A 72,089-nucleotide genomic window follows, 5' to 3' on the forward strand; every position below is an offset into this window, starting at 1 on the left:
ATGGTGAGGGGTTCTGTATGAATTGTTCATACTGCAGAGCGAAGTCTATTCGCTGAGTGAATGGTGAGATTTTGTATGATTTATTCATACTGCAGAGCGAAGTCTATTCGCTGAGTGAAGTGTGAGATTTTGTATGATTTATTCATACTGCAGAGTGAAGTCTATTCGCTGAGTGAAGTGTGAGATTTTGTATGATTTATTCATACTGCAGAGCGAAGTCTATTCGCTGAGTGAAGTGTGGGTTTTTGTATGATTGATTCATACTGCAGAGCGAAGTCTATTCGCTGAGTGGAGTTGTGAGGATTAATTGTCGGGTGTCTCGAACAATAGTCTGGGCGTTGTGTCTCTCACTTTTGAACTAAATGAATATTCTCGGAAATGGAAGTGTTATGTGCCCAAGTTACTTATATATTGTGGTACTATTTTATCGTTGAAATGATTGCAGGAAGACTGCGACCGTTGGGTAACGTTTATCTTTTTACTTATTATTATTATTGTCGTTTTCGAAACCTTTGTTTACTTTCGAGTGACAATGGATTCCCTTACTTAGCCATCGCGCTAACTACACTTCATTGTGTCCTGTATTAGATGCAGTCTAGCGTGGGCCTCTGTGGCCCGATGAGCTCTGAATAGGATGGGAGTCGAGGTTGAAGACTACTCTATCCTAGAATAGACACCCTGGAAGGATTAGTTCCATATGTACACTTTTGGATGTTGATATGGTTATTTGAGGTTGTAAGTTTAGCCTTAGCGTTTGGGTATAGGAGAGATACCTAAGCGTGGCGGTAACACCCAGTTTTCTGCTGGTTTGATGCTTCCGCAATGTATTGTACTATTAGGGATTTTGTAATAAATCCAAGAGGTGAAAATTGGGGTGTTACATATAGTGTGGGAGTTGTATGTTCTTGAGTGCATGAGAGTTTCACAAAACTAATTTAGTGGGCATTAAGCACAGATTCTCCCACCTCCGACCACTATGTTAATGTGGTCTATCCAATCTTATTAGGTCTTAGGGCCAGGAAATTTTTCCTTTTAAAGGAAAATATATATACATTTTTTGGCCTTGTGGCTTGTTAGAGTTCTTCTCATGGCTAATTTTTGTTTCCTTTACTGTGTTTAAGTTTGGTGATGTTGCAGTAGTCGCACAGGAGTTCCCAACAACAAATCTGCAAGTAATATGGGTGATAGAATCAGAGTTTGGTCAGATCACTGTTGCTTTGGAATTGCTTGAAAGATCCCCCAACCAATGTGAACTGAAGATTCAAGCAGAAAACACGCTGGTAAGACATGTAATCTACTGAAATCATGTGTCTTTTTCAAATTCACTCACGGTTGTATGTATTTTAATTTGTGAGAGATTTATATAGTAATGAGTACTCAAATTATGTGTTTTTGCCCCCTCAAATTCCCCTGGAAATATCTTGCAATGGGGCATCAAAATCTTTCCATAAAGTCTTAGGAATGGGATATCAGAATATCGCTTTTTGAAAATCTAGTGTAACCACTCATAATCTTAATTTACTCACCGTTATTGCATCTTTTGAGAGCTGGTATCTTCAGTATTAGCTCGAGAGAATTTTCATCTTTTCTTCTCCTTGTTGAATTATCTCGTTGCATGCAACTCGAGTAATTTGTCAACAAGTTTTATCTAGGTTACTTATATAGGGTGATTAAAAACATGTAAGAAAGTGTATCTCATGTACGTCTGGAGTGGTTTGATTCTTTAATTTGTTTTCCCTAACATGCATGTTTTTCATTCTTGTTGAGTTATAGTCAAGTAGATTGATTGACAAAGATCTTAAAGATGCTGCTTCAAGACTTATGAAAGATTCTTCTTTATCAATCATGATTTGAAGATGCTTAAGAAAATAATCAAGATTGATGAGCCGATTAGCAAATTCATATTGGAACTGTATTTTCATACAATTAGCACTCCTCTCATTCCCAAATCTTTAAACTGTTTTAGTTTTAACTTTTAAGTATGAATATTTAGTGATAATATAACGGTAAGGGATTGTTTACAGTATTCCTAATATAATCTTGAAAAGCTGGTTTTGGATGATTGTGAAGGGATTAGTAATTTTGAGGTCAAACCTCCAAAACATTATTAATATGTCCTCCTCATGACAATGAAGCTGCTGAAAGACTTTTTGAAAATCCAGGTGGTTACATCATTAATCAAAATATGAAAATACTTAACACAATAAAGATTGATTCATTTAGTGGATTTAATGCTGCTCTGATCTTGAAATCCCCTACTCTAAAAAAAATTGTTATTCAAAAATATGAGAATATGAAAGCTTGCACGGCGGGCAGAATTCATTGGCAGTTGTTGCGCTTCCTTTGTGCATCTCGGAAAGCTCATATTCTCTTCATGGACGGGAACTCTAGCTGTAGAGAGAAGGAATCATTACACACTACTGAACTTATAGTGAATAATTTCTGCTTTTGTTGAGAAGGCACAACTGTTGAGTAGATTGAATAGAAGTATATGCACTAAAAATACTCCAAACAATTTTGTATGAAGAGTACTTGCAATTAATTAACTTAAAACTCAAAAATAGTTGTGCTAGTTAGTACATTCAATTCAAAAACTGGTAAGCATTCTTTCTCACAAACCTAACCATTATAACTATTTATAGTAAAGATTGAGGAGATGCATAAAATTAAAATGGTTATTTGTACACAATTTTTACTTTTGTAGAGACCCTAATAAAACGTAAAATTTCCTACATAATTTTAAACTCTATCTGCAATTATAGCTAAACATCTAACCTCGAGCAATGAAAACCTTCTCAATTCCTAAAAAGCAACCAGTCGCCTTTCGTCAGTCGCCCATTGCCCCAAGCTTGCCGATCGTTGCCGTTCTCCCCGGTCGTCGAAAGGTACGTCCGTATTTTATTTATTTAATTAAACTTTATTTATTTGTAATATATTTTAGAAATGTTCTTATTTATTTTAGTTTAGATTAATTGTGTGTTATTGTATATGTTAGTCATTACTCATTATTGTGATAAAAATGTTCAATTAAAAAAATTTGTGTATTATATGTGTATGTGCGCGCGTGTGAGAGAGAGAGAGAGAGAGAGATAAAATGTTCAATAATACATAAACTTATAAAATTTATCTAAATTAAAATAATAAAACCATAAACAAAAAATATTAACAAATATTCAATTTTCATATATATGTGTGTGTGTGTGTGTGAGATAATTATTATTTTAATAAATAAATGCCATATACTAGTTAAGATAATGTAGTAATGTTTATACAATATTCTTTTATTAAAAATTCTCTTTAAAATGCAAATTTATGAAAAATGAAAGTGATAAATAATAAAAATAATATAATTATCAATAAACAAAAAATAATTTTATAAGTGTCAAATTAAAGTATATAAGTAAATAAATAAAATAAAGTATATAACCAAATTTAACAAAATGTTCAATAAACAAAAATTAATTATCAAATTAAAGTAAATAAACTTACATAATATTCTAACTATTATGATAAAAAAATAAAAGATAATCTAATTAATTGTCTATTATGTATAATTTGTCATTGTGCGATAAAATGTTCAATAATACATTACATTTTAAATTATTTATTTAGTTAGTTTAGGTAGTCAAATATGTTAGGAACATCATGTAATAGGTTTTGATGATACCAACTGTTAAGTAAGAATCCCCAAGTCTCGATTCATAGGCAAAACAATGTAAGTTCGATAAGTAAACTAAGAGCGAAAATACAACCGGGTAATTTGAGCTCAACTCGGGAAATATTTAAGCTTAAGGTAAACTTGTTTGAACAACTTAGAAGTTTTCGTGTTGTAAGCAAACAGATAGATCAGAAGCAGGCACGAGACAACTCTGGAGGAATAAGGGTCTACGAGACATCAACTAAGTCTCGAGACACAAGCCAAGTTCGAGATGTAAGGACCTCTCGATATACCTATCGAGTTCGAGACGTAAAGAATATTCGAGAGATAGACCTCTCGATACATGGGATTGAAACATCAAGTGGTCGAGACATCTTTTATGGTATCGATAAACCGGCACTTCTCCAAGAGGCTGAATGTTAGTCAACATGTGCAGATAAAATACTCTAAGTTTGGAGAAGAAGAATATCATGGAGATAAAATATTGAAGAGGTGCTGAGCGGGAGGTTTCAAAATGGACGGAAGTGGATGACACGTCAGACCTCCACCACAAACGGTCAAGAAGTGCACCAATCCTGAAGTGGTCAGATTCCCCAAACAAGGAATGATGGGAACATAAAAAGAGTAACTTTATCCAAAAGAAGCAAGTGAAGCATGAACTCAAGAAAGTGGAATATGGAATATTCACTACAAAACAAAAGGCTCAAGTTACAAGACCACTACTCCATGAAAAATGCTGAAATTGTGCAAAGACCCATGTTCGGCATGGGAGACCAATTTCAAACGGAATAGTTTTCCCTCCAACGGAACTATTCTTCTACTCTCATATATAAGGACGTAAAGACACAGAAGAAAAAAGAGTGTTGTAAAAGAGGTCAAGAGGTTAACAAGAGGTGTCTGATAAAAACGTTCCAGTGCAAAGTGCTTAACTTGGAATATCATCCTGATATTCAATACAGCGAGAGAACACATCTTAGTGTTCGAAGAGAGTTACAAAGCTAAACTGTCATACATCCAGAAGGTGACCAAAGCTGCTCTACATCAAAGTTGATTCAACGATAGCTTGTGGTCAGATTGGAGTCTGTTACATTCAACTGTGACAACCAAAAACACCTTGCTTTGGATTAAGCAAGAGAGGTGGAGTAACCTGGCAGCTGTCCGAGTGAAAGAAACCTGAGGCTTGACGCGGGCTTGGTGATCAAAGGTCAAGTGCTCGAGAGGTGGAGTAGCTGGAAGCGGGGAGAAAGACCTTGGAGAGGCGGAGTAACCTGGGAGCTGTCTTGTGAAGATCCTGAGGCTTGACGCGGGCTTGGTGATCAAAGGTCAAGTGCTCGAGAGGTGGAGTAACTGGAAGCGGGGCGAAAAACCTGAGGCTTGAGGCGGGCTTCGTGATCAAAGCTCAAGCGCTCGATATTGTACTAGAAAGGGAAGTTTTTAGTGCAATCCTTCCAGGGAGTTTCTGGAAGAAGAGTGGAAGTAGGCGGGTTGGCCGAACCACTTAAAAATCTCTCTTGCATTTACTTTCTATTTTTATCTCTCGCTAACTTCTCGATTGCACTGCATATAANTCTCTCGCTAACTTCTCGATTGCACTGCATATAATCACACCTCTCGAACTAACCCAAACTCGTGCTAACAAAAAGGGGATAACATTTCCGCTGCGCATAAAACTTTGTCTTCACCTCGTGAGGTATCGAACCTAAACATCCTAAGTTCAATACACACGAGAGGTCGAAAAGATTTGCAAAATCTTATACAAGTCTATTCACCCCCCCCCTCTAGACTTGTACCCCATCCCCTTGGGACCAACAAAATATTTAATTAGTTTTAGGTAGTATTTTAAATTTTAAATTATTTAGTCAAACCTTGAACTTGAGCCTTTAAGTTATAACTCAAATAAACTAACTCATTTCTCATATCCTAAATGTTGTGCGATAATAGGAGATATGGATCTGAGTTAGATGTATAAGAAACGCAATGCACTTGAATATGTTCATAGGGTTCAAGAGTTTATAAAAATTTCCTAGGAATATGCAAGTGAAATTGGTGAAACCCTTGTTGTGATTGTAGAAATCTAAAAAAGTTCCGTAGTTCTGAACAAATTAAGAGTCATTTGATATGTCATGATTTTAAGGAAGGATATGACCGGTCAATATGACATGGTAAAACTGTACCTACGTACTAGTGTGAGTACAGATGATATTGGATTAAAGGTAGAGAAAGATCAAAGTAACAAAGATAATGTTGGAAATGATGGAGACAATGACCGGCTATAAGACTTGATGCGTGATATGCGAGGGGATTTGAATGAAATGCCTCAAGAGTTTGAAAGCTTTTTTGAGAATTTTGGAAAACCTTTATTTTATGGATATAGTAAATTTGCAAAGTTATCAGTAGTGCTTAAATTGTATAACTTAAAAACAAAGAATAGGTGGAGTGATAAGAGTTTCACAAGGTTATTAGAACTTTTAAAGGACATGTTTTCTGATGATAATGAACTTCCTTGTTCAACTTATGAGGCAAAGAATACGTTATGTCCATTGGGTATGGAGATTGAAAGGATCCATACATGTCGAAACGATTGTATTTTGTATTTGAAACAATACAAAGACTTGCATGTATGGAGCATCGCGTTATAAATGAAAATGCTTTGATGATGCATGTGAGAGGAAGAAAGGTCCTCCAGCGAAGTTGTTGTGGTATCTATTGGTGATTCCAAGATTTAAGCGTTTGTTTGCAAATGCAAAGGATGCGAAAAATTTGCAATGGCATGCTATTGGTAGAAAAAAAGATGGAAAGTTGAGGCATCCTGCCGATTCTCCTCAATGGAAGAACATTAATAAGAAGTTTCCTAAATTCGGTTATGAAAATCGAAATCTTAGGCTTGGACTATGCACGAATGGAATGAATCCTCATGGTAACATGAGCAATCAGCATAACACTTGGCCAATTCTTTTAACAGTTTATAATCTTCCTCATTGGTTATGCATGAAGCACAAGTACATCATGTTATTTTTGTTAATATTTAGTCCTAAACAACCAGGAAACGACATAGATGTGTACTTGACACTACTTATTGAAGATTTAAGGGAAAAGGGTCAAATAAGCCCCTAAACAATACATGAAAAGTCAATTAAGCCCCTGAACTTTTAGAAAGTGCAATTAGGCCCTTTAACATGTAAAATTTGGGTAAAAAAGCCTAAAAATCGGTAAATGACCTGCAATTGCAGATCATTTAGGGTTCAGGAGAAAATCCGGCGACCGGCGCCGACGCCGGTCGCCGGACTCCGGCGGAAGACAACCAAAAGGTCGCCTTCCGCCATGGAAGCCGACCAAAGATCACCTTCTGCCATGGGAGGCGACCAGTGGATCGAAGGTGACGACAATGTCGCCTTCCACCAGAGGAAGGCAACCAGATCTGGTCGCCTTCCCAGGAGGAGGACGACACTTTCTACCAGAGGAAGGCGACCAGATCTGGTCGCCATCCTCTGGTGGAAGGCCTTCCTCCTGGCAAGGCGACCAGTGGTCGCCTTCCACCTCTAGACCATGGCGGAAGGTGACTATTTGGTCGCCTTCCTCTGGTGGAAGGCGACCTTTGGTCGGCTTCCATGGCGGAAGGCGACCTTTTGGTTGCCTTCCGCCAGAGTTCGGCGACCGGTAGCGGCGCTAGTCGCCGGATTTTCCCCTAAACCCTAAATGACCTGCAATTGCAGGTCATTTACCAGATTTTGGGCTTTTTTGTCCCAATTTTACATGTTAAAGGGCCTAAATGCACTTTTTAAATGTTCATGGGCTTAATTGACTTTTCATGTATTGGTTAGGGGCTTATTTAACCCTTTTTCCAAGATTTAAAGATGTTGTGGAATGAAGGTGTGACGGTGTTTGATACTCATAATCAAACCAACTTCACCTTACGAGCCATGTTATTCTGCACAATCAACAACTTCCCGGCATATGGTAACTTGTCAGGGTATATTACTAAAGAGGCTAAGGCATGCCCTATTTGTGAAGATGAAACAGTTGATCTTTGGCTAAACAATAGTAGGAAAAATGTGTTCATGAGTCATCGAACCTTTCTACCTATTAACCATCCTTATCGAAAGAAGAAAAAAGTTTTCAATAATGAAAAATCTTAGACTAGAGTAGCTCGCTCACCATTATCAAGGAATGTCGTTTATGAACGAGTCAAAAACATTGATAATGTGTTGGGAAAAACTTCAAAAACAAGTCAGAAGGGTATTTATAAAAAGATGTCTATATTATGAGATTTACCATATTGGGATCACTTATCTGTTAGGCATTGTCTTTATGTAATGCATGTAGAGAAAAATATTTGTGATAGCATTATCGGGACATTGTTGAATATTCAAGGTAAGACGAAAGATGGTATAAAAGTTAGAAAAGATATGGTAGAAATGGTGATAAGGTATTAGTTAGCACCACAAGAATATGGAAAAAATGACATACTTACCTCCAGGTTGTTATACTTTCCCTAAAAAGGGGAAAACAAGGGCATGTTTACTAACAGAAAACTGTTTTCTGTTTTCTGTTTTTCAATTTTTCAGTTTTCATTCTCTGTTTTCTGTTTAGAAAACTTGTTTACTAACACTTATTTTTTCAAATTTATTTTTTTTAGATTAACGTTATAAAATTAACAATAAGTTTAATTTCGAGTATTTGAGTTCAATCAAAATATAAAACGTGGTATAGATTTCAATTTTTAATTTTAATAATGTGAATGATTAATTTTAAGCATAAACAAATAAGTTATGTTTAAATAAGTAATGCAAGTGGAAAAGATAGAACACGATGATAAGTAAAAGAAGATGATAATGAATGTAATCATAGTAATGAATAAATATGTAAGTAGATAATGGTGAGAATGCGATTATAGTGACATATAGTCTAATAGATGGAAGCTGATTCTGTTTTTCATTTAGAAAACAGCTTTTAATAGTGTTTCAGTTTTCCAGAAAACTGGAAAACTATTTCCTGTTTTCAAAATGAAAAACTGTGTTAGTAAACGTGTTTTCTGTTTTCTGTTTTCCAGTTTTCTAAATTTTCATAAAACTGGAGAAAATCTCCAGTTAATAAACGTGCCCCAAGTTTTTGTAGCTGTCTGAATGGTGTCAAGGTTCCTTCTGGCTATTCATGTAATATTAAAAAACTTGTTTCAATGAAAGACCTTAAATTGGTTGATATGATATCTCGTGATTGCCATGTGTTAATGCAACATATGTTACTTGTTGCTATTAAAGGCATATTACCAAACCATGTTAGACAAGCCATTACAAAGCTTTGTTACTTTTTCAATGCCATTAGTAGTAAAGTTTTTAATCCAGATGTGTTGGATTCGTTGCAAGCTGATGTGGTAATAACTTTATGTCAATTTGAAATGTATTTCCCCATCATTTTTTGATGTTACGGTGCATTTAACAGTTCACTTGGTGTGGAAAATTAAAATGTGTGGTCCTGTATTGTTGAGGTATATGTATCCATTTGAGAGATACATGAGAATTTTGAAAGGATATGTGAGAAATGGATATAGCCCATAATGGAGTATAATTGAAGCTTATGGCACTGAAGAAGTCATTGATTTCTATACTGATTATTTGGCTAATGTTGAGTCCATTGGTGTTCCTAAATCGCATCATGAAAGAAGACTCACAGGAAAAGGTATCATTGGGTTTAAAGCTATTCTCCCAAGTGCAAAAATGTGAAATCAAGCACACCATCTCGTACTACAACATACTTGGATCAACACATATCCATTATAAGGCAACAAAATCCTTCTAAGGGTGAAAGGTGGGTGACAAATGAACACAACACATTTATCATATGGTTCAAAGATTCAGTGATGCAAGAGTGTTATCTCAAGTGTCAAATAATATCAGTGAAACCATTTAGTGGTTAGCGTATAACCCTGGTGTTCTTGTAAACTCTTATGAAGGATATGATATTAATGGGTATATGTTTTACACAAAAATGTCAAATGAAAAAAATATTGTACAAAATAGTGGAGTGACATTAGTAGCACCATCAAGGAGTCATTGAAGAAATTTGGGAACTTGATTATAAGGTGTTTAAGATCCCTCTATTTTGATGTTCTTGGGTTGATATCAGACGGGGTGTCCGAGTAGATGATTTGGATTTTACCTTAGTTAATTGAGTTTGGTCGGCTAGGATATCATGATGAACCGTTTATACTTACATCTCAAGCTAAACAAACCTTCTATATTTCTGATTCTATTGATGATAAGTAGTCAGTTGTCTTACAAGGCAAAAAAATATATTTTTGGTGTTGGTAATGTTGTGGAATAAGAAGAATATGACCACTTTGAAGAAACCCCACCATTTTCTATTGATATTCAACTTGTGGCTTTAGGTGAAGATAACATGGATACAAGTTACATGCGTACTGATCATGGAGAAGGAAAGCGGGTTGACCATCCGATAGTATCATTTCTAAAATGTAATCTTATTTATTTTTTTATAACATGTGTGTGTGTGTGTGTGTGTATATATATATATATATATATATATGTTTTTTATAATATTATCTTATTTGTTTTTTTATAACATGTTTATATATATGTAAGTACATACACACGTGTGTGTGTATTATTAACCACTATTATTGTTTATAAATTATTGATGAGCGTATATTATAGGGCATCTCGATCAACAAAAAATTTACGAGGACAAAGAGTTAAAAACACGGTTGGATGGAAGATATATCAAAATTAGAGTATTAATAGTTTTTAGAAATTTATTAGTATTGTTTTATTGTTTAACTTACTAATATATATATATATATATATATATATATATATATATATATATATATATATATATATATATATATATATTCATATTTTGTAGTGTCCTCAACAACCGAATGGTGTAGAGTGTGGATATTATGTCTTGAGATATGCACGCTATACTAATTTGAAGATTTAGAACCGGTATGTAAAATTTAATAAAACTAAATACTTTAAAATTATACTTTATTAATGTTAAAACTAATTGTTTGATAATTTTAAATTTCTGTAGGCATTTGCGGCAAAGCCCTACTAAACGAAGGAAATAGATGAGATTCGTGAAATTTGGGCGAAGTACTTTGGTGAAGAATGCTTATGAAATTTGTGTAGGTAAAAATGTTTATTTAGATATTGTTGTAGGTAAACATGTTGCTTATATAATGTTTGAACTCTTATTTAGTTGATTTTAATGATGTGTTGGTACTTATATATGTTTTCATTAATTTAGTAGTGTTACGTTGATTAATTGTTAATTATGTGTTGATAGAGTTTGATGTAATGTGCACATTTGTAGTAAAGTGTTGTAGTGTAGTTTGTTTTGAGAACTTTGAAGTGTTGGTGTGGCCGGTGTGTTTTGAGAACTTTGAAGTGTTGGTGTTGAGAACTTTTAGAACTACAAAGTGTTGTTTTGAGAACTTAACTAGCTTTGAAGTGTTTTTGTTTTGAGAACTTTGAAATATTGGTGATTAAGAACTTTTAAGTGTTGTTTTGAGATCTTTGAAATGTTGGTGTGGTTTGATATGTGTTGAGGATAGCTAGAATGTTGTAAATGTTAATAGGATAATGCTGGATTGTATAGAAAATAAATTAAATAAAAAAATTATTAAAATCTATGCCCGAGCCTGGGCAGGATCGGATGCATATTGTATTTATTTTTTTTAAATATACAATCTACGTCCGATCCTGGGCAAGATCGGACGTAGATTGTATATTTAAAAAAAATACAATTTGCGCCCGATCTTGCCTAGGATCAGATGCAGATAGTCCAGACCGCTTTTTTTTTAAATGACAATCTGCCTTGCGGATTGTCAACTATCTGCGTCCGATTTTACTTCAGATGCATATTATTCAACCAATCTACGTTTGTGGCATATGCGTTCGAGCTACTTCAGACGTAGATTATCCCCAACTTCATATGCAAATGACTAATTCTGTACTAGTGAATATTTAATAACTCATTATTAAATAACTCGTAAGTCATGAGTGACACCTAGCAGTCTGTCATAACTACCTAGTTGACAATGAAATATATTTATATATATTATAATGAACCTTTCTGTTACAAATATCATGCAACATTCATTCCACACAACATTGTTCCGAACTAGATAAAAGTCATGGTCAAACTTGGTCAAATCTATAAACCTGGTTTTATATGTGTATTCAATATTCTTAATCTGAAGTCCAACTTCATTATACTCTAGCCAGAGATTCTTGTTGTATGATTATTGAGCAAACTAAAACATCATTATTATCTCAAGGCGGTACATGGATCCTCTATTGAACGCACACATATATCCGTACAATACTGAACTAGGCCACTAAGTACATTTATAGCCCCATAAGGGACAAAAGAGGCATACTGGCAAAAACTAGTTCACCATATCTACGAGACAACCATGTCGTCTCAAGTCAAAGGATTATTGCATACTTGTAACATACAACATACCGATGACACGTAGGTAAATACCATGCGGTATGTTGTAGTCAGTCATTGTTCAATGACTTGTTCTCTAACAATCATCCACATGTCTACTCTCCGTATCTCATATAGAATGGCATGAGACTCAGCATAAGAAGGACAATGTGCTACTCTTATCGGATTTCTAATGCCCAATTAAAATTCCTATAACTAGAAATATTTTTACAATACTTCATTAATAAATTCTTCCTCACTCATATTCTTAACTCTTAAGAAAGTAGAATTAACAAGATTGTACAGAATAATATCAAATATTAATTAAGTCAAAATAAAATAAATAAAAATATTTATTTATTATATTTATCTAATTAGAAATCAATGCCCAAAACAATAAGTGTTGACTCCTAAAGCATACATGTCTAACAGTTTTGATGTACCTAGAGCCTTAATTAGTGATCAAGGAACACACTTTTGTAGCACACCACTAGAGAGAGTTGAAAAGATATGGTGTCATCGGCAATGCCTTATCATCCTCAAATCAATGGGCAATTCGAGATAGCTAATATATGGACATAAAGAGGATCCTGGAGAAAACTGTATATTAAAGGTTCATTTTTAGATATACCACCTAAAATGAACATTAATTTTAGTATATTAAAGAACATTGCATTCAGGATATTAAAAATAAATATTTATCCATGGTTCATGTTGTGATGTGGACCATTGTCCATAATATAATTTGCCCAGGAATAGATTTACCAAATGCATATCATTGAATATTGACAGTGAGTTTTTCTTGTCACCAAAAAGAAAAAAAAATTAAACTAACTAACAATATCGCATCACATTAACGATAAAAGGCAAAACTTGTCTGAGATTGTCTCACTGTGAGACGGGTCGATCAAGATGAAAATATAATAATTATACGCACAAATGTAATACTAATTAGGAATAAAATGTTTATTACTTATATGTGAAGAGTTAATTACTTATTTGATCCCTCGACTATTGGGATTTTACCACTTTGGTCCTCGACTATTTTTCTTGCCCAATTAAGCCATCGACTTTGAAAAAATTAACCAATTTGGTTCTCTGTTTATTTTACCGTTTGATATCCGTTAAATCGGGACCAAATTGGTAATTTCATTATAGTCAAGTGACCATTTCAGTCAAAAATTAATTACCGAAATGGTCCCTTGACTATATCAAAATTACCAATTTAGTCCCAATTTAACGGTTGTTTAACACCAAAATAAATGGAGGACCAAATTGGTTAATTTTTTCAAAGTCGAGGACTTAATTGGACAAGAAAAAATGTCAAGGACCAAAGTGGTGAAATCCCTATAGTCGAGGGACCAAATCGGTAATTAACTCTATATGTGAAAATGTAATACTTTTACATTTTTATTTAAAAGTATTACATTTTTTCTCAAAAGTATTATATTTTTCTGTATAAGTAACAAATACTTGTTAGCATTACTTTTATTAAGGAAAATGTAATAGTTTTGATAGAAAACATATATAATACTTTTACATTTTGATGTAAAAGTATTACATTTTCCCTTATAATTAACAAACATTTTATTCATAACTAGTATTATATTTGAGCGTATAAGTATGAAATTTGCATGTTGATCCGACCTGTTTCATTAATGAGGATCTGTAAGACGGTCTCACACAAGTGTGAACCATAATAAAATATTTTGATATTGTCATTCAAAAATTACTCTTTAAAAAATAGTATTGTAATCTATGGATTAAAAGAAAGCATTTCTTTTCGCAATTTCAGTCTATTGATCGTTTAATTTGACAGCCATAGTGGAATAAAACCAAACATCTCCGTTTTCAAGGGTTGCTTTGCTTTTCTGTTAGACTTTGCAACACACTATCATGTTGGACAGTTCTACGTATTGTATATATATATATATATATATTGAACTTGGAAGGGGGAAACCCATAATGTGCATACAACCTATCTAATGTTGTACAAAAAAGGCAATGAAGGGTAGCCCATTTTATCGGTTTCAAGCACAGATGCTAGATCATCTGGATGGTTGGTTTTTACATGCATCCCTCTAGGAAAATGTATAAATGATTTCGCCATATGGTCTGCAGCTTTGTTTGATTCTCTGGGTATTAGGCTCATCCTCCATGATTCCAATGATCTTATCTCTTGATGGCAAGCTCTAAGAATATTCTGCACAATACAGTTGGCCACTTGTCCTTTTAACATTCCGTTGATAACCTCGGCCGAGTCCCCTTCGAATATGACTTTTCTGCAACCTAAGTGTTTTGCTAGTTGAATGCTTCTTAGGAGTGCACATGTCTCCGCTTGTAATGGGGGGCAGGATCCTATTTTGCTTATGAAGCCTCCCAACTATTCTCCCATTGCATTCCTCGTGACGCCCCCGCAGCCTGCAGTGTTTGTCGCGAGGTTTATGGCTTCGTCGAAGTTGATCTTGACTACGTCCTCTTCTGGTTTCTCCCAGTTGTACAAACCCCAAGTCCCACCATTGGATGTGCCTAGTTGAGTTTTCGATCTGGCAAATGCTGCATTCGCCTCCTTGACTTGCATTTGAATCCACTGAACTTTCGACTGAAGTGGTTGGATCAAGTTGCTGAAGAGGAGCTCGTTTCTCCATTTCCAGATCCACCACAGTGTGATTGTGAGAAGGGTGTTGTCATACTGTGGTGTATTGCTGGTTCCTTTGTTCGCAATGGCGCGGTCTAACAAGACTCTGAATGGAATTTGCCTAGTCTCTATGTACAGTACCGGCTGCACCTTTCTCCAAACTAGCTCTGCCAAAGGGAAAATGCGAAGGGCATGATCGATATCTTCTACCTTGTCTTCACAGAATAAACATTTGTCGCATACTGCGATGCCTCTCCTCGTTCTCATGCTATTTGTCATAATCCTCTCGTGGCGGGCTAACCAGAGAAGATGTTTTCATCCGACTTGGAACTTTCAATTTCCAAATTGCTCTCCATTTTGCAGCCTCAATTGGATCACCTGGGTTGTTAGGGTCTGGGATTTTAATGATAATACTGTATGCCGAGCTAACCGAGAACCTGCCGAACTCCTCATTTTTCCAGCCAATTATGTCCTCTGCTTCCATCTCTCTATCTAATTAACATGACTTCTGCTAGCTTATCCAGTTGAGCTTCCGGTAGGAGATGGGTTAATTTGTTCCAATCCCAGCCAAAACTTTCGTCCCAGTAGTATGCCACCATTTTTGTCAACTCTGATTGGGGGATTTGTGCTATGGCATAACTAACCAAGGGACTTGTTTCAAGCCAGTTTTCACTCCAAAACTGTGTGCTTTGACCATTTCTGATAAGCTTCGTCACTCCTTGTTGTAACTTTGGAACGGTATTTAATATACCCTTCCAGACGTTCGACATGTTGAAGGAGCAGTCTGTCAAAGAGATTGAATACTTAGACTTAAGAACTTGGATCCACAAGCTGTCTTCATTTTGAAGTATTCGCCATCCTAGCTAAATTAAGAATGCTTCATTCGTTGCTTCGAGATTCCGAATCCCCAATCCTCCGTTATCTTTGCTCTTGGTAACAGTCTCCCAGTTGATTAGGTGGCTTTTCCTTGAATCAAATGAGCTGCCCCATACAAAACTATGTATCAACTTCTCAATATTCCTAATCACCCCTTTAGGTAACATGGTGGTCTGCATGGTGTAGTAAGGAATGGAGCCAAGGGCAGCCTGTGCAAGAGTGACTCTCCCGGCTAACGACAAAGTTTTCGCCTTCCACCCTGCTAGCTTATTCTGAATTCTCTCAATGAGGCTTGCATACATATCCTTTCTAAGCCTTCTATGAATTGTAGGAATACCTAGGTATTTACCAAGGTCTTCTACCTTTGTTATTCCTGTGCGATTGACAATGCTCTGTTGGATTTCTATTTTCGTATTTCTAGAGAAAAACAGAGAGGACTTCTCCACACTGATTGTCTGACCAGAGTGTTCGCAGAATAGGTTTAAATAGCGCATCATCTCCTCAGCTTGTTACATTGTTGCCTCTCCAAACAACACCATATCATCTGCAAAAAATAGGTGAGAAAGGTTAGGGCCCTGCCTACTTAGTTTAACCCCTTCCATTTTCCATTAGAGATAGAATCATTGATGATATGGCTGAGCCTCTCAATACATAACACAAAGAGTAAAGATGAGATGGGGTCTCCCTATCGTATTCCTCTTTTCGGATGGAACTAGTTAGAAACTTGACCATCCCAGTTTACAGCCAGCCTTGATGTGGAAATGCAGTTCATAATGTTGCGTCTCTAGCTTTCATTAAAACCTATATCCAACAATGTGTCATTGATGAAGCTCCACGCTACTTTGTCATATGCCTTCTCGAGGTCCACTTTCATAACTAACCATCCCACAGCTGCTTTCCTTGTCCTCATCAAGTTGAATACCTCTTGAAAGATGATGATGTTATCTGAAATTTGTCTGCCCGGTATGAAGCTCGACTGGTGAGATCCCACTAGTTTCTTAGAAACTTCTTTTAGGCGAAGCACCAATGTTTTTGTTAGTAACTTGTAAGTGACATTGCATAAACCGATTGGGCGGAGCTGTCTGACACTCTCTGGATTCGACACCTTCGGTAAAAGGGTGATAATGGTATCATTGCATCCTTGCGGCAGCTCTCCTTCTGAAAAGAATCTAAGGCCAAACTCGATCAGGCTGCCCCCAGTTATGATATCTACTATTTTATACAATAATTCACCCCTTATTTTAATTGTATTTCCCTTATCCTAGTGAAATTGAGAATTGTTTGTGTGTTATATTGTCCAAGTGTTGAATTATCTACAAGGAACTACAAAGGAGGAATTTTGGAGCATTTTGGACAAGTTCTGGAAGAAAAGGGAATTACAAGGAAGAAAGGAAACAAGAATACAAACTGGACAAGAATTGGAAGTTGCCTAATGGGCCAAGGCCCATCTATCTTCTATATATTCTACCTATTCTCTACAATTGAGGGAGGTTCCCTTACAGAGTTCTGAACCCTAGCTTTTAGTTTATACTTCCCCAGCATAGTTTAGACTAGTTTTACATTAGATTATTTTATTTCAAGCTTGGAATCTTGGATTGAAGTTGGATTTGTTCTTTATCAGTTAAGTTTCTCTTCCCTTTTATTTCTTATGATGTTTATGGTTATTTATTCTTGCTTTGCTGTGTTTACTCCCATCATGCGGGAGTAATTCGTTTATGGGTCTGGATTAGGGGTTCATGGTCAATCTTGATGTTCGGTTTATGATTATTGCATAAAGGGATTGAATCTTTTGCCTAGGGTTTAAGTTGATTTGGGGATTTCTTTGTACTTGTTATTGATTGATGGCCACAATTAATTGCTAGTCTAGGAGAGGGATTCATTACAACGAAAGTTGGATGGAGACCTCGAGCCTTACCAATTTCAACCTAATTTTCCTGCTATGAAAGTAGAGGTAATTCTGGGGGCTTACAATGCTTAGGTGTTTAAGGTTATAATTGATGCATCACGACAGTGGGGCAATTGTAGCCTAATTCTTGTTATTGATTACGAAAGTAGCTGACTTGAATTCTTCAGTGCATTGCCCATAAATCCCTTGGTTAATTATTCTTTCCCTAATCCTGAGTTGGTTGGAACATCAAGATTACAATCCCCCTAATCTGGCCCATACCTTTATCATATAGTTTTCACCTTAATCAATTGTTTTCTTTTATTCCACATCATTCCGTCTTTGTTACTTGGATTCTATAAATTCATATACTCTAGTGCCTGGTAATTCACACAGTTTCGTGCCATAACACCAATCCTCAGCAGAACGACATTACACCCTTTTTACACTCCCAATTATACATTATCAAGTTACATCCCATGTTTTTTGGTAAAATCCAGCGCTGAACCCATCCGGTCCTGGTGCTTTACACGGGTTCATTTCGAATAAAGTTTGTTTAATCTCCTCCGGTTGGAATGGACAGTTCACTTCCTCCCAGTCTTGATCGCTTAGTGCTAGAAATCGACCATGTGGTAAAGGTTGGTTATTTCTACTTTGCTCTTCTGAAAATAGACTCTCAAAGTAGCTACGGACATAGTCCAAGAGTAGGATCTTATCTGAGATCCAACTTCCCTCCTCAAATCGTAGTGCTTTGATCCAGCTATTTGTTTCCCGTAGTTGTGTCCCCTTACAACTGTGTGCTCGAATTCTGATGCGGCCCTCCTCGGGGCTCCACCTCTATCGCCTCTTCCTCTGGTGGCTCCACGTCCAGCTTGGTACTGGTCTGTTGGGGCAGGTTTGCGAAGTGGCTCATGTTCCTTTGTTGATTTAGTGACCTAGTGAGTCCTGATTCTAGGCAAGTTCGGTGTCCTGTTCTGGGCTGTCGTCGGGGTGTCTACGCCTCTCATAGTATTGCCTTCCCCATCCTCGTTCATTCCCTCTAAGATAGCATATCTAGAGTCTGATATTAAACCTCTCTGGTCTTGGTTCATAGCTGCCATTTGCATGTTCCCATTTCTTCTGCGTTCTGGTGGCCCATTTCTGTTTCTACGTGGGGTCTTCCTTTCTCTCTTGGCTACTAGCATCCAAGCTCCGAAGTTCCCTTTAAATTCCCGGCGTGGTGTGGTCTGCTTCAAGAGGCCTTGGTTGGTTCTCTTGCACCGGCTGTTCTGTTCCCTAAGGATGAGCCCCATTTGCTGAGTTTTCATTGTTGGTTGTCTCAGTACCTCCTGTATCGCACTGCCCCTGCTTATGCCCGTAGATACCACAACTAAAACAGACTATGTGTATGCCTTCATATTCTATAGGTAATACCTCATCTTCCAAGGTAAACTTTGACAGTAATGGCTTTGACAGATCAACCTCAAGGCATACTCTAGCGAACTTACCAATTGATACCAAGCTAGTAGTAGTATCGACTTTGACTGGACGCCCTATCTGTCTACCAATTTCATCAAGAAATCCTCTTCAAAGTACTCTATAGGTAAGGTTCGAAATCTTGCCCACACCAACAGCTTTCTAAGCTTGTTCTTGTAGGGATGGAAGTTGGGTTCCCATTCCTGCACAGTCAGATAATGTCCTAGCACAATCCATGGGCCTTCGAATTCATAGTCTCTCATGGATTCGAACTTAGCCAAGAAATAATCTTGGTCCAGGGCAATCAGTTCGAACCCAGCTTCAGTCTTCCACATATTCTGTAGTCTTTGTAAAAGATAAGAGTAACTTACCTTCCTCCCCAAGGTTTCCTGAGGAGTTCCTTCTCCGCTTTCGTTACCGGAATCCTGGGGCAGTTCGGGTACCCGATGTCGTCGTCCATGTTATCCTCGTCTGAAACTTCTTCAGGTTCAATTGGCCCGGTATCTTCTTTCCTGCCCCACGCTGGGTTGGGCATCTCCACCGGTGTCTTCCATTGAGCAGATTCTGGTGATCTAAGGCCGGCGGTGAAAGGTGTTACCTGACTATCCTCTTCAATCGGTGTTGTCATCGGAGATTCGATCGAGCCCCTGTCCCTTTTGGTTTTCTTCCCACTGCGTTGCAAAACATCTTGGACCGCCAGCGACTGAGCGGTCGCCGGCGGAGTTCTTATCTTGGAACTTGGGTCCGTGACTACTCCACTTCTTGGAGCATTTCTTGATTCAAGATACACACCTTCTACGTATTGTATATGATTTACCCTATTCCTAGTGATTGGTTTTTGATAAGTCGTGAATTAACATATAAATATGCTTTATTGAAGCATATGTTGAAGCGTAAAATGTAAGCGAATCGGGATGATTTCAAAGCAAAATGGTGCAAGAATGAATGGCCAAAATCATAACAAAGTTCAACGGAGCAACGGAGCAAGGAATTAAGTCAAGTTGTACCACCAGGAGATGTCAAGCTGCTGGTCACACCGTGACCAGTAGAGTGACATCCTTGACAACATTCTGATAAGTGTCAAGCTGATGGTCACGATGTGACCAGGAGCTTGACGACCCCTGATCAGAAAGTGGTCATGGGAGTCACGGTGGAGGTCACGTCGTGACCTCCACAGTGACCACTGTGACCACTTTGCTGATTTCAGTGGTCACGGCGTGACCAGCAGAGTGACTACTAAAATCCGCAAGGTTGTGGCTTGGTCACGATGGTGGTACACCGTGACCAGGCAAATTGGTGGCGGTTTTTGGGCGCGATTTCTTCAACTATAAATAGCCATAGGCTTTATTTTTAGTTTATCTTTCAAATTTTTAAGTCCTCTTTTAGTTTCCCACTCTACAAACACTTTAGAACATAAATCCTTTGTAATTCCATTACTTTTGAAGAAGATTTAGGAAGAATTATTCATTGTAATTACACATTAAACTTCAATTTCAGATTCGCTTTGTACAAATTCAATCAAGTGAGATTTTCTATTTCTTCTTCTTGCAATTATCAATTCCTTTTTGTATTTAAATTCATTGCATAGTATTCCAATTGCTTTTAATTATCAATTCCATTATGAGTAGTTAAATCCTTTAGGGATTTAGATTGAATTGCTATGTATGAATGCTTATATGAACTAAATTGTTTAATCTAGGTCTTTCATTGCTTTTATAATGAATGTGATTGTGGAATTAGGAAATTATTTGACACTTGTTTGGTTAGGATCCAACCTTGACAAGAGATGTATGGAATTGGTGTTTCACCTATGAGAATAGGGATTCACCATGGCCAATCATTCCCACATTTCTAACTTGTCCTTGAGAAAGGGAAGTTGGAAGGGATATGCACACAAGGTGTTTGATTAAATACCTCACCTAGTCTAATTGCTATGAGAATGGGGTTAGAATTTTGGTGGTAGCCAATGTCCTCACTTCATTGTTTAGCATTGTTTAGCCTAAAACCTTAGAACATTATAAAAGCATTTGTGCATTGATATTTGATTTAAATCCTCTTGTTTATCATTGTTTATTTCTTAAATCAATTACTTGTTTTGTCTTGATCTCATGAAATCAAATACATCATTTTCGTTAGCTTTCAAACACTTGATAAACTCGTGTTTAATCCCTTGCTACTCGAATCCCTCCTAGCCATTCCTAGAGGACGACAATCACTAATTAAACCACTAAAAATACAACCTTCAGTTTTATTTTTATATTACTCCGTAGCTATTTACTTTTAGCAATATTATACGAAAACATCAATTAAGTTATAAAATTATATTTTTTAAAAAATTATTTAAACCATTAAACTTTCAAATTGATGTCATTAAACAATTTTTTACTTGATTTTGTCCATAAAAGTTGAGTTTCTATTGACTTGAAAGTAACATGTTACTTTAAATTTTATAATATATAATATATTTAAAATTTATATTGGCATTCATATTAAAGCTTATGTGACTATTTATTAAAAATTTTAAAAATAAATAAAAAGTTTGTTTCAAAAAATAAATAAATAAATATTTAGGTGTTTGCTTTTTTCTTTTTTTTTTTATAATAATATGCTATGACAAACAATCACGGTTCTGGACAAAGAGTAGCCATGATTTTTCGTCCAACTTAGGATGAAGAAGCCATGGCTTCATCTAGATTTGGACAAAGTTTCCCACGGACTTCTTCAAGCAATGACACTTAATCTTATGTGTTTTTTTTAATAAAGAAGTCAATGTAGACATGGAAATATTGACGAAATTAAATTGGCTCCGCAATTGAAATGTGCATCCAATGCATGCACTTCGAGCTCTCCTACATCCTCCAAGGGCTCAAGCCTAAGACCTTTTAGAAATTATCTAGTCACGCTCATGATATGGAGTTAAGCATCGCAGCTAATGGTGGACGAAACATATTCATCCAAAGCTTCTACACTGGGGGCAAGAGTTATAATGTTGAAAATGGGGGCAACCCCTTTAAGAAATATGAAAGCATGGATGCTATGCATGTGAATACTCAACCAACTAGGATATTCACTAAAGCTGCTAGTGAGTTTAAGGATACTTCTAGGTCATTACGGGCAATAGAAGGCTTTTCCTAAGGGAAAGACAAAACAAGCAGTATCCATTCTTGGATTCTGATGTCTCACATATGTTTGATGAGTTATTAAAGCACAATCTCACGAGGCATCAATGGTGAATGATCCGAGTTATTGCTATCATAGACTTGCCGGACATCCAATTGAAAATTGTTTTCTCTTTAGGTATAAAGTAATGGAGTTAGCTTGGGAGAGGAGAATTGAACTTGCAAATGTCACAGCAAGCGCCAATCAAGTTTTCATCTCATGCAGTAAATCTACTTCACTATTCATTAAGAGGAACAATGTGAAGAAAAATGAGAAACGGCACAAGTGTCTATTCCCTCTTAATTTAATATCAAGTCTTATGATACCAAACCCAAGTATGGTACTCGACTTGGAATTAAGCATGCTAAACAACAACAAGTCTGTGATACAACACAGCCACCTAAGCAAGTTATGAAAAGGTGGGTCAAGAAGAGAGTGTTAAAGGGCCCTATTGATGGGAAAACTTGCAACCACCATATGAAAGTACGAGTTTCAATCACATTGGCAGATTATGAGCCAAAGTGGTTCCATACTCCAACTAACCAAGAAATGAAGATGAAAATTCCTCAAATCAACCCATGTGATGGAGAAGAATGTGCATCATCATATTATACCACTATCTGTGATTGAGGCAATATTCGTCAAGCTTCCTCAGTATGAATTGAAAACACATCATATTCAAGTCTCCCCGGCAAGAGTCGAAACTACCTCATATTCAAATCATTTCAATCTCCTTAGCACGAGGATAAACTGCTCCAAATCATTTCAATCTCCTTAGTACGAGGATAAACTGCTTCATATCTTTCCAATCTCCTTAGTACGAGGATAAACTGTTCATATGGTGTCGAGACTTCCTTGAATTATACACTTTCAAGCTGGATGCGCTCTCATGTGACACATTCAAGCAAGTCTCGACGGAGCAATTTGTAGACATGAAAATTATGACAAAGTTAAATTGGCTAATAATATTGGATCGCATATTATTTGAAATTGTATATCAATTAATTAACTCTTTATATTATCTCAAATATTTATTTATTAATGTTGAGATAATATCAAAGAGTTTTAGATGAAGTGGGAGTCTCACATTCTCACCCCTATAAATAGAGACATTCATTTCATTCTCAAACATCACTTGAAGCTCCACAACATTTCTCTCTAGAGTAAAGATTTCATAAGTCATAAAGAAACCCTGCAGGGACTGAAAAAGATCGGAGGCCCTTCAACGAAGATTAAGCAACAAAGCCCTTCATTGAAATTCTACCAATTCCCCTGCCATTACTTCATCAAGACCATAAATACGAGCAATGCCATCGCCTACTTGAAGTACGGTACCGGTATTTACAATATTGACTTCTCTATTATATTGTTCAATACGTTCACGGATAAGATTACTAATTTCGTCGGCTTGAATGGTTACCATGATTATTTCTTCATTCTTTTTGCAAAAAAAATAAGACCTCCGGTAGAAAGACTAATTAATCAGTTATTTCTTTCATTGTTCCCAACATGGCCCTTCAACGAAGATTAAGCAACAAAGCCCTTCATTGAAAAACAAGCCACATTCCGGACGCCCTTAAACTAAATTTTCAAGTAAGTCAACTAAGTGGAGAATCAAGTCAAGCTAAAGTTGATTGAAGATCAAGTCAATTCAAGATCGAAGGCCCTCCAACGAAGATTAAAGCAACAAAGCCCTTCATTGAAAAACAAGCCGCATTTCGGAGGCCCTTTAGCTAAATTTTCAACTTAAGTCAACTAAGTAGAGAATCAAAAGATTTCCTTGATAGAGATTTTGTACCCACGCACTTCAATTGAAATATATATACATTGTTCACTTTTTCTTGTTTACAGTCACATCATCACATTTGGATGTTAAAATTTTAACCGGTTATCTTAATTAGAGTACTTCGGAACATATTAAATATGTCAATTGCATCATTTTGCAAATTTAGAGTTCAATTAGAGTTTTTTTATAGTTTGACGATTTAGTTATTTTGTAGTTCGAGAGTTTATTTGACATTTAATACTTATTATAATCGAAATGTATGGTTAAATTTGCACAAGTTAAAAAATTATAAAGTTGATATGAAATTGTTTAATTTCAAAAGATCGAATATAATTATAGAACTTTTGTAAGACAAATGATTTTCTTTTCAGCATTAAACCTTAACCATATAAAGATAATGATGTTCGCAATTCCTGCCGGTTGTCAACGACATGATCTGCTCTCGCTGTGTGACATTCCATCAATTTGACTTGCAAGGCAAAGACATGACTGGAGGAGTTCCATCTGGCTGTCTCTAACTAAAAAGTAATGCCTAGACCCAGTTGTATGATCAGTTCTGTAGTTAAAATACAGGAGAAAAATCACTAAACTTTTGTCTAATCTAAATCATCAAAATGAATAATGTATTTTTCTCTTCAACCTCGTTGCAAATTACTATATGAATTAATCTAATTAATTTATAACACAATTATTCAATGAAAATAGCAATCGAATATTTAATACAAACTATAATACTTAAAACAAAATTCCGTGGATATGTTTAATAGAAAACAACATTTTTCCTTCTCCCATACTCAGACCTGACTACTATTTGAACTCAATAATACATTTTTGGTGAACTGGGGGTTGAGTCTCTTGGCCAACTCTATTAGCGGTAAATAAAGTAAATTAGATAGCAATTTACACTAGGGTTAACCAAACCNCCGTTGCTTTTACAGAACTTCCTTCTTGTATCATCAACCCATCGCCCATTAATACAACACCAACATTTTTTGATTCCAAATTGAGAGCAATGCCGATTGTACCCTCTTCAAATTCTACCAATTCCCCTGCCATTACTTCATCAAGACCGTAAATACGAGCAATGCCATCGCCTACTTGAAGTACGGTACCGGTATTTACAATATTGACTTCTCTATTATATTGTTCAATACGTTCACGGATAAGATTACTAATTTCGTCGGCTTGAATGGTTATCATGATTATTTCTTCATTCTTTTTGCAAATAAAATAAAAAAATAAATAAATAAGACCTCCGGTAGAAAGACTAATTAATCAGTTATTTCTTTCATTGTTCCCAACATGGCCCTTCAACGAAGATTAAGCAACAAAGCCCTTCATTGAAAAACAAGCCACATTCCGGACGCCCTTAAACTAAATTTTCAAGTAAGTCAACTAAGTGGAGAATCAAGTCAAGCTAAAGTTGATTGAAGATCAAGTCAATTCAAGATCGAAGGCCCTCCAACGAAGATTAAAGCAACAAAGCCCTTCATTGAAAAACAAGCCGCATTTCGGAGGCCCTTTAGCTAAATTTTCAACTTAAGTCAACTAAGTAGAGAATCAAAAGATTTCCTTGATAGAGATTTTGTACCCACGCACTTCAATTGAAATATATATACATTGTTCACTTTTTCTTGTTTACAGTCACATCATCACATTTGGATGTTAAAATTTTAACCGGTTATCTTAATTAGAGTACTTCGGAACATATTAAATATGTCAATTGCATCATTTTGCAAATTTAGAGTTCAATTAGAGTTTTTTTATAGTTTGACGATTTAGTTATTTTGTAGTTCGAGAGTTTATTTGACATTTAATACTTATTATAATCGAAATGTATGGTTAAATTTGCACAAGTTAAAAAATTATAAAGTTGATATGAAATTGTTTAATTTCAAAAGATCGAATATAATTATAGAACTTTTGTAAGACAAATGATTTTCTTTTCAGCATTAAACCTTAACCATATAAAGATAATGATGTTCGCAATTCCTGCCGGTTGTCAACGACATGATCTGCTCTCGCTGTGTGACATTCCATCAATTTGACTTGCAAGGCAAAGACATGACTGGAGGAGTTCCATCTGGCTGTCTCTAACTAAAAAGTAATGCCTAGACCCAGTTGTATGATCAGTTCTGTAGTTAAAATACAGGAGAAAAATCACTAAACTTTTGTCTAATCTAAATCATCAAAATGAATAATGTATTTTTCTCTTCAACCTCGTTGCAAATTACTATATGAATTAATCTAATTAATTTATAACACAATTATTCAATGAAAATAGCAATCGAATATTTAATACAAACTATAATACTTAAAACAAAATTCCGTGGATATGTTTAATAGAAAACAACATTTTTCCTTCTCCCATACTCAGACCTGACTACTATTTGAACTCAATAATACATTTTTGGTGAACTGGGGGTTGAGTCTCTTGGCCAACTCTATTAGCGGTAAATAAAGTAAATTAGATAGCAATTTACACTAGGGTTAACCAAACCAAACCAAACGTGTAAATGCAGCCAGTAATATAGACTGGTAAAGCAGAAAATAACATCATCAGGTAGCTGTGTCTAAATAACAATTAAATTGGTAGTACTATGAACCCATCCTAATTCACGTAGCTGTCTCAATAACAATATATTGTATCTTATCACTATGATGAACATTAAAGGCATGAACAATGTAATTATGAACACTAGTCTTGAAGCTCTTCGTGGTTGATGAGTTGGTCTCCAGATATATAATTTCGTGGGAGGAACTCTGTTCACTTAGATCACCATGTAAAATTATGAACAAAATCCACATTTTGAGCAATGATGCACACTATTCCTGGGAAGTTACAAAAGGGTGGCTTAATGGGAAGCAAATATTGGGTGATTCTAGTTCTAGGTGCAGGCCAACATTGAAATAGCAAGCAAAGAGAATAATCATTTTCAATATTTCTGTATGTACACTGCATACTATGATTATACAGTTGGATGAGCACGCCAATATCCCAAAAACTGAGAAGGCAGTTCTGCTAAAAGCGACTGAACAACAGATATCTCTCCACCTGCAAATTCATGCAAAACAAAATCAGATCATATAATATAATGTTAGGTTTCCACAAAAGCCAGAGTAGAACAAAGCCTCATTTTGGTCCATGTAATTTTTTTGCCAAGTTGAAGAAATATTAGTAGCTCCTTAGCTTTTCTGATGTTGTAACTTACTTTGCACTTCCCGTAATGGGACAAATTGGACTATATCACGGGATGCGACCTTGCCCTGAGAATTTTCGAGTCTATCCCCTTTATCAGCATCTAAAATCTGAAATAGAGATTGATATATATATATATATAAAGAAACTCTTGTAAAGCAAAAGGCTGCATGTACCTTTATTATGAAGGCAAGGAAAACAAGAATACCTCCATTTCCTTGAAGTCAGCTCCTCCCACCCCAACAATAAGAATTGACAATGGTAGATCTGATGCCCTAATAATGGCATCCTTAGTTTCTTCAAGATCTGTGATCACTCCATCCTATAAATATTAATGAGAACAAAAAAAAAATAAAGTTAGTTTGGACAGGGGTGGACAGTCCCATTCAATCTATTAGAATGAGATTACTCATTTTCAACTCAAATTTTGTTTGAATTATGTCTCTAATGATATTTCACAATCATTCAATACTAGAGGAATACCGTTATTATTAACAACACAAAATATTTCCGCTCTTTTATTGCTGCAGATTGGCCTGCTATTTGTGCTGCGGCATTTATTACTGGTCCAAATAAAGTTGGTCCTGCAAGTGACACATTGAAAAGGGCACTCATATATGCCATCATAATTCCCTGGATTCCTTCGACCTGAAATATGAAGAGATTTCCATGTAAGACATAGCATAGCAAATGAAACACAACTTAAGAGACTTAAGGTGAATTAAGTGTGTCAACAAAATGTTTCCATGTAACAGATTACAGATTTTACCTCACAGTAACTGTTGCTTCCATTCAAGTTAAAGCAATGTGAAACTGGGCCATCAATTGGCCTTGCTCCAAACCCCCATGCTGGAAAGCGTTTGTCTGAATCATAAAATTGCAATACCCCTCCAACCTCTGTGATTGCCTGAAATTATAATTTATACACACACACAGACACACACATTGGGTTAGATGTTTTGACTTAAAATAACAGAAGCTTCTAAATCTTGATGGTAACTCACTCTTTGGTATGCATTTGGGCGTCCTGAAGGATCATTATAATGCAATGAATCAGGTAGGCGTGGATTTCCATTTGAAGCTGAGACAGACAAAATAGAAGTGAGAGGAATGAACTGTACATGCCAAGGAATCTTGTGCAGTGGCAGAAGGGGCTATGCAAGGAAGCCCTCCCCTAGCTAGTTTCTCGGAGAGCCCCATTGGTACATAATGAATATAATATTTTTTTACCCCCTTGCTCCATCCACTAAGTTTAAAACAAATGTAAAATATTTTACAATGCATTGTTTACTTCTAAAAAGTGCAAATAGTTTTCCCATAAATAGATTTTGATCCTTAATATCCTTAAAACACAACTATTTACTTTTCCCAATTTACCCTTTATCTTTATAGATTAACCTTTTTATTTTTTATTTTCCAATTAACCCTTTATCTTTTTAGATTAGAGGGGAAAGTTGAAAAGTGACATTTTATTTGTTTTATTAAAAACCATGCCAAAGGCAAATAGAACTTACAATTTCAGACGGAGGGAATATTTTCATGTACAGAAAAGATCAATTTTTTTGGTATTACGGTAAGTTTTAATAACTATTCTGTAGATCTCACCATTATAGCAATTGCTTAGTTGCTTTTATTAGGACAATACATAGTAATAGTTTTTTTTAATCAATTTGAGTAATCTTTAAAAAGTGAAACAACTAACCCCTACAACCCTTGAAATCTAGATTGGAGAAAAACTGACACCCACTATCCATCCCCAATAACTTCAAATATTGTTTCTTGCCACTAACCTTGAGTGCAAATTATCTTACTCCTATTTTCAAGTTTTTGTTATAGACTAGCAGTGATAACCTTTTGGGGCAATTACAAATGTATATCTGCATGAATTCAAACATACCAGTAAAGTCAACAGCCACCATGAAGTTAAGTTCATAACCTGATGCCAAGTAATCAAGGAATGTATGCTGGATTTTCTCAGTGAACTTCTCAACATAAAGTTGACTCTTTAAGACCTGCATTTATGTCGAAGCACACATTTAGTGGCCAAAACTTGAAAAATTTAACTAATCATCCACGTAAGTTAGTTTTTACCTTAGTTTGAGGAGTAGGTCCAATAGCAGTTGGTACAAAGAAATTTACCCCAGCCCCAGAAGCATGTAATTTTTCTAAATCTGCAAGTGATTTCTGAACCTTTCTGAGCATATATGAGGAGCAAAATGAGATGTTGAATTTGTAGTGGTGTAGAAAAGATACTATGAAAAAAGGAAATAGGCACATTTACCCAAGTAAGTCATGTTTTCCATTGCTATTGAAGTTGTAACACTCAATAGTCAATTGGCTGTCCTGCACGATCCAAAAGGAATTCAATTGACAAGTCAATTTTAACTGGGAAGAAAGCTGCATGGAAAAATTTATAAAGCTACTTCTAACTGTCTAAGCATGTATTGCCTTATTCTATTCAGTAGTATACTGCAAATTATAAAGCAGCATATCATTGAATTAACGCAAGCATACTGCAGCCTAGAGCTCATCAAAATTGACTAACTGCTTCAAAGGTCATTTCTATAGCAAGTTTTGAGTCCCACATTGAAAAATAAGAGAGAAACATATGGGTTTATAAGGCCATGGGTTAGACTAGTTAATTAATTGCATTCAATCTTTTAGTATGGTTTGACCCATGTGCACTACATCCCAATTTAGTGACCTCGCCTCAATCTTAGATTCAATCTTTTCAAGGGGAGGTTAGCAAGGTAGCTTTATCTCATTTGGGTTTATACCTTACTTCCAACTTGTTGAATACTCAAATAAACAGGCTTCCAAATTGGGTTATGGTCATTTTTCAAAACTTCTGTTTTGCAAATGGGAATAACATTTCCACTTTCCGCCGTCTTGGATATCAGCAAAAAGGGGTCCTGCCAGAGACAGTGAATCACATGATGTATCAGCATCCTGTCAGAGGGGAAAAATGAAAGAAAGCAAGTCAATGAGTGCTTACGCTTTTTGAGAATAAATCCTTGGATTCCAAGTCTGAACATCGAAATATAAACTCTATTGTAGTCTTTGAGTTGACACTTTCTTCTGCACATACAGTGAGCTTGCCAAGCTTTTGGCTATGCGTTGGACCAGAAGATCTATGTAAAAGGTCTAATGTCAAGCACCTGTTTGATTTTGTGACAATCTGCAAACATAAATAAATATGTAAATAACAAAAATTTCATGAACCACATGATTCTAACTTCACATACTGTTGCAGTATTGCTGGGGAAAATATGAAATGTGAGTTAATATGTCATGGCAAGAGAAAGCTAAAATGGAGTAATAAGTAAAAGCAATGGAAGCAACACCACTCTCCTCCTATATATATATATAAAAGGTTAAGAAAAGCTTGGATAGTCTTGCACCATACTTGGTCATATGCCTCTTCAATGCCAGTAATAAATATTTTTAAATACTATATCTTTTTATTTATATGAAGGATAGAAGAGCCAATACCATACTGGCCATATCCTCCAGCAAAGTCATTTATAATAAGAGAAACCCCTACCAGATTCAGAGTAGTTAATATTACTGCATGGCCACATGAGCAGCACATTTAATCCAAAAAGTTTCAATAGAAATATGTAAGCCTTGCTACTGAAGCATGTTCTCTTTTCTTTGAACTTAATTTAGGGTAATGATAATTACACTAACAGAAGGTTGAGTTAGGATTTATCCAAACCTCTGACAGTGTGCAGCTAGCCTCACCAAGAAAATCTTGCTCATCCAATCTAAGCATCTGTATGAAGTAAATGCTATTTAATGAAAAATTTCATACTTCTAGCATAGAAACACTTAAAATTCCATTTTGTATGGATTAAGATGTACTTGTGGAACCAACTATGAAGTAAAGGACCACAGACACTCTTAAACAAAATTGCTCCAAAGGAGCACACATGTCAAATAGCTAGAGCTGTTCACTCAAGTTATCACAGTAAGATCATGAGGCACAACAAGACTTGGTCAAGGTTTTTGTTGAGCTCTTAATAAACAATGTGAAGCTAAATTGGTGGATAAACAAACAGAAATCAAAGGATTAACTTTCTGTTCGTGGAAAGGGACCAAATTACTGTTTGTTTAATTTTTATTTTGTAAGTGATCTAAGGAACTAATACCTTCAAATCTTGCTTATGAAACTGTGTGTCAACATCATACACATGAAACCTGTGAAGAAAGGAAAATGAGACTGATAAATTATAAAAGGGAAATTTCTTCAACCAAAATCATATTCTGAATGTCAGGACTCACACCAAATACTGCACCATCTCAAATTGATAGGTCATGTTAAATTTTGCAATCCATTTTGGATTAACTGAATTCAAAACCACTTCTGTTCGGCCCAGCTCATTGAGCATGCCATCCCTTCCTTTAGAATAAACAATTGCCATCGGATCACTCTGCAAACAAAATAACATTTACAATTGACCAAGAAACATCCCTCACAGTTTTTCATAGTTTCATGACACTATTTCTTAGGCTTCATATTCAAGGAGTTAGTGCATTGGTAATATAAAAAAAATACTTTTCACAAGATTGAAATTCCATATTTGGCTTATAACACATGTGAGCATGAATTGTTTAACCATTTCTCTTCAACTAGTGAGAATCATAGAAATGACAACTGGGTTTCCTTGCCTTTTAATATAATTAGAACCTTTGAAATGACAACAATAAGTACATATAAATATTTGTAGATGAATGCTAGAAAAAACCTAGCTAAATAACATCATACTCCATATTTGTAGTTAAAAACCTAAAAACAAACCTTGGAAAGCACATCACGATCCCGCAAATTTGAGGCAGATAGAGATAACTGCACAAATTTATGTTCGAACATATCAGTTTTGGTAGACTAAAATTATTTTATTAAGGGTAACTTTTTTTATCAACAGCCTATAGTTTAGTCTCTTTCAAAATTAATAACCATGTCCACAATTTAGCATGTAATAAAAGCAACCTACACTTCCATCAAACAATTAGCCAATTCTGGTAAGTTTTTCATCAATATCATGTGCTTATCAGTTATCACATGACTCCAATATGGGTAGTTATGTCATTTTATAAAAATACAGAGATAAGTTTCTCTGTTCACTTCACCTAGAAGATCCTCAGGGCAGCACTGCTTTAAAAGTTTAAAGTTTAACAAGTAACAAATCTATTAGAAACTGCAATGTAAGCTGTTTTGCATAATGGAGGTCTGCACTTTCATTCTTCCAACAATAATGTTCTTAAATGCACCATGCTAGTAAATTAGACCATAATATCATCGTCTTAAGTATGATTGAGCTAATTTAGGCACAAGTTCCAATTTATTTTTTCCTACTTTCTTCTTGTGAGGAGGCAAACACTTGGGCTTAAGTCTATCCTAACATTCTCTCCACTAATTGAAAAAGTGTTCAATGGATGCTCATTTTACCCACTTAAACAAATATGGAAGATTTTCCATATTCCATTATCACTTCTAATATAGCATCCACTACCCTATATCTTCTGCCACCCTCTTCAAGCATGTAACTTCTGCTTGCTTAGTGGCATACGGTATGGACTGTACTCTTCTCTTTTCAATCTAAACATTTAGCAAAAGATTCGACAGAAATGGCCAAAGTTTACATAATACAAATTATAAACGAAAAAGTCAACTACTCGGCAGGAGCTCAAGCAGGCATTATCATTTAGTGCTATATCTGGAAAATCGAAATCGCTACTTAATCGAGCTACGAACTGATCAATTGCATATTTGTAACACGAGTTCCAAATATTGCAGACTAGCTAGCTAGCTAGATACAAAAAATCAAATAAATCTCCACAATGACAGGTGAACTACCAGTTCAACAGCCAATTCTACTACAATTCTCCGTAGTTTCAGCATGAATTTGCAATTACACTCATTCGCTATATCAACGCAGGCGATATATAAGTATGCTTGTATATAGTAAGTGAGAACCTCGATCTGAGAGTAGAGACCGTGGTAGCGGCGAGACTTGAGGAAGGCATCGACGGCGTCGTTGGCAGCATCTGCCGGATTGTTTTGGAAAGTCCCGGTGCCGCCGACGGCCGCCTGTCCGCCGGCCACGTCGGAGCAGCAATTCCCCATCGTTGGCTTGGCGCAGCCTTTGCTTAGACTTTGTGTCCAGAAGTATTAATTACGTTGACTGCCAGGCAGCGCGTGCTTTATATACTCTCACTTTCGGACGCGGTAAATATTACGTGAAAAATATATTATCAGAAATCAGAAGGAGACAGGATCGCGATGTTGTGAACGAAACTGGGCTCCACCTCTGTTCCGTGGGACCCGCCGAAGCCGCGTTCAACACCATTTTTATTTATTTAAAAATAATAAAAGCTGGACCAAGCATGTGTTCACATGACATGTAGTAACTTTTTCATATGGAAGGTCATGATGAGATCTCACACTCAAAAGAAATCTAGTTTTGAAATTAAAGAAGTCATCAGATAGGATTACCTAGGGTGAGCTCTATGTTAAGACACTTAGGGATCGTTTGGTTCACGGAATCTTGGATTACCTCAGATAATAGCATTACCACCAAGAAGGTAATGTGAGATTAAGGGAATTTAAGATTACTTGATGTGTTTGGTTTAAGTTGTAGGAATGTAATATTAACGTGTTTAGTTGGACGTTATATTTTAGATTATATTACATCAATTACCTAAATGCCTTCAAAGAAAATGAGCAAGCTAAGTCTCTTTTTTTCCATAGTTAATAATAATAATAATTATTATTATTATTATTATTATTATTATATTATTATTATTATTATTATTATTATTACATCACCGTCAACAATAACTTCATCAGCCAGTTCCATCGGCGTCGCTGACGCGTCAACTGCCGCAGATTTCTACCCGGCCGGAGTCGTTGCTGCCACCACGGCCTCCACCAACCTCCTGCACACCATCGTCCGGCGAAAGTCGCAACCACCATCAACAAAAAAAAAATGAAATGAAGATGATCGAAAGCTGAAAACCCATTGAGAGATCATTAATTCTGGACTGCAGAATACTCGCCGATACTGATTTTTCGTTTTCACTACGGAGGTTCCGGCCATTTTTTGGGACGTTCGACGCGTCGAAAGTGGCACTCGACGCGTCGAAAGACCTCAAAATGAGGCAAAACGCATGCGGGAAGGAGAACAACGTCATATGCACCGCCACCACCACCTCCGGCGACGCAGCAGACCCGACGAGGGCGAGAGTAGTAGCGGCGTCGGCTCCATTTTGCGAAAAAAGAAAGAACGGTGGAAAGTTGCGAAGAACAGTGGCCACCATCTTCAAACACCGCCTCCACTCACCGCCGCCAGCCACCGTCTCCCCCCATCTCCGGCGATCTCTCTCCCTCGCAAAGTCACGGACCAAAATGGAGAAATGTTGAAGATGATGAACAGGAGTTTTGTTTCCTCTTCATATTATTATAATATTACTCCGTGTTATGTATTATTATTATTATTATAATATAAATAAAAAAAAAGGCAAAAGTAGCAACAGCCGAAAGCTGCTGCTACTTTGCATAAAGTGGGGGACTTTGTCCCCCACGTTATATTTAAAAAAAAAAGAGGCTACTTTGCATAAAGTGGGGCACTTTGTCCCCCACGTTACATTTTTAAGTAAAAAAAATAAAAAAATAAAAATAAAAAAAAAATATATATATATATATATATATATATATATATATAATTATATTATAATATTTTATATGTTATAATATAATTATATAATTGATTATGTTTATTTGAATGATTATGTCAATCATTAACAATATTCTTAGAATTTTTAAGTTCACAGGTTCTCTATCAGATTGATCAGAATGCTGTGGAGTATTTACAAGAACCTAGTAGCATATGTTGTTTGAGAAATTGAAGATGCTCCAGCAATTATTCAGGAGGCCAGCTTCAACATGCTACTCGGAATTACAATTATTCAGGAGGCCAGCTTCAACATGCTACTCGGAATTAGAACTACAATGTTCCTAGATTTGGCTAGAGATCTCGGAATTAGAACTACAATGTTCCTAGATTTGGCTAGAGATTGAAAATTGTAGCCGATGTAGTTCCTAGATTTGGCTAGAGATTGAAAATTGTAGCCGATGTACATTGTATAGGACCATTGTAATTGAAAATTGTAGCCGATGTACATTGTATAGGACCATTGTAAAAATAAATAAAAAAAAAAAAATTGCACGAAACTTTCGTTTGAGGTTTTGTTCAACCTGCACGAATTTTCGTTTGGGGTGCGTTCGGCCTGCACGAGTCTTCGTTTGGGGTGCGTTCGGCCTCGTTCGGCCTGCACGAGTCTTCGTTTGGGGTGCGTTCGGCCTGCACGAGTCTTCACGAGTCTTCGTTTGGGGTGCGTTCGGCCTGCACGAGTCTTCGTTTGGGGTCGTTTGGGGTGCGTTCGGCCTGCACGAGTCTTCGTTTGGGGTGCGTTCGGCCTGCACGAGTCTGCACGAGTCTTCGTTTGGGGTGCGTTCGGCCTGCACGAGTCTTCACGAGTCTTCGTTTGGGGTGCGTTCGGCCTGCACGAGTCTTCAGTTGAGGTTGCATCCGACCTGCACGAATTTTTCGTTTGGGGTTTTTTATTTGACCTGCACGAATTTTTCGTTTGGGGTTTTTTGTTTGACCTGCATGCATGACATGCATATCTGCATTTTTATCTCAACTTTTTGCAGGATGATGAATTTCTGAAAAGCTCACTGGACAATGGACATGAAAAATCGCTAGAGATTCAACCTAGAAAAGCTGATCAAACTGCATAAAACCAAGACAACCCCCTTTTATTGTCTTTAAATGATTACGCCTTTTTGGTTGTACTCTTTTTCCCTTAGCTAGGTTTTTTCCCATAGGGTTTTTCTTAGTCTAAGGTTTTTAACGAGGCAACCAGCGTAAATCACGCCCCTCATGCTCAACTCAGACTTGAGGGATTCATCACAGACTATTAAGGCATTCAGACCGGGGAGACTTTGCTTGTAACAAGTTGGCCGCCCGGAGCACTGTTTACTTCTCGAACCTGACGACTCTCGCAGATTCAAGAAGTGGGGGACTTGTGATGGGTAAATACCCCCAGGGACTACTGTAGAAATATAATGTGTATAGTCCGTGTAATATTGTACCCCTAAAAAGTCGGGTGTCCCTTAGAAATTGTTAAGGGTCAAATGTAATATTATATTCCTGAAGGGTCAGGTCCTATTTCTATATAAAGGACCGACCCTCCCTTGTAATGGCATGCTGGATCCTGGATCCTCAATCTGAAGGACTCACTGAGCTCCTTCCTTCTCCCTTCCATCTTCTTCTCTCTTCTTCTCCAAGAAGGAAGCCATGGCTTCCTTTCCCCTTCTCCCTGCATTCATCCATACACCAATCCATACACTACAACATACACAATCAAACAACACACGGTGGTGTAAATCCGTACCCCCGTTTACATTTACACCATCAATGAGATACCTTGAACCAAACGCCCCCTTAGAGTGTGTTTGGAAAGAAGGAAAATAATTTTTGAAAAATGAGTTATTTTCCAGAAAATAATTTCATTTTCTGTGTTTGGTTGCATTCTGGAAAATTATCTTTGCGTGTTTAGTTCATTTTTTTGGAAAATGAGTAGAATTGTATAATTATATATTTTTATTATTTTATTTAATATATAAAAATATATAAAATAATAATATTTATTATTAAAAGAAAGAAAAAAAAACACGTCGCTTTGGTTTCCAGCCGAAAACCAGAGCAATTCCGGCGGGAAACCAGTCCGCCGAAACGGGGTTGTCCCTCACATGGAAGTCATTTTCGGAAAATGACTTCAGGACTTTTTGTCCGAAAGTTATTTTTCAAAATAAAAAAGGTTCATTTTCCATAATCAACGGAATTCATTTTCCTTTGCATTTTCCAGATGTTGCCAAACACCGAAAGCTCGAAAAATGATTTCTGAAAATCATTTTTCGGATTACCAAACACACCCTTAGTCTAGCGGACATCACTGGCCAGTAATTTTCAATTGATTCCATGGCAACATTTGATTGCGTAGGATCATATAGAGTAGTAGAGTGATAATACTGCGTTACGTGGACACACGGTAGATTCCAGTCAACTAAGTGGATTGACCAATAATAAAATATTGAAGGACAAGAATGCCCTTTCAAATCAAACTTTTACAGGGCGTTTGGTTGGGAGGAGGGAATTAGGAGGGAAAAGAATTGTAATTCGGTGGAATTGCAATTCAATGAATAAAGTAGGAATTGAAATTACAGTATTTGGTATGCAGGAAGAGGAATACAAGGAATTGAAAGGTAAGAAGCGACAAAATGACTAAAATGCCCTTATGTTGTAGAAGTAGTAGTAATAATAATAATTCTTTCAATAATAATAATAATAATAATAATAATAATAATAATAATAAGGGAAAATGGCATTTTTTCCCCCTATGTTATGTGCATATAGCACTTTTTCCCCCTGTGTTATTAAAGTGGCAGTTTTTCCCCTTCAGTTATTTTAAAAGTAGTAGTTTTTCCCCCCTGTAATGTTAAATTGACATTTTTGCCCTTAAAATAATTATTTCATTTATTTTTATTCTCCAACCAATTATTACTAATATGTATGGAAGATCACGGTTCAATACGAACCTAATCGAACACTGTAGCAATTAAACTTAAATAGTATGACGGTAGTTACGGTTACGATTCAGAACCGAAAAAATAAAATAAAATAATTGTTGAATTTAGACTATTTTTAAATAAGAAATAAAATTAAAAAATAAATAAATAAATAAATAAGTTTTGATTGAGGTTCAAAATCGAAATTGTAATCGAACCGTACCGATTTATCAAAATAAGTGTTTGATCATTTTCACTATATATGATTGTGGTTTAGTTTCGGTTCACGGTTCGACAATTATTTAATTTTATTTTTTTCGGTTTTGAATCGTAACTAGAACCGTCCATACTATTTTGGTATGATTGCTACAGTGTTTGGTTAGGTTCGAACGAATCGTGATCATCCATACATATAAGTAATAATTTGATGGAAAAGAAAAATAAATGAATAATTACTTTTAAGGGTAAAAATGCCAATTTAACATTTCTGGAGGAAAAATAGCCACTTTAATAACACAGGGGGAAAAAGTGCTATATGCACATAACATAGGGGAAAAAGTGCCATTTTCCCTAATAATAATAATAATAATAATAATAATAATAATAATAATAATAATTCCTTCAATAATAATAATAATAAGTATAATAATAATAATAATTTCTTCAAAAATAATAATAATAATAATTCTTTTAAAATAATAATAATAATAATAATAATAATAATAATTTTAAATTTTTTTTTTTAAAAAAAAAAGACAAAGGGTATGGGAGGAGGGGCAAAATTGTCTTTACACCAACACAATTGCCCATCCTCTCCACCCCTGAATTGCAATTCATCATTTGGAAGGAATTCCATCCAACCAAACAGTGTAGTATGGGAATTCACTAAATTACAATTCAATGAATTACAATTCATCCCAAACTACACTCAACCAAACATGCCATTAATGAACTGATTTTTTTTTATACTTTCTCATCTAACCCATTTGTTACGCATGAAAGTTTACAGCTCTCCAGCTTTCATTCGCTCTGCGTGGGTAATGGGTTATGTTTAGATATAAAAAGTACTATACTCTATATCAAGGTTGCAGAAGGCATTAGACGCTAATTGAGCGATCGGAAAGCGCCTAGCACCTAAGGCGCTTACGCAGTCGAGTATAATAATAATAACAACAATAACAATAACAATAACAAATACAACAACAACAACAACAATAATGATGATGATGATGATGATGTATAGTCATCCTAAACCCTTAAAAAACACATACACACACTTGGCTGAGTTAGGCGTCGACTCGACCGAGTTAGGCGTCGACTCGACCGAGTTAGGTGCCGACTAAAAGGCACCTAAGGGTGAAATCCCCCTCGGTCAAGGCCCTCAAGGGGGGCTTAGCGCCTAGTCGATGCTTAGGCCTATTTTTACAACACCGCTCTATATTTATGATAAATGATTATAACTTTATAAGTTTAAATTCTAAAGTTATATTTTCTTTTTCTCATTTGATGTTTTTAGTTTAGTTAATGAGATCATACCAAAATTACTTGCAATTCATTTTTTATAATACTAAGTTTAGCATTAGTATATAAAATTTATATATTTAAAATTACATTAAAAATACTATTCAACACAAAAAATTTTGAAAATGATTTTAAAAAATAATAAAGAAAATAAGCAAAAAATAAATGGTTGATTTAACTGATGAATGATGAATTGTAAACATGACATTTAAAATATGATAGTGTGTACGTGTCATTCACTTCAATATGTTACGCTGTGTATTTGTAATATACGAGGCATTATTTACATACACATATAAATAATTTTTTAAATTATATTCAAATGAAGTTTTTATTAAATTTAAATAAAAAAGTATAATTTCTTTATTATTTTAAAATATATATTATTAATATTGAAATTGATATGTACTAAATCAAATGTATAGTGTTATGCAAAACACTTTGTGCTCAGATGGCATGTAGTGACTCTTCCATATGGAATGTCATGAGATTGAGCTTCAGTCGTGTTGTATTTAAACAATGGAGACACCTCAGAACCAATCAATTAAAGACAGGGCCGTTTTTTTTATTTGGGTGGCATTGTGCTGGTAAATAATTGGGGCCCTATCAAAGTAAAAATAAACTGTAAATTGAAGAAAAATGCATAAAAGCTTAAACAAATTTCAAACTTTATTTATTATGAACAAATTTCTAAACATAATGCAAACTACAAATCTTTTATTTAAAAAGAGCTGTCCTTCTAGCATTCTTTGACGCAAATTCATCGATCAACTCTTCATAATCTACTTTATCCAAAAGAGCATTTTCAATAGAAATCATAGCTAATCCATTAAGTCGTTCTTGTGACATCGTAGAGCGTAGGTAGGACTTCAACAATTTCAACTTGGAAAAACTTCTTTTTGCAGATGCAACAGTAACAGGAATAGTTAATAAAATTCTGTATGCAATAATCGCATTAGGATAACAATCAAACAACTTCAAATCTTTCAAAATTTCAATGGGTCCTTTTTTTTCATGTCCATATAACTCTCTTCTTAATTTTAACTCCACATACAACTCATCTCCATTAATATCTGAATGTCCATTATGCGTAAGAGCATTTTCAAGACGACTACAAGAAGACTTCAAGCTCATATCATCTAAAGAACTTAACCTATCAGAATTAAACAAGAAACCAAATATTTGATCATACTTTTGAAATTGTTCAAACCTGCTCTTAAGAGAAACAATGGCTTGATCAACAATGAAAAGAAAATAGTTAACTTTTAATGATTCTTCTGCAGTTAATGAAACTTCTAATGATTCAACTGAATTTTCATCAAAGTGTTTTTTTCTACGAATTTCACGTCTCTTATGAAAAACGGGGTTTATATCCATTTTAATAGCAATTTCCTTGGCAGAATCCAAAGCATCATTAAAACCACTATCTCTATACTTCTCAAAAAAGGAAATCAACTCCTCAATTTTTTGGATAGCAACATCAATAAGCATGTCTTTGGATTGCAAGTACTTGCTAACAAAATTAACTTGATACAATATTTGAAACCATATAACTATAGCAACCAAAAATTCAAAATCACCAAGCTCATTTGTTGCTAAAGATTTAGCTTCACTTCTTACTAAGGGCTCATTTGTTGCTAAAGATTTAGCTTCACTTCTTACTAAGGAATCACCATCAACATCTGCCACTTGAAGTAAAGCCACTAAGGAATCACCATCAACATCTGCCACTTGAAGTAAAGCCTCTCGTATTTCTACCATTTGAACTGCCACTTGAAGTAAAGCCTCTCGTATTTCTACCATTTGAAATCTTATTGCTTGAACACTCTCAACAATTTCTACCATTTGAAATCTTATTGCTTGAACACTCTCAACATGACTCTCCCAACGAGTGGAAGACAATGACTTAAGAGTTAAACCATGTCTATTATCTTTCAAAATATCCCATCTCTTGGTAGATTTTGCAAAAATTGTATATATGCGTTGTATAACTCCAAAAAAATCTTTGGCTTTATTACAAGAATTTGCCATATCACATAGAACTAAATTAAGACTATGGCAACCACATGGAGTATAAAAAGCTCTAGGATTTTCATCTAAAACTCTTTTTTGCACACCTTGATGTTTACCTTTCATATTTGACCCATTATCATAACTTTGCCCACGTATATCAGAAATATTAAGATCAAGAAGGCACAATTCATTTTGCAAAGTACTAAAAAGACCTAGACCAGTTGAATCATTCACATTCAAAAATCCTAAAAAAGACTCCTCAATGTTAACTTGATGTGTAGAGACATCCACATATCTTATTAGTAATGACATTTGTTCAGTGTGGCTAACATCAGGAATACAATCAAGTATTACAGAAAAATATTTTGCTTGCTTTATTTTTTTTAATATTTCAGATTTTATAGAGGAAGCAAGCAAAGATATTAACTCATTTTGAATGCTATGACCAAGATAATGAAAGTAAATTTCTTCATTTTTAATACGCCTAACATGTTATTGAATAATAGGGTCAAATTCACTCACCATCTCAACTAAGCCTAAAAAGTTTCTATTGCCATTTTGATACAATTTTTCATTAGTTCCACGAAAGCCTAAATTACGCTTCCCAAGAAACTTGACAAAAGAAATAATCCTTAACAAAACTTTTTCCCAATGATCTTTCTCTTTCTCAATTAATTCTTGAGTGACTTTGTCAATGGTTTGATTTTTATTAAACCTTAGACGCAAATCATACCAAGTCGTCATATTTTTAATATGCTCCATACATGTCTTATGTTCTCCAAGTCTTTCACCAATATGAGCCCAATCTTTGAAACCCTCATTTGTTAATTGACCTTTACCAATACCCTTTTTAAAGATTTTGCAACAAAAACAAAAAACTCTATCAAGATGTTTTGAATACACTAGCCATTCTCTATCACATCTTTCTCCATTTGATAAGACCCTAGTATACAAATTTGCAGTAAACCGCCTAGAAAACTTATCTTTAGGACCTTTTACAATAGAATTGTCTCTCTTAGGACCCTTGATTGCTAATAAATCAATCATTTTCGAATCAAGTCTATCCCAATTTCTTGGATAAAAAATATCAAGCAAATGAAAAGTTTCACATGAATTATTCAAATTGTCATTCTCTACTTCATTAATATTGTTATCAACATTGTTATCAACATCAACATTAACATCAACATCAACATCCACATCAACATTTGGATTTTCAGAACAAACTTGTGGTCTAATTACAAACTTATCTAATGCTCCTCTTTGTAATCGTTGTACCTCTTCATTTTTTTTTTGTTTCTTACGTTTTTCATAGCTAGATTTATATTTTCTAATGCCAGGAGTCATAATATTAATATATAAATAAATTTGAAACCAAATAAGTGACCGGTAGTGCACAGGCAGACAACAAATCACACAGGATATTGAGCAATTGAGAAAAATAGCAATGCACAGGCAGACAACAAAAACATAACAGTATAACACGTAATATTAGAGGTTTAAAGTAAAAAGGATTAAAACAACCTGACCGAAATTCGAAAATCGCCAATGCCAATTGGAAATTGAAACCTGAAATTCTGGAAAGCCGGTGACCGGATATTATCGGCTTCCTCCGTCAGCTTCCTCGCAGTCGCAAGACGCCAGTCGCTCCCGGAGCCGTTCTCGCTGTCGCTTCACGCGTGGTTACGGAGTACTGGAGTAGAAGTCGGCCTTCCGCAGTTCCGCGCCACTTTCGCGACTCCTCCTCGTCGCTTCATGCCAATAGAATTTTGCCGTCGCTTCAGTCTTCACACGTCACGAATTTTGAAGAGTCGTCTCCTCGCGTCCCTCAAAGAAACAGAGAGAAACGGACAATTTGATTATTTGCGTATAAATTTACTGAGTATAAATTTTTTTTTTAATACATATAATAATGGGCCTAAGGCTGGACTAGGGGCCCCCAAAATTTGGAGGCCCTGTGCTATTGGACAGCTTGCACAGCCTAAAATCCGGTCCTGAATTTAAAGAATTAAGTGAAAGTGGCATTACTATCTTCACATTGTCAATAAAAAAGATAGTAAAAATTAAATGAGCAAACCTCATGATGATCATCCACAACATGTGGTGTATTTTCATTTACTATATATCATGGACTTAAAGTCAATTTGGAGGAGAGATGACATTGATGTTTTGGTTTCCTTGTGTTATTTGGGGAAAAAAAAGATTATTTACGTTAATCGATCTTCAATAGGTAGTCGTAAAAAGAAAAAAAAAAAAAGATTGTTCAAATCAAAATCATTTTTTTTTTCTTTGACTAATTAATTTGAGGGAAAATGTTAGAAAAATTATATCACCACATCAATGTCAAATGCCATGAAGTTGACAGGAGTTCACTGAAATACAATTGGGTACCAATATTAAATTAATATACAATATATACTACTTCTAAATGAAAGCCTATTATTTAAAAAAAAAAAATTAAAAAGGCTAACACACTAAGCATACTCAGTTGATTACAATCCGTTAATCTTTAACAAGAAAATAAATTTTAGTAATGATGACAAGTTGTCATGTTATAAAAGTATTGGAGTATAGGTTATTATACATTGCTAACTACAATTATTTTATTTTTAAAAAAAAATTATTATTGATTTTTTATTAGATTGAAAATAAAATTGTTCTTTGATCTTTTTTCTATCCATAGAAAGCAAACTCTTAAAATAGCAAATGTTAAAATTAAGGCTAAAGTGTCATTCCGCACCATGAACAATATTGGATTATTCACGCCGCACCTTGAACTTTCATAACCTCCATTTCGATACACAAACAATTAATTTTTTTTTCATCTGGCATTTTTCACAGGTTACCAGGTTACTATGATGACATGGCACAGGTAATATATACTATGAAAAATGCCATCACCACATCAATTGATTACAATCCGTTAATCTTTAACAAGAAAATAAATTTTAGTAATGATGACAAGTTGTCATGTTATAAAAGTATTGGAGTATAGGTTATTATACATTGCTAACTACAATTATTTTATTTTTTTAAAAAAATTATTATTGATTTTTTATTAGATTGAAAATAAAATTGTTCTTTGATCTTTTTTCTATCCATAGAAAGCAAACTCTTAAAATAGCAAATGTTTTTTCTATCCATAGAAAGCAAACTCTTAAAATAGCAAATGTTATTTCTATCCATAGAAAGCAAACTCTTAAAATAGCAAATGTTAAAATTAAGGCTAAAGTGTCATTCCGCACCATGAACAATGTTAAAATTAAGGCTAAAGTGTCATTCCGCACCATGAACTATATTGGATTATTCACGCCGCACCTTGAACTTTCATAACATCTATTTCGATACACAAACCATTAATTTTTTTTCATCTAGCATTTTTCACAGGTTACCAGCCATTAATTTTTTTTCATCTAGCATTTTTCACAGGTTACCAGATTACTATGATGACATGGCACAGGTAATATATACTATGAAAAATGCCATCACCACATCAATTGATTACAATCCGTTAATCTTTAACAAGAAAATAAATTTTAGTAATGATGACAAGTTGTCATGTTATAAAAGTATTGGAGTATAGGTTATTATACATTGCTAACTACAATTATTTTATTTTTTTTTTAAAAATTATTATTGATTTTTTATTAGATTGAAAATAAAATTGTTCTTTGATCTTTTTTCTATCCATAGAAAGCAAACTCTTAAAATAGCAAATGTTAAAATTAAGGCTAAAGTGTCATTCCGCACCATGAACTATATTGGATTATTCACGCCGCACCTTGAACTTTCATAACATCTATTTCGATACACAAACCATTAATTTTTTTTCATCTAGCATTTTTCACAGGTTACCAGGTTACTATGATGACATGGCACAGGTAATTAGCTTATGTGGATCTTCTTTTTAAGTCAACCCAAAAATTTTAAGTAAACCCCAAAAATCAACGACTCATGCTGCCCCTCCTCTGTGCCTTCACCCGGACCAGTGCTCACTAGACCAAATTACCACAGCCCTTCCACAATCCACTGCTTCTCCCCTCCCTTGCGGCAGCGTGCGCCGAGCCCACCGACGACCTGCCTAGGGGTGACCGCGGTTCGTTCCGGTTCAGAATCGCCGGTTCACGGTTCCAAGGTTACACAAACCATAATCGGAACCTTATATAAAGGTTCCGATTCCGATTCAATCGGAATTTCTTTTTTCTTTTTTTCTTTTAGTATATATAATTATATATAATATGTTTTGTTATTATAAAAACATATTTTATATATTTTTAATTATTATTTTGGCTACTGCCTACTGGCAGTAGTTAAATATAATTTTTTTAATATATATATTTAGCTACTGCCAGTAGCTAAATGCCTAAATATAAGAATTTTTTTATTATTATTTTACGGTTCCGGTACCGGTTGTTGGGCTAGAAAAGGTTTAGAAGAAAACCAAAAAATTCAAAAAAAAAAAAAAGAAGAAAACAAAAAAAAAAAGTCCAAGTCATCATAGATTACCTATAACTTGTAGGCAACCAGTAAAAATTGTTAGATGAAAAAAAATTAATGGTTTGTGTATCGAAATGGACGTTATGAAAGTTTAAGGTGCGGCATGAATAATCCAATATAGTTCATGGTGCGGGATGACACTTTAGCCTAAAATTAAATACAAATTTTATTTTCCTTTTAATTTTACCTTTAACATGACGTTTGGTTTTTAAAATACATTGAAAATGAAATCTCATCTATAAAATATATCATGTTAAAATTAAATACAAATTTTATTTTCTTTTTCCTATTATTTGATTCAATTTTTACAATAAAGAATAGAGTTTCATCAAATGGACTATTCCCTTTGTAGAAATAGCCATTAATATAATTTCCGAATATAATTTTTCTAATATAATTTTCCTAATATTAATAATAATATAATAATAATCCAAAATGCTTAATATAAGTTCCTAATTAATATAATAATAATCCAAAATGCTTAATATAAGTTCCTAATTAAATTTTTCATAATCCAAAATGCTTAATATAAGTTCCTAATTAAATTTTTCTATTAAATATGTTTATAATATAAGTTCCTAATTAAATTTTTCTATTAAATATGTTTATAACGGTAATTACAAATATAGTATTACGAAAAAATATGTTTATAACGGTAATTACAAATATAGTATTACGAAATATTAGCAGGATTGATACTAGCTAATCAATTTTCTAATATAATTTCTTTTGTCATATTTTAATTTTTTAGTACTATATATCATATTTTAATTAATTGATACTTTTCCTAATATATCTTAAGGCTTCATCAATTTTTTATAATGTTGATCCATATGTTAATCTGTTTATTTAGGTAATATATATAGGTAATTACCATACCATCTAAATAACCCATGGTAATTACCAATTGTATTTAACATCTAAATTTATTATGGTATAATTAAACATTGAGAATTCCTTCCTATGATGATTTTTTTTTTCACTTCAAATAATATCAATTGCCCATTCACTTCCTTTTATTACTTTTGAAAAATTATAGAAATAAATGAATTAATATTTTCCGTTATTTAAATTTTATATTTTTATATAATCAATTAAGGACTTTTCAAAAAAATATAATCAATTAAGGAAATTGATAATACACCTATTATGTCCATCATAATTAAAGGATATTTAAAAAATTATGATAATTGTTCCAATTCACAGATTATTACGCTAATTTACAAATTATTGTGTCCATACAATTATGCAAATTATTCAAATTCACAGATTATTACACATAAAGTTATGCTAATAGTTACTTTTGAATAAAATCTTTAACTATAGTAATTAAGAAATTAATTCACACATTATACTTTTATTAAACTATTTTTATACTTGCCAAAATATAGCTTGCCATACTATAGATTTATGTAATCAATTAAGGAACTGAAATTAGTGGTACACATATTACGACATAATTAAAGGAGATTAAAGGTACACATATTACATCAATAATTAAACCAAATTAAACTTACACGTATTATCTATGCTATCTATACTATATATAAAAGTAAAATTCCCCTATTTCATTTTTCCCGCCCAAGCTTTTGTAGTCAATTAATTAAATATTTTATTGGTCAAATAATTAATAAAGCTTATTTGGTAAGAAAATGTAAAATGGAAATTAACTAATATCAATTAATTGGTAATATCGTTGTTATATTCACGTATCAACACTATTAATAAAAGTAAAATCATTTATCGGAAAAGGAAAATGATATTACTAATTGACTAAAAATTATTTTTAAATTTAATAAAAAATAATTATACTTTCCTTTTGAAAACTTTAAGTTATTTAAACTTTAAAAAAATTAATTTGACATGGGTTGTTAGATTTTTATAATAATCAAAATTAATTCATTCAAATATAGAGGAGGAAGATAAAACTAAATGCAATATGGTGAAAATGAATATACTTAAAGTATAAAAGTATAATTACACATATATAAGTGTAATTGACTAATAATAATTAGCTAATAATTATTATGGTAATTAAGCTAAACATTGATCGTTGAATTTATTTTTATAATAACCATAATTAAATTATTTTCTCATTTTTCCCATATTTATTTTAGTAATAATATAATTACATAAGTCATATTACTTATAGATCTTCTTAAGATAATTGTAGACAAACAAATCATATATTATTCAATTAATTGAGTAATACTTTTGCACTAATCTTATAATCAAATAAATGTACACGTTCAATATTAGAATTTTTTATAATTTCATCTTTATTTTTATTATCTCAATATATAATTAAAAAAAAAATTATCCATGCATCGCACGGGTAATTGGACAATTATTTGTTATAATTCAAGCAAGAAAAACATCATAAAGCATAATCGATCCAACCAATTTCATCAATTGCGCTATATAATATTCAATGTTATAATTTATATAATTGTATATCGATACAAATATTCTTAAAATATTATAACAAATCCATTCCGTGCAACGCACGGGCGAAAATACTAGTAATTATAAATTATATAATACTTTAATAATTAATACTAAAATGTTAAATATTAACCTAAAAATACCTAGAGTTTGTACAATTTAGGGTTATTTCGCTCAAAACGATGTTGTTTGAGTGAAATAACTCATTAAAAAAAAAAGAACAATAGTTAATCGGCCTAGTTGGTGCCTAGGAGATCTAGTCGCCTAGCGCCTAGGCGGGGATTAATCGGGGCATTTATGTCTTTTAAACATAGGAATAAAAAACAATTCCTATTGATATCGCCTCCACTAGGCTCGAACCCATGACCTCCCATTTAAAAGAATCACTTCATGCTGCTTGACCACAAAATCTTTGGCATATATATATATATAATTGTTTAAAAAGATGTAAAAAACATAAAATATTCAAAAATAAAAAATAATACATCTAATACTTCACTTAAAAACTAACATGCAATGGCCATGCTTAGATGTAAAATCATTCACCAAACTTTTCCAAAATCTCATTTTCAATTGCAATTAAATCTAATACATTAACCCTCTCTTACAATGTAAGATACTTGTTATAAGTAAATTTTCAACATTTTCAACATTGAAAAACTTTTTTTGTAAAGGCAAGAGTAATTGTAAAAGTCAATTATTCTTTTATTTTTAAGCTTCTCGAATCCCACCCAGATAGATATTTTATAGAAAATATAATTATAAAATCCTATATTTAAAAAAAAAAGTTATATAAAATTATAGATATGAAAATGGTATTGATGTTGTTGAATAAATAGTTAAAAATAAATAAAACTTATCAAATTATGTATTACCGTTATTCATTGTTGTTTTACAAGTTTATTGTTTGAGACTTAAAGAGTTGAAGATATGTCAAAATCAAAATTGCAAACTTGTTTGAAAACCAAAAATGTCTAAAAATTGTTGACTCCTTCCCATCTTCAAACTTGTCTAATAACTTGCCCTTTCATATGCTAAGGTTATGAATTTATTCTAGTTTATCTCTATGTCATCCTTCCCTAATCATACTTAAATTGCACTGTCTAATTCTAATCACACTCAAATTGTCCTGCCTAATTCTAATCGTACTCAACTTACCAACAATCATCCTTTTATATTCTATGCTTCAAATTGTCCTGCCTAATTCTAATCATACTCAAATTACCAACTTCCATCATTGTTTATATTCTATGCTTTTCAAGTGATTGGGCCCCAATTTTTAGGTAAAATTTTTACATAAAAAATTCTAATATATAATATACATATATTCATTTTTTTTTTATAGTTGAGCCCCCAAATTTTGGGGGCCTTGTGCAGTGGCCCTAAGAAGACATGCCCAGGACCGACTCTACCTCCTACTATTTTTATTATTCAGTATTATAAAGTTTTCTTATAATTTAATGCCACCACATACCCAAAATTCTCTATTTCTTTTGTATTTAAATTACTAGTTACCATTGTGCGCATTGCGCGAATGGTTCAATACTTAATGTGTATTTTTAAATTAGTATTTTAGACTTTATCAAAGTATCATTTGGTGTCTTGGCGTATATCAATGGAAGATTATCAATTTTTTCATAAAAGTAAATATTTCTAGAATGCATAACTATAACCTGTGGCAGAAATGTTGGATTAACTTGTGCAATGAGGGATATCTACGTCCTATACCTCCCGACCAGTATAGAGCAATAAACTCTGGCCAGAGTAGTGAGCAATCGCATTGGCTGTTATATCGTATTTTTTTTAGTACACTCTAACATATTCATAGTATATGTTTAACAATTATGTCAATTTTGATTGAGATGGGGTTTGAACCTAAGACATTCCTTAAGAAAATCATTGAGTAAGTTAAAAATAATAAATAATTACCAGAATATTCCGTTACTAAAGTTGACACTGCCGGAATGCTAGGGTATTTAGGAAAAGTAAATGACATAATAGAGGGTAAAGTAAGAAAAAAAATACTAAAGTCAAAATAATATGAACCATTCATTCCCATTAGGGGCCTAACTTTATTGGCTCTTATTAGATTTGTAGATGTAGATATAGATTGTAGATATTAGATTTATAGATGTATCTTCAACAAGTAGTGAGTTCTAGAATACTCAACAAGATTGATTGATTGATAACAATTAAGAGAACATTGTAATTTATGCATCTCCATAATATGTCAATTATCAATATCACTCATGAATTATTAGTGGTGTAAATGTTGCCCCTCAATTTTCAAAATGGTACATATATTGCCCCTCCCGTATCGTACAGTAGGGGCAATATATGTAACGTTTTGAAAATTGAGGGGCAACATTTACACTTGGGAGGGCAATATATGTATCGCTTTGAAAATTGAAGACACCACTAATAATTCAAGGATGACATTGATAATTGGTATATTATTGAAGGACATAAATTACAATTTTCACTAACAATTATTTATTTCACTTAAAAATAATTAAATTATACTTTTCACAATTTAGTCTTCCAATAAATAATCTACATATATATGGGTTGTATCAGGTGCAAACTCAAAAATGCACCATACAAACTACAAAAATGTACCTTATGATACATAAAGGTAGCTTGCTCTGACTTGGTCTAAACCTACCTCCCTTCAATGGCTTGTTTGTGAGTCCCTTCCCCACCGGCCGGGGCAGAAAGAAAACTCAAAAATTCAAAAAGTAAATTTCAAAGAAAAACTTAAATGTACATAATATGATATTTAAAAGTGCACTTCAGCCTCAGGAAATTGAATGACGCAGGAAAACCGGACAGAATGGGATGGGGGCTAACCTCAGATGGCAAGATAACCACTAAATCAGCCTATGAGTTGATCACGCAGGGAAATAACAGCGAGGAAGAGGAAGGTTGGAAGAACATATGGAAGCTACGAGTCCCCAACAGAATCCGATCGTTCCTATGGCTCGTCAAGCATGGGAGAATCATGTGCAACGTGGAGCGGAAAAAGAGAGGTTTCACGCCGGATGAGCAATGTGCTATATGTGGTGCGGAAACAGAAGACGTAGAACACACAGTCAGGAAGTGCCCGGCAGCTGCGGAAGTCTGGAGCAACATCAGAATCGACGAAAATACAGGTATGTCGAATCTTATGGATTTTGATAGATGGCTAACCTTTAACTTAACAGGTACGATGGGCAGTCAAAAGAAGAAACAGAAGAGTGCAAGATTCGCTATTACAATCTGGTGGATATGGAAATGGAGGAACAACTTCGTTTTCAATGGGAACGACAAGGAGTTGAGAGACAAAATAACCTGGCTTCACACACAGTTTAAGGAGATCGAAGGAGTGCTAGCAAAGACAAATGGACCAGCGGAAAGACAGCAGAGAAATGCGAACCGGTGCAAACCTTGGAAGCCACCAGAGAGGGGCTGGATCAAAATCAACACAGATGCATGCGTGGACAACACTCGTCACGCTATGTGCGGAGGAGTCTTCCGTAATTCGGACGCGAGCTTTGTGAGAGCTTTTACAAGCAATATTGGTATATGCACGCCATTAGAAGCAGAACTTTGGGGGTGCTCACAGGGCTGCAGAAGGCATGGGAGTTGGGGTACAGAAGAGTGGAAGCTGAATCAGATTGCGCCAAAGCCGTCAACCTCATAAACGGAAGCGACGTGAATGAAGGCCTGACAAGGAATATTGTAGATATCTGCAGAGGTTTGAAGGCGAGACAATGGGAGATTAAACTGAGCTATATACCAAGGGAACAAAACAAAGTAGCGGATGGCTTGACAAAGAGAAGCCGTGATCAAACCGAGGTCTTCAAGTGGATTAATGAGCCGCCTAGAGACATTGAGAAACTGCTTCGTGACAATGAACTAGGGCTTCTGGGGAACTCCAATATTGTGAGGATCAGCTATTGATCCTGGATATCATCCTCCTACTTCCACAAAAAAAAAAAGTGCACTTCAAAACTTTAAAGAGTTCACATAAGAAAAGTGTAACTCACAAATTCTAAAAGTGCACTAATTATTAGAGTGTGGATGAAATTGTGCAAACCTTTTCCACCTTAATCAAAGATAAGCAACCATCTTAAAACTCATAAACAAGACACATCAAATCAAAAATCTATACTATTAATAAAAACAATATCCTCAACTTTAACTTCCCGCCCAAAACACTTCTATATTGTTTAGGTTTGCGTACTATTTTAAAATCTATACTTCTATACTATTAATAAAAACAATATCCTTAACTTTAACTTCCCGCCCAAAACACTCCTATACTGTTAATAAGGTTTGCGTAATATTTTAAAATATGTTAATACAATAACTATTCGTAATAAAATTCTAGATTAAAATTACTAATAGTAATAATACAGTACATATATTCCCCTGCAGTGCAATCTATACTATTAATAAAAACAATATCCTAAACTTTAACTTCCCGCCCAAAACACTCCTATACTGTTGAGGTTTGCGTAATATTTTAAAATATGTTAATACAATTCCTATTCGTAATATAATTGTACATTAAAATATTGTACGTTCCTATTCGCAATACAATTCTAGATTAAAATTACTAATCGTAATAATACAGTACATATATTTCCCTGCAACGCAATCTATACTATTAATAAAAATAATATCCTCAACTTTAACTTTCCGCCCAAAACACTCCTATACTATTAAGGTTTGCGTAACATTTTAAAATATGTTAATACAATTCCTATTCGTAATACAATTGTACATTAAAATATTGTATGTTCCTATTCGTAATACAATTCTAGATTAAAATTTCTAGTCGTAATAATACAGTGCATATATTCCTCTACAGTGCAATCTATACTATTAATAAAAAAAATATTCTCAACTTTAACTTCCTGCCCAAAACACTCCTATAATGTTAAGGTTTGCGTAATATTTTAAAATATGTTAATACAATTCCTATTCGTAATACAATTGTACAGTAAAATATTGTACATTCCTATTCGTAATACAATTCTAGATTAAAATTACTATTCGTAATACATTAAAATATTTTCTTTCATAATTCAACCCGCACGACCAGCCAATTTTCTGAACGACACTCGTGCTTGCAGGTGTTGGCGCACATGAGTCAAGCGTTTTCAAGTTCACTTTTTTATTTGATTTGCAACCTCTGCGCGCGAGAGAGAGCCTTTATGTTATACAATTCAATAAGCCTTAGAAAGACTCTTGTATAAGTAGTTGTGCAAACCACTTCCCAAACCAATGTGGGACAAAAGCTACTTGAAAGCTTTTTCTCTTAATTTTTCTAACTAAAATTGGTCAACTTTGTGAACCAATTTCTCATTCACCCATTATCCGTTTTGAGCATACAATATATCACTCTTTTCGTCTAACTACGAAGAACTCGAATCTACTTTGACCCGACCCAAATCGAAAATGGACTCCACATATATTTGTACCACAATATAGCCACGTACTAAAATGTCATTTTATGCTATTTTTTTCCAACAGTGATTTGTCCAGAGAATATCAACGCTCTACGGTCAACCAACCATCACTCAACTGATTATCCCATTACTCCCAGATGAATTTTTCTCTAATATAGTTATACTTACTAAATATCAAAATATAAGTGTATCTTAAGATCTTGCAATAACTAACCGACAAGTAATTAAATTAATGATATATAATGCAATGCAAATTATCTATATATTGTATTTATACACTTATTTCAGAACACTGAATTTGAGAATATCAACGATCTACGGTCAATCGACCCAAAACATATCTTCAATTGCACTATATAACATTTGATGTTATAATTTATATAATTATATATCGATCCAAATATTCCTAATATATTATAACAAATCTATTTCGTGCATCACACGGGTGAAAATACTAGTTTTATTTAAAAAAATTAAGTTTATTTTTATAATTTCTTTTGTAGTTTGCACAATGCATGTACTTTTGCGAGTTTACACGTTCACTCCTAAGCACGTGAAAACTTGATCCGTTTTCAAAAAATATATATATATAGAGAGCAAATTGTCATTTAGGTCTACTGACTAAGGGGTCCTGTTAATTGCAATCAACGATTTTCAAAACTATTAATTTTGTACATTAACTATTCAATTTCGGTCACTCCGGCCAAATTTCGCCAGAAAATCCTAAACCCTAAAATAATGAGGGTATTTTAGTCATTTCACGTCTCTTTCCTTCTTCTCTGGCGAATCCTATCTTTTCTTCTTTTTCCTCAACGGCGGTGTTATCTCTACGGCATGACACAAGTTGCCGCCACTACTACGCGAAGGAGGGGCGTCGTCGCTGCCTTGCTTGCAGGGAATCTGTTCGCGTCAGAGAGAACTGCCAATGAAGACCACAAGTTGCCGCCGCCAAAAACAGAGAGCAAACAGGGTTCACGGTGCTGCCAAGCCCGCCTGCTGCTGCCGAGTTCACCGAAAAATAGAGGAGGCTCTAATGCTGCTCCTCGCTAGTTGTTGCGTGCCGTCGTTGACAACGGAAGAGGGAGGTCGTGGCTGCTACTTCTTTCTTCGTAGTGGCAGATGGAGGAAGGAGAAAGGGCATGAAGGTGGTGGCTGGTGGTTGAGCTGAAACTTCATGACGTAGAGATAACACTGCCACCGGAGAAGAAGAAAAGAGACGTGAAATGATGAAAATACCCTCAATATTTTAGGGTATAGGATTTTCCGGCGAAATTTGGCCGGAGTGACCGAAATTGATAAAAATTGAATAGTTAAGGTACGAAATTAACAATTTTGAAAGTTGTGAATTGCAATTAATAGGACCCCTATAGTCAGTAGATCAAAATGGCTATTTGCTCTATATATAAACAAAATAGTCTTACTTCACCTTTTTTTTTTTATCGCAGTTACTCTATCTATGGTACAATTGACACTCAGGGTGTGTTTGGAAAGCAGGAAAATCACTTCTGGAAATTATTTTATGGAAAATGAGTTATTTTCCGAAAAACGGTTTCATTTCCAGTGTTTCGTTGCATTCTAGAAAACTGTCTTTGTGTGTTTAGTTCATTTTCCGGGAAATGAGTGGAAAATGTATAATTATATATTTATATTATTTTATTTAAAATATAAAAATATATAAATTAATAATATTTATTATTATTATTTTGAAAAAACACACAAAACCTGCTCTGATTTCCGCCGGATTGGAGAGGGACGACTCGCCTGGAGCTATTTTCCAAAAAAAATGCTTATTTTCCGTGGTCAACGGAAATCATTTTTAGTTGACCACATTTTTCGGATGTTGCCAAACACCAAAAGTCCAAAAATTATTTTCTGGGTTACCAAACGCACCCTCAATAGTAATAGACTAGACAAACTTTATAAGATTTGCAAAAAAGTAGTGAATTTATTAGTGTGCATGCAATGCTTTTAGGAAGCATTACTTTACCCAAATCTACCTTTTTGCACCTAATTATTACCTACTACATCAAAATTCAAAGCCAAAATTCTAAAATATTCTTTATAGAGAACTTTGGAGCAAAAATCTGTCATAGTTGGACTATATTAAATTTATTTTACGATATGTAGACACTAATATAGTACAAAAAATTAAATATCTTTTATTTTATTTTATTTTAAATTTGTGTGTTTTAAGCATTCTAGTACTACATACTATTTAACTACTACTCACTTTGTTTCATCTTATCAGTCCTACTTACTATTTATTGGTCAAACCAACTCTTTCTTCTTAGTTTATTTTCTTTATTATTTTTTACTTGTTTTTAAATTTGATTTTTTTTTTTTGTGTTTGATAGTACTTTTAGTGTAGTTTCTAAATATATAAATTTTGTATATTAATACTAAACTTAATATTATAAAAAAATTGAATTAAAAATAACTTCAGTCAAGTCTCGTTAACCGAACTAAACACATAAAAAATTGAGCATATATGTTGAATAAATGTAAGAAAAATTGTTAAATAAACCAAAATTATATGTCGGGTCATAGTTTATACAAAAATATTACATGTATTTAAGGCCAGAAAGAATTGAAATGATTATTACCCCCATTTTTTTGAATTCAGAAATAGCAAATAATTACTTTGATTCTTTACTAAACTATATTGAAGATAATAATTACATGCACTTTATGAATAACCAATCAAAATCATATATGTTTTGGAGTATTACTACTTGTTTCACTTTTTAACATAACATGGTCTAATTAATTCAATAAATTAAGTTACCTGTATGGGAAGCTCAGTTGGTCAGAAGGATAAAGTTTGAGAATAATGATCCGAAATTGAGTCTCACTAGTGGCAAAGGTCTAGCCAGCAACTGAGTTACAACATTTTTTATATTCGTTTTTTCCTCCCATGAAATGTGATGGGACCGGGCCGGGAGTTTTATTTTTTGTACGTACACTCATGCTTGGTTTGGTCAACAACTCCAAGTAGATTTGATTCATTCCAAACTTAATGTATGTATATCAGATGATAATTGAAAAGGAGCTTAATTGATATGTTAAAAGTTTCTGTTTGGGGGTTTGTAAGTTTGATATGAACTCATTAAAAGTAACAAATTTGTTAGACGAATTTGTGTTTGGCCTTACAGAATGAAAATTTTGTTAAAGAAGTTAGTTGAAAGAAATAGAGTAAAAAGTCAGTTGGTCTATTGTAGGCTTTGGCCTACAAATAATGTTGCATTGTTAAGAGCATTAAAATATTATGAGATAATGATTAGTCTCTTGTGAGACCGTCTCAACTCTCACAACTCTCACAGGTCTCAAATCTATGAGACGGATCATATCTTAAAAAAAAAAAGTTATAACACTTTATATCATAAATGTAGTACTTTATCGAGAAATAAAGTAATAACATAACATAATTGCAGAAATTATCAATACTTTAAGATTTATATATAATAGTTTATAGCATAAATGTACTACTTTATTAAAAAAAATTATAACAGACAATGTATAGGAAAGAAAGTAATAACATAGTAGAATTGCATATATAATTAATATTTTAAGCATTATATATAATACTTTATAGCATAAATGTAATATTTTATATCAAAACTGTGATAGACAGTTTGTAGGAAATAATATTACTAATAAGCATATATACCTTAAGACCCAAATTCACGATCTCACCGGGGAATTTGCCATGAGATAAAAACAAATAAGAGAGAAAATTTAGTAACAGAAATAGAGAATATTGTAAACTCATTTAGGAAAATTCCTGTATAATTTTATTCTCTTTTTTACACATAGATGTAGATCCCACCAACTAAATCACATAATTTTATTTATTAGAGCATATACTACATCAACCATCATGGCAATAGAAATTTGATTGAAATGTCTTACTTCAATGCATGACAACTTAAGGTGGAGTCTCTGGAGATCATTCTATCCCATTACAGGGTGGATACAGTGATGGAGTGAAAAAGAACAAAAATATCACAAAATCATGCTCCCTTTTGGGATTGTCCTAGAGACCAGAAGGTGGGACAAGTCCTCTAGTTTTTTTAATTCATTAATTACACTTATTAGTCATGTAAAATCATGTCAGATAGTAAAAAATTTTGTTAAAAAAAAAAGAAATCATATAACATTGTCCACCATCTCAAAAGTAGAGACTTTGGCTTGTGCAAAGGCCAAAGGCAAAGAAATCTTTTGTTGTAATTTGCTCCTTTATGATGTCTTTGGTTGCAGTCAACCACAAAGGTCAAGAGGTCAACCACTACAGAGTGGTGTCTCCTCTGGGGACAAAAGAGTGGACCCAAAAAATAAACTTTCACAGGTACAGTATAAACCATAAAATTGGAAGTGATATTTACCTACACTTGTGCTTGTTGGATTGCAAGCTTTGTGATTATAACATGAAAAGCTTCAGTGTTATCTGAAAATCCGGCGGATGTCTCTGGCTCTCTGCAAAACAATGGTAAGGTGGCAAACAGGAGAAATTGATGCATACCATAATAAAAAACCATGTAACTAATGATCAGAGTGCAGTCATAGACCTTAATAAGCCCTTAAGAAAAACCCCATAATAAAGTTGAACAACCATATTCAAAATCAAATATTTGGGCTACTCAAGACGCCAGTGGGGGCAAATCCGCAAAACTATCAACTGGTTCTCATTCTTACTTTGCATTTTCCAGTCGCAATTTTGGGCAGAGTTAGAACTGTTTCCTAAAGAAAAGGTAACATTTTTCATGCAAACTTAACAAGTGGATGACACTGATTCCCGGTCATGTTCAGTGCCTTCCTCAAAAAACATATTATGAGCTGATTGCATGATTTGCACCTACTAACTAACAATAGGTCTAGGTGGGAGCATTTAGATTGTGCCCCGTTGCTTGAGGAGCTTCTGGCTGAGTTACTAAAGATCCATAAGGTGCTGAGGGCATGGAGTAAGAGTTGTATGCAACAGCACTTGGTTGATGCATCTGTTGGGGCAATTGTGGATAGTATTGTGATCCCATTAGTTGATCCTGTGGATCTGCCACTTGCATTGACCTGTACCAATCAAAGCAGCAACTAAACAACATCACTCTGATTTCTACATTTTGCTTTTCTAGAATTGTTAAATACTTAGGAAAAAAAAATCAATAAACTTTGAACTAAAAATTGAATTCACAACTGATTACATAGATTTTAAGTTTCTAATTACAAATAATTCAAAAAGAATTTTTCCAATGGTCTGCTATATACATTCACAGCAGGCAGTTGGCAATAATCTAATTTGCAAAATTTTAAACTTCCTCCACATCTCCCAAAAACACAAATAGAGACACATACACCAACCAAAACAAAAACAAACAAAAAAAAAAAAAAAAGAGAAGACAAAATAGTTCAAAAGGAAATGAAGAAAATGTACCCGAAATAAGTATCCTGTCTCAACTGTGCAGCACCATCAATGACATGCGGTTGATGATAATTTGCAGTATAATATGGTTGACTAGGTGCTTCTACATTTGGTTGTTGAGACTCTGCAGTGTAACATGGATGACTAGTTGCTTCTGCATTTAGTTGTTGAGAATCTGTAGAAAAATATTGCTGAATGTGAGCTGTTGCATTTAACTGTTGTGAATCTGCAGTACAAGATGGGTGACTAGGTGCAGCAACAGTTTGTTTTAGAGGATCTGTAGGATAGTATTGATGACTGAGAGCTGTAGCATTTAGTTGTTGAGAATCTGCTGTATAATATGGGTGACATGAAGTTGTATTATCTAGTTGTTGAAAACCTCCCATATAATATGGGTAACTGGAAATATTGAAATTTTGTTGTTGAGAATCTGTAGTATGATATGGGTGACTAGGAGCCGCAATATTTGGTTTTTGAACGTCTGCAGTGTAATACTGGTGAATGGGAGCTGTGACATTTGGTTTTGCAGTATAATTCGGATAATAGGAAGCTGTAACATGTTGAGAATCTGCAGTATAATACTGGCCACTGGGAGCAGCAAATCCTGGATGTCCAATGGCTAAATGGACACGATCTGTGATAGGCATGCTCCCCTGCCACCTATGCTGTGAACTTTGGATGTTTTGAACATGACCTTGGTGAATTTTGGGCACATATGGATCTTCCCCAAAGGGTAGCTTTATTGAGTGCTTAACTTGCTGTTTCATTGCCAAGGGGTGAATGACATGTGGAGGGCCCATATTTGGCAAAGGTGAGCAAATATTTGCCAATGGATTGGGCACAGGTGATGAAGATGATTCAGAAAGAGGACGAAACAATGATAATAGATTACTGACCTGTTCCACAGAAAGTTGTCAGTTACTGAACAACTCAAGCGATTAAGATGTATCTTAGTTTTTCATCACAAAAAGATAATGTAATTGCTTACTTGCTGTTCATCAAGTTCTTGTTCAAACTTGATGCCCTTGTAGTTATCTTTTATCGCACGTTTGAAAGCTGTCTCATGTAATGGAAGACATCCCTTATAAATTCTAAATTGTACCTAGACATGACAGCAACCAATCACAACTGTTGTTAATTCTTGTTTTCCATTCTCCAAAGCTAACTATGCTAGAAACGTGACAGATCAATATACTTAACTAGAGAGAAAAAGAAATAAAAAATCAGGAACTACATGACTACATAAATTATGATAAACTTTCAAAGGATTAAGCAACAAATTACTGAATTTTTTTGGGCAAAATTATGAATCAGAGAATCTAGATTTTTTTTGGCTTGAGGCTCTTACCATCCTCACTCAACATGGCATCTATAATACAAAAATCACAGCGGAACAAATGTACATTATTCCCAAAAATAAAATAAAAATGCATGAGGGATAATGCTATGAATAGCCACCTCTTCATACAGGCACACACAGCAAGTGTAAGTATACTAAGGCCCTTATGCCAAAGGACTTAAAATCTTTGCTTAGCTTCTTCATGTTAGTGATCAGCATGTGTTAATAGAGGTTCTGTTTCATTGTAAACTATATAGAAAACATCCGGATGACATCAACATAAGGAAAGAACGGCTAGCAGCAATTCTAGATCACTGTTTAAGCAGTGAGCTTCCACCTAGAGAAGTCTAAAACCTTCCTTCAAATCATTTAAAGTTTTTCTAAAAGATAATACATAGAAAATTAACCATAGCAGGAAAAAGAAAGTACCTGCGCTGGAAATTTGCCTCCAAAAGCAAGAGGCTCCACCCCTACCCTTCCATTGGAAGTTGCCTCATAAACACCATACAAATGCTTTGACTCAAAGTCAAACAAGAAAAGCTTTGTGCCTGTTTTAATCTTCTCCACAATAGCCGTCTTACTCAACGGAAGCCCAAACACACGATACCGGTAACACTCTGGTTTTGTCCTTCCATTACACAGGAAAATAAAACCAGAGATTCTATTTGAAGCTTTTTTTTCTTCCACTTCATCAGTGGCAGGAGCAGTAGCAAAAGCAGAGACTACGCTATTGTTCATCTTCATTGATTTATTTGTATTTAGCTGACTGATAGATTGCCCTTTCTTTCTAAACTTCCTGTTTTCTGTATAACCATCACCAGACCTGTTGTCTTGAAAAGGATAGACAGCACCTTAGATGCACTCTCAAACGAGGGTGCTTCAAAATAAAAAAGCAAAGGAACAGGGAAAATGACAAAAGTAAAGGTATCTAAAAGACTAGAGAACATTCCTATTCTAAACAAACAATGAAATAAAATTCCTATTTTATTCCTCATCTACTCCACTTGTTAGGAAATAGCTATTCTTGCCCGCACGGGATTAGCTCACTGGTTCAGTAGAAAGTATTTGGGAGAAGGAAATAACATTCCTATTCCCCCAAATTTCATCCTGTGAACCAAATCCGTTATTAGTGAAGCTACTGTGAACCAAATGCGTTATTAGTGAAGCAGATTATTTAGCCCCTGCCCTGGAACTAAAGAACCACTATACTTTTGCAACCCACTTCCTCATTCTCTCTCAATTAGTCAATTAGGTAATATTATGCATAGCCCACTTACACATCAGATGTAATCTTAGTATTCAAAAATACTCCTTGAAGGCAAATGAAAATTTATAGTTTCAAAGAGTAAAAAAAATGGAAATGATTTGTGTCAGTCACTCTCTATCAATACAGATTCCCATACTTTAGTTAAAATTCCCCCAATTAATCTCAATCACATTTAAGCACAGTTACAACTTACAAAGATTACTTAGATGAAGTTACAAAGACAGGCCAATATTTAATGGAAAAGGACAGAATAGTACCCCATTACAAAATATTATCATTTCATGTTAATGTTACAAGCTTCTCAGTTCGCAACACTCTTTTTACACATTTCTATTCGGAGCTAACTTAACTTTATCTATACACTCAGATCAAACTAATATACTTCGCAATACTTAGGCGTATGAGAGCAAATTGCAGTACTCAACAAGAAATACAAATATTTCAAGACAGTAAAAACTGCCCAATTACTGGGAAAACTGCATTAGCAACATTTATCATGATTAACACAAAATCAAGATGAAGTGGAGAAAACCCCTTTTGCAAAACATCGCAACCTAGCGGAATTATCAAAATCTTAACAAATAAAAATAAAATTGAGAAATAGGAAATTATGAAGGGGCAGAAAATTTACCCAGATTATGGAGAGCTTCAAAATGGAGTGGAACAAGGATGAAACGAGAACAGTGATCGACTAGCGGAGAAGAAAAGGTTTGAGAAATTGGGCTGACGGCTTCCGCCTCCTCCACGTGTGGGCATACAAGTTTTTCTCCGTTGTACTATATAAAATGTGTAGGAATTGGGTGCTTTCCCCGGACGCTGCTGGATTTGGACACTGGATCATTGTCTTGCATGGGAATTGGACCCGAAATAGAGTAAAGTGACATTGGGGAGCCCGACTCTACATTAATATAAGTTGGACTAAGGAGTCCATTTTACCTTAGGAGTTTTTTTTTTTTTAGTTAATGGTTTCAATGTTTGATTCCACGTATGGGTTGGACTAAATCACTAAAGTTTAGTATATAATTCAATATCATGAAAATAATTATTAGGCATGATTAGATATGATTTTGAATATATATATAATTATTAGGCATGATTAATTATTGATTAGACATGATTAATTATTAATTAATAATGATTTTGAATATATTTATAATTATTGATAGATGATAATAATTTAGTAAGTTAATTAAAAGATAAAAATTATTAAATAATAATAATGATAAACATAAATTGATGAAAACTTCATCCGGTGCTATTTAAACGGTTAAGTTCACCATACAGATTGTCACGAATGTAATATTTAACCGACTACGGATAAATATTTTCAACATGACAGTTACTAATAACCAACATTTGTATAACAGTGTCTGCTACATTGAATAAGATCACATCATCTGTTCGTGCTATTTGAAAATGCGACGTAATTTCTTCCCACTGTTCGGTGAACCATACTGGTTGAAAGTTGATTTCATTTTTTCTATGTCCTACTATAATTTTAAGAGGCTCACTGAACACGTCTGCGATACTAAGGAATCGAGATAATCTCGTAGGCTACAAATGTGAAAAAAAAAGGAATCGAGATAATCTCGTAGGCTACAAATGTGAAAAAAAAAGGAATCGAGATAATCTCGTAGGCTACAAATGTGAAAAAAAAAATTATCGAGATAATCTCGTAGGCTACAAATGTGAAAAAAAAAATTAGTGAAATAAAGATAATGTTGAAAGAAGTATAAGGTACAATGTATAATGTTACTTACCGCGGATCGTGTAGACAAGGTACAATGTATAATGTTACTTACCGCGGATCGTGTAGACAATTTAAAATGTATAATGTTACTTACCGCGGATCGTGTAGACAATTTAAAATAGAGAGAATGCCATGCATTTATTTGATTAAATGAAAAAAGATGGTAGTAGAGCGGACCTTGCGTTGACCCGTATTTGGTCTAGCACAAAATGAAAAAGATGAGTTAATATTTGTAGTAAAATATATAATTCGTATATGATAATTTATTACGTGATGATACCGCTCTCACAAAGACGGGAAGTTAAGTATTGGCCCTGATGATTGCGCTCCCTTTTTTTTTATTGCCGTTGGCGGAGTAGAGAAATGTTTCAAAAGTAAAAAAATCAATATGTCTAAATACAACAACATCTCCAAGATTTAAACCATGATCTTTCATGAAATCAGAAGCTCTGGTAGTGAAGCACATGTTTTCAAGGGATACTTCTATTCCGTATGTGGGGGCATGAAGCAAAATCGCCGTTGTTGTTAAATGTTGCATTAAATGTCGATGCATGCAATTTGGAATTTTCTACATCGCAATTATAAAAAAGTGTATAAGAAATAATATCCATAAATATTTGATAAAATTAAAGCAATTAATGTAACAAATACATATATATAATTACCATTGTTATTTGTGATGTAATTGTAATTGAAAACCATGTAATAGTGCATGTAGTAACATCAGGCAAATGTCTTTGGGCACAAGCTTTAAAAGAATAAAAACCATATGAGGATAAATGTAGTTACAAAAGAAAAATAAATGCAAAATGTGGAAAACTATAAGGATAGCTTACGTGATTGGTAATTAATAGCTTGTAAACGAATTAGAATATCTTGAGCATATCGTTCAGCATCCTCGTATTCTTCAAACAACATAGCTTCTGGCACTGTTGTACCTAACATTTTCAAATAATTTATCCAAGACGGAGCTGGAGAACATACATATTGATGTTCTATTGTATGCCTTACAGTTGCAAACAATATTTTTCTTCCGACTATGGTTATTGCAAAATAACGGTGTGTTTGATAACCTTGATTATCAAGAATGAAGTCTTTCTTAAAACTTACAAAAATTGCCACTGTAATGTCTAAATATGAAGAACACTTGGTATGAATTTGTTGAAGGTAGAATAGTGCAAATAAATGAAGTTTGCGAATAAATGAAAGACATGAAGGAAATGATGAAGTTCGTAGTTTTTATAGTGAGATTTGGAGTATTTTTACAGCAAAAATAACACATGTGGGTCAATCTTTATTTAAGTCCTTCACGGACTTAAATAAAGTCTGACTATCACGGACTTAATTTTTTTTTTGTTTTTTTTGGTTAGAGGGTAAGATGGACTACATCAGTCCATCTTACTCGACTTTATTTTATTAGGGTAAGATGGACAACATTAGTCCATCTTACTCCAGACTTTATTTTATTTAAGTCCGTGTCCGTGAAGGACTCAATTTTTCTTTTTTCTTTTTTTTTTTTTTTTGTTAGAGGGTAAGATGGACTACATCAGTCCATCTTACTTTGATTAAAAAAATTTTAAAAATATTCAACAAGATGGACTTAATTTTTTATTATTTGTTTTTAAAGAAGGTAAGATGAACTACATCAGTCCATCTTACTCTTTTGATAAAAAAAAAATTAAAAAGATTCAACAAGACAAATCCTCGCAAATTAATGATTCAACAAGACAAATCCTCGAAAATTAATAAATATGTTTTCATTGATGATTTAAACGTGGACATTGCATCGAAGAGTGGGTTGATCTACGACAATAAATACATCTTTGATTGGTGTTGCTACTAAAGTCCATTTCATTGTGAAACCTACGTGTCCGTCGTTGGCCTCATTGAGATCGTTGCAGAGTTGCGGGTTTTGGTGGAAGGCATTTGACATGTACAGCCCACTGACTTTCTTCGTCGACTGGATAGAAATCAGCAGCATAACTGTTCATGTAGTTTTGGACGGAGTACACCTCTGGCACAAACGAGTAATACCCCTCCCTCCGGAAGTTACAAGCTGCAATCACATGGGCACACGGTATGCCATTAACGTTCCACATTCCGCATTGGCACGTACGATCTGTCAGGTTAACTTGGACGTGATTTTGCTGACTTTGGAGCATATATCCAGTATTTAGAGCAACACCGTAGATTCCAATCCTGTCATTGTATCTTTCAATAGATGCACTGGCAGACTCAGCCTCTCGAGCAGACAAATCCTCGCAAATCTTTGTGGTGAAATGCAAGCCTTTTCCATGCATGACCTCCCCTGAAGTACGCCTATCTGCAAACATTATCCGTAACTTGTGGAAAGTCATTCTTGCTATTGCAGTCACCGGTAGCATTCTACAACCCTTAAGAGAGTTATTGAAAGACTCAGAAGAGTTCGTTGTCATTATGCCGTACCGATGGCCATCATCGTGAGATAATGTCCACCTCTCTACGTTCATTCTGGCAAGATAGTTGTATGCTCTCGGCCAATTTTGTTTTATGGTCTGCATGTGTTCAAGGAATTTATTCTCTGTAACAGCAACACCAGCTTCCCATACGAGGCTCCGTAAGCTCCTATTTCTCCCGCACTTCATTATGACATTGCTGCGAATGTGTCTTAGACAATAGCGGCGTTTCACACGCGGGCTTTGCAGTTCTGGCAGATCATTAAACGCCGCATCTATTCCAGCATGTTTGTCAGAAATGATGCACATTGAAGCGTGATTGGGGAAAACAACCCTGGCAAGATGTCCGAGAAACCAAGTCCAGCTGGCATTATTTTCAGAGTCCACGATGAAATATGCCAGTGGATAGATTTCCTTGTTGGCCGTCATTCCAACAGCTAGCAGGAGATGGCCTTTGTACCTATTGTACAAGTGTGTACCATCAACAGAAATAATTGGTACGCAATGTTGGAAGCCATCAATTGCGGGCTTAAAAGCCTAGAATGCATACTCGAAATGGACGTACTCTTCACCCCTTTCTGATGGCGTGCATTGTAGATGTACAATGGTGCTCGGGTTGGACAGTTGTAATTTTCGTAGGAATTGGGGCAGTTCATTGTATGAATCCTACAAAATAATACAACAAAATATGTAATAATAATAATAATAATAATAATAATAATAATAATAATAATAATAATAATAATAATAATAATTACTCAAGTAATGTTACAGAAATTAAAACCGAAGAACAATTATTTAGTTTCAATTTCAGTTTAACATTCAAGTTAAATTAAATCAAAATTGTTGAATTAATTTATTTTTCCATCACTAGTTAGTCAAACAAAATTGCAGTGATTTTACATTAATAGTAACAAGTTAAATTCCAGTACCTTAATATTTAAGTATTTATTATAATAATAATAATAATAATAATAATAATAATAATACTAATAATAACAATACTAATAATAACAATATTAATAATAATAATAAAATTCAAATGGTAGTGATTTTACCTTAAAATTCCCGTATTGCATCTCAATGCATTTTTGTTTGGCGTACCATGCCTTTTTGTATGTAATGTCTACGCCATAGTGCTGCCTCACATCCACTTGGATGTGTTTTATTTTGTATTGCGGATCAACATTTATTTTCTCGAATATTAAATCGCAGACTAACGTACTAGTGCACATTTTGTCACCCGCACCTTTGTTGAAATTTTGTGTGCATGTGTGGGGCTCAAAAAATTTTGTTACTTTCCATTGGGATGATGCCCCTCGTAATTCTGACGCTGATAAACTCCACCCACAAGGTTGTGTGTCCGAATGATAATGAGGACAAACGACTCTCCAATTTGTTGGTTTCTTACCAGCTGATTTGAATGTCCTCTTATTGGCCAGGTTGTATATACTCACAGCCTTCTTTAAATCGGCAAATTTAGGAAAAATCATGCCGATGCGAATCACATTGGTCGATGGGTCGTAGTATTGCATTCCTGAATCGTCCCTTTCAGTAAATCTGTGGCTGAATGTTGTTGTTTGGGGGGATATTGATGAGTGGTAAAAAGGGATGTTAGGATCTGGGAACTTTTGACCTCCACCCCCAATATGTTGTACACTTTGTTGCATTGCTTCAAAGTCAAACGGACTAGAGCCATCAATATCTTTGTCGGGAGAATTTTTTGAATCCCCAGATAAGATTGATTCACTATCTGAAGTCTCAGAACTGTCAGAAGATTCGGGCATGTTGTGGGATGAACTCGGGAATGACGTGCTAGCTGTATAGTGGGGTGGATTGACTGTTGAGTTTCCAGCAGTGGTTGAGGCATGATTCTGATTTTGTGCCGGCACATATGTTTCTGATGTGATATACACGTGCAATTCTCCATTCGGCAATGTTTGTTGGATAAAATACTGCCACTCTTCTTCAGTTGTAATTTGAAATGGATAGTGTGTCATACCGAATGGAGTATTCAGTACTACTCTTCCGATGACGGTAATATTTTCACCAGAATTTAAATTCATTGCATTTTTTACCAAATGTTGAAAAAAAATTTAATCGAGTATGCAAATCGATTGGAATAATCGTCTGCACATCGACGGTGTAATAAAGGGTTGGGGGTGTTGCATGTTGACATATTTCCCCGCCCCAAAAAACACACACATTTGCCATTGACACAAAATGTTCTTAGCCCAAGAATTCTATAGATGGATTTTAGCCCAAAGATTTTGTTCGTGTTTTTTTGAGTTGTGTTAGTGTGTTGGTCGGACTCCATGAGATGGATGTTATAAAAAAAAAGTTAATGTACTTACAGTCGGAGTCCCTGAGTCCGTCTTTCGTCGTAATCCTTTTTTTTCTCAAAGAAAGTAAGATGGACACCCTCTAGAAAAAAAAAAAGTAATAAGTCATCGGCTGACTTAAATAAAGCCTGTGACTTTATTAAAGTCCTCCAAGGACTTAATTTTTTTTTTCAGAGGGTAAGATGGACTACCTTAGTCCATCTTACCCTCTGAGAAAAAAAATTTTAATAAGTCCCTTAAGGGACTTAAATAAAGTCTGACCCGTCAGACTTTATAAGTCCTTAAGTGACTTAAATAAAGTTTGACCCGTCAGACTTTATTTAAGTCCTACAAGTACTTACTATTTTTTTTTGTTCTAAAGTAAGATGGACTGATGTAGTCCATCTTACCATAAAAAAAAAAAATTTAACTCCTTTAGTTTTTGCGATTATAAATACGCGCTACCTACATTATCAATTAAAATAACATAGCAAAATGGATATGTTTGTCGAGTGGAGTCATAGTGATTGGAACTACGCTCATGTTTTACGAGACACTAGGATGACTTTTTTTTGCATACGCTGCATGGACGTAGGTATCCCATATCAGTTGTAGGAAAAGACATGGTTCTTAAAGAGTGGTTTAAATATAAAGCATCGGGTTGGACATACTTAATTAGAGCCGTCAAAACGGGCTTAGCCCGCCGGGCTAGCCCGTCCCGCCCCGCCAAAAGGGCGGGGCGGGCATTGATTTTCAAAGCCCGTTTTATGGCGGGCTTTTTAGCTCGCCCCGCCTAAACCCGCGGGCTTGGCGGGGCGGGCTGGAGGGTGCCCGCCAAGCCCGCCTATTAATTATTAAAAAAAAATTAAATCAAATTTGAGCTTTCCCCACTGCCAGGTATCAGTGCATTGGGAAGAATAATAAAAAAATCTTGTTCCCAAAGAATTCCTTCAACTTTCCCACTTCCCAATTCTTTGATAAATGAAAATCATATTCCCATAATCTCATTTCACCACTTGTGCCCCACTGTCCATTTCACCACTGCGCATTCCTTTTTTTGTTTGAAAATACCACCGCCCATTGCACCATTGTCTATTTCACCACTGCCCATTCTGCCATTTTTTTTAATTTTTGAAACACTGAACCTCTCCATCTTCGGTTGTTGCTTTGAAGACTCATTTACAGGGAGTGAAGAGAAAAATCTTAAAAGAAAAGAAAAGAAAAAAGAAGAGTGATGTCGGACGAGGAGCATCATTTTGAGTCCAAGGCTGATGCCGGCGCCTCCAAAACCTATCCTCAACAAGCTAGTTCCATTCGCAAGAAACATTGAACCTAAACCCAATTGCATATTCGCAGTCTGTTCTTCTTAAATTTTCATAGCTTAAATTTTCACAGCTCATAGCTTAAATTTTTGCCTCTTCCCTCCTTCAATGTCGCATGATCGCAATCTGTTATTCATTTATTCCTACCATCATAAACTCATAATTCCTAAATCCTACATGTGTATTTATATTTAAAAAAAAAAAAAAAAAAAAAAGGGTGGGAGGATTGGGGCCCCCGCGGGTCCCCGTGGGCCTAAGGGGGGCGGGGCGGGTGGGCCATTTTTGGGCCCGTTTTTTGGCGGGTTTTGGCGGGCTTTGGCGGGCCGCCCCGCCGGCCCGTTTTGACAGCTCTATACTTAATTGAAGACGTGATTGGATTGGACGTGCAGTTTCCATATAATTTGATCTCAAGACGTTGTGCAGAAAGATTGCTACAAGAGATTCTCTCCGGTCGTCCAACATGGTTGTGGAGATTGGCAACCTTTATGCTCCTCTTTGCAGTCTGATCATTTATTCTTGGCGCATATATAATTTCCTCATTGGAAAGGTAATGCATGCATATATAATTTCCAAATTATATATAAATTAAAGTATTACGTATGTTAATTTTAAATATTTTTTTTATTACAATTATAAATTAAAGTACAATACGTATGTTTATTTAATCCAGTACATATGTTTATTTTTTTATTAAAATTATAAATTTATAAATCAAATAAATAAACAAATAATTAAAATATAGGATAGTAAAATTGTGGGTCCATAAAAAACTGAGAAAAAACTTCAAAAAGGGAATACTATCAATAATTGGTAGTTGTAAAGATGTAATTAGTAATGAAGTAAAACCAAATTATGAAGTGGTCACCTTACTATTAACTGTAACTTACCATTTGTGACATTATTTTAAACGTAGTTGTTTAAATTCTTCTATTATTGCATCAACTTCCATCGCATGGTCATGAGTCGCACGTGCAATTTCATGTTGCATAAGCTCTAATAATTCGTCGTTAGTAGGCGACTCTCTTGTATTTGTTGTTCTGGAACTACCACACGAATTGTCTGTGCTAAGATCACGTTGTTTAGCACTTTTATAATTGTTAAATGCCGCTATTGCTTCATCCCTAGATCTGAATGATTTGTACACATTGTCACTATATCGATGCACTTGTACTTTTGCATCTTCCCAGTTTTCATATATTCCTAGTACCCGACCGACGAACACCACGTATGTCTTCCCCTAGTAATATATGAGTAATTATACACCGCATACTTTTATTCAAAAATTAAATAAAAACGTACTTACCATGATATATATTGAAATGAGTATACTGAAGCCTCAGATTGAAGTGACTAAACTGAACAGAGCGTGATGTTTGTTTAAATTGAGATGACAATTCGCTATGACTTCTGGTTTAAATAGGAGACGAGGTCAGATAGACGGACTACCTTAGTCCATCTCTTTTTTTTTTTTTTTTACTATTATTTCTTTTCTTTTTTTTATTAAAAGAGGGTAAGACCTACTCTCTGCACAAAGTCTGACTCTCTGAGTCCGTGAAGGCACGGACTTACTATTATTTTTTTTATTAAAAGGATAAGATGGACTACATTAGTCTATCTTACTAGAGTCCGTGCCTCTCTGAGTCCGTGCCTTATTACTATTTCTTTTTGAGTTCGTGCCTTATTACTATTTCTTTTTTTTTTTTAGGGTTTAGGGTAAGATGGACTACATTAGTCCATCTTACTATTATTTCTTTTTTTTATTAAAAGGATAAGATGGACTACATTAGTCCATCTTACTCTCTACACAAAGTCTCTCTGAGTCCGTGCCTTATTACTATTTGAGAGTCTGTGCCTCTCTGAGTCCGTGCCTTATTACTATTTTTTTTTAAGGTTTAGGGTAAGATGGACTACATTAGTCCATCTTACTCTTCCATCTAGGGTAAAATGGACTANCCCCGCCGGCCCGTTTTGACAGCTCTATACTTAATTGAAGACGTGATTGGATTGGACGTGCAGTTTCCATATAATTTGATCTCAAGACGTTGTGCAGAAAGATTGCTACAAGAGATTCTCTCCGGTCGTCCAACATGGTTGTGGAGATTGGCAACCTTTATGCTCCTCTTTGCAGTCTGATCATTTATTCTTGGCGCATATATAATTTCCTCATTGGAAAGGTAATGCATGCATATATAATTTCCAAATTATATATAAATTAAAGTATTACGTATGTTAATTTTAAATATTTTTTTTATTACAATTATAAATTAAAGTACAATACGTATGTTTATTTAATCCAGTACATATGTTTATTTTTTTATTAAAATTATAAATTTATAAATCAAATAAATAAACAAATAATTAAAATATAGGATAGTAAAATTGTGGGTCCATAAAAAACTGAGAAAAAACTTCAAAAAGGGAATACTATCAATAATTGGTAGTTGTAAAGATGTAATTAGTAATGAAGTAAAACCAAATTATGAAGTGGTCACCTTACTATTAACTGTAACTTACCATTTGTGACATTATTTTAAACGTAGTTGTTTAAATTCTTCTATTAT

The 72,089-nt window shown here is 34.5% G+C and overlaps 3 protein-coding genes and 1 pseudogene across 5 annotated transcripts in view; 1 reads left to right on the top strand and 3 right to left on the bottom strand.

Annotated features, from left to right (window-relative positions):
* The window catches only part of LOC116024125 (F-box/LRR-repeat protein At3g03360-like), a 4,470-nt gene extending 2,616 nt beyond the window's left edge, over positions 1–1,854 (top strand). Inside the window, exons 2-3 of the mRNA XM_031265027.1 lie at positions 1,122–1,280; positions 1,774–1,854. Coding sequence (XP_031120887.1) covers positions 1,122–1,280; positions 1,774–1,854 — 240 coding nt within the window. The remainder of the gene's footprint in view (positions 1–1,121; positions 1,281–1,773) is intronic.
* A 24,550-nt stretch (positions 1,855–26,404) lies between these two features.
* Positions 26,405–33,300, bottom strand: LOC116025144 (protein BONZAI 1-like). Of its 2 annotated transcripts, none has more exons than XM_031266255.1 (16): positions 33,094–33,300; positions 31,915–31,962; positions 31,398–31,546; positions 31,265–31,313; positions 30,832–30,888; positions 30,109–30,291; positions 29,891–30,025; positions 29,395–29,456; positions 29,205–29,307; positions 29,050–29,125; positions 28,118–28,194; positions 27,883–28,020; positions 27,597–27,761; positions 27,322–27,435; positions 27,127–27,223; positions 26,405–26,969 (listed from the first exon to the last, which is right to left on the bottom strand). In XM_031266255.1, exons 1-16 carry the CDS (start codon positions 33,241–33,243, stop codon positions 26,884–26,886), a joined length of 1,689 nt encoding a protein of 562 aa, XP_031122115.1. In that variant the 5' UTR covers positions 33,244–33,300; the 3' UTR covers positions 26,405–26,883. The 2 variants fall into 2 exon arrangements, with proteins under 2 accessions (XP_031122115.1, XP_031122114.1); XM_031266254.1 differs by having other exon boundaries at positions 29,011–29,125.
* A 6,687-nt stretch (positions 33,301–39,987) lies between these two features.
* LOC116024126 lies at positions 39,988–42,630 on the bottom strand (annotated as a pseudogene).
* Positions 42,631–58,197: 15,567 nt separating this feature from the next.
* On the bottom strand, positions 58,198–62,583 carry LOC116025145. 2 transcript variants are annotated; one of them, XM_031266257.1, is made up of 5 exons: positions 62,332–62,583; positions 60,863–61,256; positions 60,083–60,196; positions 59,107–59,990; positions 58,198–58,745 (listed from the first exon to the last, which is right to left on the bottom strand). In XM_031266257.1, the coding sequence occupies exons 2-5, from the start codon at positions 61,175–61,177 to the stop codon at positions 58,553–58,555; spliced, it is 1,506 nt and encodes a 501-aa protein (XP_031122117.1). In that variant the 5' UTR covers positions 61,178–61,256; positions 62,332–62,583; the 3' UTR covers positions 58,198–58,552. The 2 variants fall into 2 exon arrangements, with proteins under 2 accessions (XP_031122117.1, XP_031122116.1); XM_031266256.1 differs by having other exon boundaries at positions 60,863–61,263.
* Positions 62,584–72,089: the final 9,506 nt, after the last annotated feature.

This window comes from Ipomoea triloba, chromosome 7, assembly GCF_003576645.1.
Source record: "Ipomoea triloba cultivar NCNSP0323 chromosome 7, ASM357664v1".
Taxonomy (NCBI): Eukaryota; Viridiplantae; Streptophyta; class Magnoliopsida; order Solanales; family Convolvulaceae; genus Ipomoea; species Ipomoea triloba.

Bases quoted from the DNA above. Each gene is read 5' to 3' on its own strand.
- LOC116025145 (XM_031266257.1), bottom strand. From the start codon at position 61,177: ATGAAGATGAACAATAGCGTAGTCTCTGCTTTTGCTACTGCTCCTGCC. The intron at 59,991-60,082 runs GTAAGCAATTAC...TCTGTGGAACAG, and splicing joins AAGAACTTGATGAACAGCAA to GTCAGTAATCTATTATCATT. The intron at 58,746-59,106 runs GTACATTTTCTT...TGATTGGTACAG, and splicing joins AGACAGGATACTTATTTCGG to GTCAATGCAAGTGGCAGATC.
- LOC116025144 (XM_031266254.1), bottom strand. From the start codon at position 33,243: ATGGGGAATTGCTGCTCCGACGTGGCCGGCGGACAGGCGGCCGTCGGC. The intron at 28,195-29,010 runs GTATGTTTGAAT...TGTCTGTCTCAG, and splicing joins GGTGGCTGTTGACTTTACTG to CTTCAAATGGAAATCCACGC. The intron at 26,970-27,126 runs GTAAGTTACAAC...ATGAATTTGCAG, and splicing joins CCCATTACGGGAAGTGCAAA to GTGGAGAGATATCTGTTGTT.